The sequence below is a fragment of the Patella vulgata genome, chromosome 7 (assembly GCF_932274485.2).
Source record: "Patella vulgata chromosome 7, xgPatVulg1.2, whole genome shotgun sequence".
Classification (NCBI taxonomy): Eukaryota; Metazoa; Mollusca; class Gastropoda; family Patellidae; genus Patella; species Patella vulgata.
In genome coordinates, this window is record NC_065885.2 from 29,670,780 (window position 1) to 29,742,868 (window position 72,089).

Genomic DNA, 72,089 nt, shown 5'->3' on the forward strand with positions numbered 1-72,089 from the left:
GGGTAGTTTTCTTCAGACTGAAATGTTTTGAAAGGGATATAAGGTAAATTTTTGATAGATCAATTAGTTTGAATGTGTTGTTAGTCCAAATATATCATTAAATCACACAGTTCCTGTGCAGGAAGGCATATTTAAAATCTATTCAATCGAAATAAAGATTTTAAAGAGTTGGCATGATCCAATAGAATTGCCCACTCCCCTACTTCCTGCAAGTGTTTTAACAACAACAAATGTAAATGATGAGTTAACAGTTTACTTATGATGAAAACAATGTACAGGTAATGAACTCTTAATGTTGACTTACAAACAGAATCAAATTCTTTTCTCCTTACAATTTTATCTGTCCATGCTTCTAATTGTCGATAATTTGTGTTCTCTAATGTCAAAAACAAGATAATGATATCGTCACCAACAATTAAATTTACATCATTTAAATTTCTGTATAAATATTATAATGAAAATATTTTAATTGTAGGTCATGTATCGAGGTGTAGAACTAAATTTGGCATAGGCTTTAATAACTTTGTTAACAGCTTCCAGGAAATCTTTTTCAGTGGCCATTTTTCGTCTGGCTCTAATAGCAAACATACCAGCTTCTGTACAAACACTTCTGATCTCGGCTCCTGAAAAAAAAAATAAATCAAGCAATTAATAAATCAACAAACTATGTACATCGTATTGATAAAACCATGGACCGTGTATATACACTTTTATTTTTCTAATTCAAACTGGCATGAGTTTTTTTTAATGAACACCGGACATGTTTTTGGTACTATCTGAACTATCTGTCCTGCATCACTGACGAGATAGATTTTCTATTAAACTGAAATGGATAATCGAGACTATGTTTTTTTATTGTACGGAATGATGATCAAGGCCAGGTCGAAAACTCAATCACTAAAATTTCTGTTCAGAGTGGATCAATTTGGCTGAAATTTTCAGCAAATTCCCTTTACATTATCTAGTTTTTATTAAAATGTTTGACTATTATAGTGAGAAGTGTCAGCTCTTTAACTAATCTCCCATAATGTATCTTTAATAATCATAAAAGAGAATCATAGATCTGTGGCTATCTAATAATAGTCTATATTATAATTATATGTATTAAAATTCCTAGCAATTAAAATATTTACATTAAGGGTGGGATTGTATTTATTGATATCAAGGTCAAGTATATTAATGTTATATACGTTGAATTATACAAAGAGCAACTATTGAAAGGTTTATAAAATTCTAAATAGAACTAGAACTGCGAGGTAGTAATGACGGGTTTCACCGGTGCCCCCTTACCCTTGAACATATTTCACTTCCGGTACTGATGAAACCATTAAACAGGTTTCCATATAAGCATTGCACACATCAAATAAGATGTACACAGAATCAACCAAATCCAGCAATATCAATTCATTGTATACATTTGTTACATGTAAGTGATACTGACAAAATTACATTACTTCCGTTGATAAAGAAAATGTTAAATTAGTTTACTGAAATCAGAAATGGCATAAGGCATCGCATGGAGAAAATTTTATGTAAATCGAACAATAATTGCCACTTTTATAGACCAACAACCTTGAAAAGGGACTTGTAGAAAATCGTCTATTTCTCTGCAACCGTACAAGTTAGAAACCATTTTTTGGTATCTGTATGATCGTATGGGTTCAATCTATTTGTTGATTGGAATCAAATATCATAATTTTAAAAACATTACAAATTAGACTCATTTGAATAAAATATCTGTTTTGAAGGCTAAAATACAGTTTTTGCCACAATGACGTTATTTCCGGTAACAGTAAAAGTGTTAAATTACTTGTATGAAATCGTAAAAGGCATTAGGTATCACACGGTGAAAATTTTATGAAAATCGAATAATAATTGACACTTTTATGGACCAAAAACCTTGAAAAGTTACCTGTTGAAAATCGTCTATTTCTCCGCAACTGAACGAGTTAGAAACCATTTGGTGATACCTATATGATCGTTCTATTGGTTGATTGGGACCAAATATCAAAATTTTAAACAAATAACAAATACGACTCATTTGAATAAAATACTGGTTTTGAAGGCTATAAATAAAATTTTTGCCCAAATTACGTCATTTCCGGTGACATTGGAAATGTTAAATTGGTTTGACCTTGTTAAAATTGACATTACGCATCAAATGGTGTCACTTTTATGAAAATCGAATAATAATTGACTCTTTTACAGGCAAACTAGCGTAAAGGGTGACTCATGCAAAATTGCCCATTTCTCGGCAACTGCTCATATTACAAACTAATTTTCACATACATTCTCTTCGTATGGATTATTGCTACTAGTTTATGAAAGTTTCGAAAAAATATATTAAAATATGAAAAGCCTGAATGGGTTTTCAATAGCTCATTTTTTCACCTTTTTTCACCTTTAAATCGAAATGATCTGAAAACGAAATAAAAATTAAAAAAACTGAGCGCGATGATTTTTGCGCCTTAACAGGGCACACCCTTTCAGTCATACCAGATTTGAAAAAAATAATATTTGCTTTCAAAAAGTGGTACAGAACTGTCAAATTTGCAGTTTTTGCTAAATTTACGTCACTTCTGTTATTGAAAGGAAAATGTACTGGTACCAAAAAAAATGACATTTTGGACCACGGAGCATATGAACTTTGTTTTATTCAAATCGAACAATAAATAATTAATCCAGGACTGAAAAACTGAATTAGCCAATGGGGGCCAAGGAAAAATACGGTGGCAAAAAATGATGCCATTTTTGGTCAAATCAGATGACTCTTTAACCCTAAGTAAAATACCACATAAAAATATTCATTAATAAAAAAGTTTTTTGTAAAAATTTAAATTTTCAAAATTTGGCGCCTATAATCTCCTAAGATTCGTCGAAAATAAAAAATCCAAAGAACCTTAGCTATGTGCCTTGTCTCTGGCTATGTCAAAATGTATCAAATATTACAATCCGACAATTATTGATAACATTACGGCAAAATATCGAAAAACGACAACTTCGGTGATTTCGGACATTTCGCATTGTCGCAGAACGTTGGAAATAGCTTTAAAATTTAAGTCAAACCCACTTTCCCAGTAAAACCGAAGACATCAAATAATAATCCGAACAAAAACAATAGTGTGAAACCCTAATTAGGGATGTCTATTAAATGACAAGGTTACTTCCTTGTATGGCTATTCTATATATGTATATAATTTCTTATTGTACATGAATATTAAATGTAAGTGGTTTCCTGACAAACAGTCTTATTACATATTATGTATACTACTAGTGTAATAATATCATAGACTGTAGATCCTGTTTGCTTATTACAAGGGCAAATAGAGAAAAATTAAACTGAATGTGTTAAATTGGTTTCTTCTTTGATTGGCATTTAGTAATTGAACATATTAACACAAGGTACAATTTTATGGATACACAGTTACTGAGTTTAATACTAAGCAAAGTTTCGAGAAGGATACTCTCGTCTTTATCAAGCAAATGGTTCAAATATGTGAACAGTAGAGGGGGGAAATCCTATTATTTACGAAGATCAATGTATTAACACTATTAATAGGAAACCAATTAAACCTCAGCCTTAGACAAACAATATATTTACGTTATCCCTTGCATCAGCGATCACTCTTTATTATTATTACAACATATTTATAGTGCGCCCTTTCATATAACATGTTCAGGGGCACTTTACGAAGTCAGTTAAAAGCCTGATTAAATAAATGTGTTTTAAGTTGTTTTTTAAAAGAATATAGAGATGTACAACATCTTAAACTAAATGGTACATTATTCCATAAAACAGGTGCTTGATAACTAAAAGAGCGCTGATCATAAGAGACTAGTTGAACAGTTTTGGGCTTTAAACGTAGTTTATCTGATGTATGTAATGTTCGGCTAGGTGTATAAAGTTCTAAAAGATCTGAGAGGAGAGAGAGAGAAATAGGGTTTAATGTCCACTCGACACAAACTAGGTCATTTCGGGACTAACATATGGTTTAATTTTATTTCAATAATTCGCTTTAGCAGTGGGAGGAAACTGGAGGACCCGGAGAAAACCCACGAGGTTGGACAGGCGACCCTAATCCTTGTCACATACAACCAGGAATTCGAAACCACGCCAGTCGACTCAATGACAGATTTTATGAAACAGCGCGCGCACGCTAACCATTCAGCCATCCAACCCCCCAGATCTGAGAGGTAAACAGGAGCTAAATTATTTAAACATTTAAAAGTAAGTAATAACATCTTAAAATCAAATCGATATTTAACAGGTAACCAGTGTAAATTATATAAAACAGGAATTAAGTGGTCACATTTCTTCGTTAAAGTAACAAGTCAAGCTGCAGTATTATGTACTTTTTGTAATTTATCTATAAGCTTTAAAGGTTAACCAACTAAAAGTGAATTAATTTAGATTTAGAAGTGACCAGAGAATTAACAAGTGACTCACTCATATCCCTGCCCCCACACAGTGGCGGATTAAGCTCCACCAAGGCCTGAGGCGGCAGTTGCTGGAGGGCCTATTTAGTTTTTAAATAGGGCCTATTTAAAATGGCGTGGGCCTGATTAATTTCGGGTCAGGGCCTATGTTGATTTCCGTTGGGCCTAAACCCCACCCCCTAACATTCATTGTCTATGCGTTTTTAATCGTATCAGACAAGTCTAAAAAAATTTTTTTTACAAAATCTTTGGGCCTGAGGCTGCAGCCTCACTGATAATCCGCTACTGCCCTCACCCACCACATTCTCTTGACATTATTGTTTATCTATATAGCTGAGGTTTAATTGGTTTCCTATTAATAGTATTAATACATTGGTCTTCATAAATAATAGGATTTCCCCCCTTTTATTGCCTGTAAGAGTTTCTGCTGTGTTGGTTTAGTTGTGGTTAAGTTTTAATTGTATTTGATTCTTATTTAAGTTGCATATTCTGTGTATATTTGTCTAAATTCTGTATCATTTGCTTGATAAAGACGAGAGTATCCTCGTCAAAATGTCGCTTAGTATTAAACACAGTAATTGTGTATCCATAAAATTGTACCGTGTGTTAATTTGGTTTGTTAGATACAAATCTTTCTACAAGTAAAATTCTACATCTGTAATCAAAATTGCGAGGCACATTCACTTTAGTAATCCTCACTGATCAGTAAAACCATAAATTTGACAGACAAACATACGGCCAACAGCAGCTTTATGAATTAGATCAGGAAAGTGTACAATGACTTGGGGAAAGCTCAATTGTCAGCCTGGAACATCCTGAATGGACAGAATTGCAATCGAGTAACGTGGAATTCAGTGATGTCACTCTTGAGGTGGTGTGAATAGAATCGTGACATAATTAAAAACAAAGAATATATTTCAGCAGTCATGGTTAACTGTGAATTTTTTATGTAGCCGACACTTGCGCTGTAGCCTGAAATCCGAGTTTTCACTTGATTGTCACTATTTTTGGAATTGAGAGAATTCAATCCTGGAGTATCCCCTAGATGACACGGTCAATAAATTTGCCTAATAATAGTGCACTACTCTTTTGTGTAGAGCTTTCATAAGGTTTTGGCGACAGTGGCAATAATATATGGTAAAATCGATGCATAACTGTGAATTTTGATAGGGTTCCTCCTTATGACTAAAAGAACAAGCACAACAAATTCTGGAAGTCAACATTGATGTTGTGATCTTACCGGAAAAAGATGGGCTTTTGATATCCAATATTTAAGACAAAATAAACATTTTACCATTGGTACACGAATCGTGTACCATAATGTGCTTCAGCCCCAGTTGTATCAAGAGACTCAAGGGACGAGGCTAGACACATTGCACCAAATCAAACAGCGTATGTAGACTGGAATAACCAGATGCTAGAAATTTGAACTCGCTTGAGACTGCTGGCTTATTTCGCCGAACATAACTGATTTGAAATTGGAGTAAAAACGGAAACCATTGAATGTAAATCAGTTTATATTCATTCATATTACAGTATTATATGCGTTGCGACCCACTTTTGTAAATTTCTAGGTCCCAAATGTTAGCGATTTAGCTCCTTTAATGTTATTAAGTATTGGAAAAGTGGTTAACCCAGATGTTGAAAAAGCTTTAAAAAAAAGGGCTTCTGCAATATCAATTGTCATATGTATATTGTATGTACCGGTACTTATGTAAAAAAAATACTGAAAAAATCTAATAGATATTTGTTCTTTATTTTGGAAGAGAAAATATATGGCTAATAATTTAAATTAAAAAATTGGCGAAAAAAAATGAAACCCAGAGTGAGCACTGGTTCAGACGGTGGGGATAAATTACATCTACATTAAGTGGGCATATAAAAAATCCAAAATTATTTTCGAGGAGTCTGCTTGTATTGTACTTTGAATATGTGCTATGTGAAAATAATTAAATATAGGCATGTAAAAAAAATATGAAGATCATCAATTATCAATATATTATTATCCAAGATGAATTGGAGAAAAATATCTCAAATTTATCAACCATATGACTGGGACTAAACTACATTTTATTTTTCCTCATATTAAAGCGACATTAGGTAAGATAAGAGCTGTTAGTTCTCACTATAATAGTTACAAAAATAGATAATGAAAAGAGAATATACTGAAAATTTCAGCCAAATTACTTCACTCTGAGCCTAGATATTAGCGATAAAATTATTATAGGCTAGCCTTGATCACCATTACTACCATTGTTACGCTAATAAACATAGTCTTGATTATCCACTTTTATGGTAAATGCATCTACCAGAAAATGTATTTGAATCCACTAAATATTGCAGGCATCGATGGCATCCAGAGTAGATTATGGTCTTGGTAAGTTAACTAATGTCTAACTAATCATTTAGATAATATTTAAGTTGAGGCCTTAAGTTGAAAGACGTACAATCGGCAGATTTAACTCTAGGATAATGCCTGTTTAACTTTAATTTTGATCTATAAATTAAAACAGTGAATTACCTGTACTATTAGGACATAATCTGGCCATCAGTTCATAACGAATATCTTTTTCTACACTCATAGATCGAGCATGGATCTTGAAGATGTGAGATCTTCCCTGAAGACAAAGACCATATTCATATAATCACTAAAGAAAAATAATAAATGATTTCAACAACATGTTATCTTTATTTTAAAGTAGCTAAGTCTCTAACTCAATATCATCCAAAATCTTCAACATTGAAAACACGATTTATTTCTCAAATTAAATCAACATTCATGTTGTGATCTTAACGGAAAAAGATGGGCTTTTGATATCCAATATTTAAGACAAAATAAATATTTTACCATAGGTACACGAATCGTGTACCCTAATGCGCTTCAGCCCCAGTTGTATCGAGAGACTCGAGGGACGAGGCTAGACACATTGCACCAAATCAAACGGCGTATGTAGACAGGAATAACCAGACGCTAGAAATTTGCACTCGCTTGAGACTGCTGGCTTATTTAACTGATTTGAAATTGGAGTAAAAACGGAAACCATTGAATGTAAATCAGTTTATATACATTCATACTACAGTATAATATGCGTTGCAATCCACTTTTGTCAAGTTCTAGGTCCCAAATGTTAGCGATTTAGCTCCTTTAAATATCAAATTTTATATTAATTAATAATTTTTGTTGTAATAATAATCATCTCAAAACCTTTATCACAGTAAATAGACACACATATTTTAAAACAAATTGGACTTATCTCCCTTTGAGCACATTTTGATAAGCTAGAAAGAGAAATGGGGTTTAACGTCCACTCGACACAAAATAGGTCTCTTCGGGAATAACACATGGTTCAATTTTATTTTAATCATTCGCTTGCCCGTAGGGGTCTTTAGCAGTGGGAGGAAACCGGTGGACCTGGAGAAAACCCAAGTGGTTGGACAGGCGACCCTACTCCTTGTCACGTACAACCAGGAAATCGAAACCCCGCCAATTGACTCAATGACAGACCGTATGATACAGCATGTGCGTGTTAACCATTTGGCCAACCTACCCCGCCATTTTGATAGGCACAAATTTTGAATTATGAAACATTATGGTTAAAACACTCAGTAAATGAATAATACCTCTTTATGATTATGGCTACATCTATGACAAATGGGAGAGAATTGTTTGTAGGACCTAAAATGCACTGATAATTTGTACATTTGTATACATCTACAACTCATTCAGTACGACATTCAGATATTTTGAACATATTACTAACCTCTAAATCTGGTAAACCAAATTCTATTTTTCTATCGAGACGACCAGGTCTCATAAGTGCTGGATCTAGAGTATCTGGTCTGTTTGTTGCCATGAGTACCTTGATATTACCACGGGGATCAAAACCATCTAATTGATTAATAAGTTCTAACATGGTTCTCTGTACCTCATTGTCACCACCGGCTCCATCATCAAACCTCGCACCTACAATAACACATTAGAGAACAGGATGAAGAATTTGTTATAGAAGTAACAACCAGCGGCTGCCAGGCAGGATACGCCCACATTTTCGAGAGATGGATAGAAAACAAGCTAAAACGAAAGTGATTTTTCCTACAATCAAGGGCCATAATTCAGGAAATTACAATTCGATATGCGCAAATATCAAAAGGAACCAAGATCTTTCAGTTATAAACTTACATTTCAAGTTTCAACAAAATCGGATAAAAATTGTGACCTCTATAGGGTCCAAAACCTTGATATACCATATTTTTACGCAATTTGAGAACGAACGGCGGCCATTTTGTCTGTCAGTTTTGGGCCGATTTTCACGAAATTCGAACTCAACCGTCCTTAGGGTTTAACGGTGATATAATAATACGTTTTTTTAAATCGGATAAAAATTATGACCTCTATGGGGTCCACAAGCCAAAAAACGCGTTTTTACGTACAATCAGGGGCCATAATTCAGGAAGTTACGGTCCGATATGCGCAAATATCGAAAGGAACCAAGATCTTTGGGTTATAAACTTACATTTCAAGTTTCAACAAAATCGGATAAAAATTGTGACCTCTACAGTGTTCACAAGCCAAAAACGTGCTTTTTCGTACAATCAGGGGCCATAATCCATGAAGTTACACTCCGATAGATGCCAATATCGAAAGGAACCAAGATCTTAGGGTGATAAACCTATATTTCAAGTTTCATTGAAATCGGATAAAAATTGTGACCTGTAGACTGTTCACAAACAATTGTGGACGGACGGACGGACAGGGGCGACGACAATATACGTCCACATGAAAATGTGGGCGTATAAAAATGATTGCTATTTGGTCCAGATAAAAAGGGACCTAACTGCAATAAACATTTCTAGTTGAAATTTGAACAATTGTCATGTACGCAACCATAATAAATGTTACTGATAAATGGCACTGGACAATTGGAAACTATTATTAATAAATGCCAGTGGACAAACGGAAACTAACTATCCGGAAATTTTAAAAAGCTTCCGTGGATGCGAACTAGTAATCGGAAAGAAATAAATAAAATTATATACGATGGGGATGGGAGATAGAAGCAGTAGTATTCACATTAGAACTAAAAAACCTATGTTCCTGGTTGTAGCCCATTTACAGGGTCAAGAATTCTTTCCTACTTGTAACTGAACTTTAGCTTATTTAGCTTATTATAGTAACAGAGGCAATCTTTTGTCACGGTAAAATAGAATTAATAAATATGTCAACTAATTCAAAACAGATTCCTGTCAACAGATTATGAAATAAATTTAGAACCTTAAATTGTGATGTTTGTAAAAAGTCATAAACAAAATTATTTCCATCTCTACCATTGCTACTTTTGGTAAATTTAAGTTTGCAAGAGTTAAGTTCGTACTTACCGCCAATAGCATCAATTTCATCAAAAAATATGATACAGGCTTTCTTGGCTCTTGCCATTTCAAACAATTCTCTGACCATTCTAGCACCCTGTAACACACCAAGTATAAACGAGTGTTGAATTATATTTGAATCAATAAAGTTCTTGCCTGGTATAGTGTTTCCTCTTTATACACTTGTTTTATTCATTATTATTGTCATGTCTAAAACATGGATTCTACTTATTGCTTAATCCAAAGGGTGCCATGAGAATAGCGTTAGTTCATGAAACAGGAGGGCCCTGATTACAATTCCTGTGTTAGTCCCAAGTTTTGCAGATTTCCTGGCCTGGTTTCAACTTTTTAGTGGATAGAGGGCCTGGCAATGAAAAATCATCTTGTTATTTGAATGGAATGTTAACCAGCCTAACACACTGCTTCAATAGCCTGGCTGGTGCAGAAAAGTAAATATTAAACCCAATTCATTTCAGATTAATTTAATTTGTTTACCTGCTACTGAATAAATTGAATTGTGGATAATTCATATTGTGATCACTTAATAATAAAGCATAGAAATAACCAATAGATACAAATTAACGGATCCAGTAAGATTCCTGGAGATCTAAAAGATTTCTTTAACTAGATTACTATGAGATTACTAGATTGTATTTTTAGCAGTGGGGGTCAAACTGGGTCATATATATATTTACCTCTCCCACATATTTCTGTACTAATTCTGATCCTATAACACGAATAAAACAGGCATCTGTTCTATTAGCTACAGCTCTAGCACATAATGTCTTTCCTGTACCAGGGGGTCCAAATAATAAAACACCTTTAGGTGGTTCAATACCTAAATTCACAAACTTCTCCGGCTGAAATACATACATAAAATCATTAACGGGATATATTACTGAGGAAATTTATTTATTATGGGTTTATTTATTATAATGTTTTCTTCTTAATCTGTTTACAACTATAAATTACTGTGCAAAGAGTTTAATTAAAAATAAAAATCGTGCATCAAAATAAATAAGTATGATAATCTAAACAGGCACTGTAGATAATAATCTTACATGTAATAAAGGTACTTCTACAACTTCTCGTAATTTATCTATCTGTTCTTTACAACCACCAACATCACTGTATGTTACATCCGGTTTTTCTTCTACCTTTATACAATAAAATACATATTTAACTGTTAGAAGGATTAATCAAACTAAAACCCTGATATTCATAAGTGTTACAGGGGAGCCAAGGTGGCTCAGAGAGAGAGAGAGAGAAATGGGGTTTAACGTCCACTCAACACAAACTAGGTCATTTCTGGACTAACATATGGTTTAATTTTATTTACATAATTCGCTTGCGTGAGGGGTCTTTAGCAGTGGGAGGAAACCGGAGGACCCGGAGAAAACCCACGAGGTTGGACAGGCGATCCTACTCCTTGCCACGTACAACCGGGGATTCGAAACCACGCCAGTCGACTCAATGACAGACTTTATGATACAGCGCGCGCACGCTAACCATCCAACCCCCCAAGATGGCTCAGTGAGTAAGATGCTGGATTGTTGACCTGGAGGTCGCGGGTTTCCCGTTGTCAGTGGTGCAGGACGGAGGGCTTGTCAAGGATAGCCGTTTATTTGATTGGATGGGGAGGTGGGGGGGGGGGAAACTTGAGGGAAAATCAGGCTGTAAAAGTCCTGTGGAACTATCTTGGCCAACAAACCCAAGATCTCTTGATTAGTGAGGCAGCCAGTTGATCCAAACTACTGTAGATAATTTAAAGGAGCAGTTCCAGATTTCACAAATTATCCTTGATAAATGTCTGTTTACGTATTCAAAGCAAACACCAAAATGTGAAGAAATATCCAATTTACCTTGTAGGCCTATGAGGTATAATTACAACAATCACATAGGACTATAACTATGGTCATCCAGAGACTTATTTATACTGATTAAAATTCCTTCAACCTCACATGGCTATATAAAGTTAGTATATCTTTGAAAAATTATCACAATATTCCACAAAATATCTTTCTATTTCACAAAGAATCAACCAGTTTTATTGACTAAAATATATGTTAAATTATTTGATTACCTGCATCATAGTAACAGATGGATCTATTTTAGGTGGTAATGGTATATGAATCTGGTATTTATTTCTATCAACTCTATTAAAATAAAATAAATATCTTAATATATATACATTTCTACCAGTTTTATAGACTGGTATTTCTGAAATCCTAACTAACCAGGTTATTCTTAATATGAAATAACAAAATATATATATTTAATTAAAGGGGAAACAGGCCAAAATAAATGGAGAACAGAGTTTAAAAACATGCACCTTCTACACAGTGAAAATATCTTGAACCCACCAAAATATCGTAATGTAAATTTTACAATAGTTTCTACTAATTCCACACTACCATCTGACCTTGAGAATTTCAAATATATTTGATTTATAACCACATCAACATATTATCTAACCTACATTTCTGCTTTTTTCATTTAATTCTACAATTAAACGTTTTATTGTCATATTGTAGCTTATATATGGCCTACATATATTTTCTTGGAACAAAATGGTAATGCCTTTTCTTAATGATTACAGGGAACTTAGCAGATAGAGCCACAACTGTATCCTAGATATCCTACTTACCCAACTCTCATGCCTTCTTCTATATCAGTAGGAGCTACCTGATCACCCAAATCTACCACAAACTTAGCAAACTGTTTTACATTTATAATATATTTAGGATCATCTGTATCAGCATTGATTATCTTTGTACATCTTGCTACTTGTAATGGCTGTTCATCTAAAATATAAATACATGAATAAAGCAAGTGTTAACAATCATTAAATAAAATGTATGTACAACTATTACGTAATATCAATTGATTTAAAAAAAAATAATTCCAACAAGACTCAGTCAATTGTGATGCCATGGATGGAAAAACAAAAATGATTTAATCTGAGAAATTTATAATTAACAAACAGATTGATGTGTGCACAGAGTTCAATAAATATATTAGAAGTGATCCGGGAAAAAAAACACTGAAGGGCAGATAGAGATCATTTCAATACCCCTCCCTTAATTTCATTTGGGGTAGTGTGATTAAAAAGAAGATTCTTAATCTTAGCAGAACTATACTAAAAACTGAAACTTCAGTTTTATGGAATAACAACTGACAAAAAGTGTAAACTTATCAATCAGTATATAACTTATATGAGTTTGTTAAGTCTCAGGTGTAGCTTTCTAACCAGAATACAATATTCTCCATTACAACTAGTCAAATAATATTTATAAAATACATTGTATGCTATCTTGTCACCATTTGGCTACAATTTAAATGTTCAATCACTTTCCACTATAAAATATTCTGAAGGCTTGCTCTTGAACTTACTTTGTAAAGTTTGTTTATCAGCAGCTAAATCCCATAATGCTGGTGGTGCTAATCCTGTATCCGATTCTTTAATACCTGTTATATATAAATACTAACATTTTTAGTCCAATATATCTATTAAATTACCTTCCCTCTTTTACTCCAAGAAACAGGACCTAACTTCAAATAAAATGTATTTTATTTACTTTTAGTTTTGATTTTAATTTCTGACCAAACTGAAACTCAAAATGTAGAAGTTGTACCACTAGAGAACCACACTCTATTAAAAATTTAACTTACTACAGCAAATGTTCACGCTCAAATAAAGAAGAGTTCCCAAGTGATAAAATGGCAGGCACACAGCACATGCATACATGTATGTAAGTCAGAGTAGTTTCTTTTAACCTATACATAGCCTTGATATAGCCAGGATCTAGTCGTTCAGATGGGATGAAAAACTGATATCCTGTGTAAGCATACAGACTGGTTGGTATGCACTTAAAAGAACCCTTGACAGTTGGAATTCGAAATAAGATTAAGAGTAGGTCCTAGCTGTACAGGAAAAAATCTACCTCATTATATACACTAACTAGGAGATTTCATTTCAGATGTACTACTAGGTAATCTAATCTATGAAATGAATTCTAATTTCAGGTTTTTGCTTCATCAAATATGAAATCCTACCATACCTGATAATTCATTAACCCTTTTAAGAATGCTCTGTATATCTTCTTCACATGATTTGATAGATTTTGTGTACTGTCCCAAACCCTGCAATATAAGATACCGATACATGACATAATAATACTTTAAAAATTATACATAAAATTGAGAGTGTGATTTTTCGACACCGTATTCTGTTGTACAGTAAGCACTTCATGCTGTATTGATAGAATACTGTGGCATGGAAAATGTACATATATCCAAATCAATCAACATATTCATTTTGTCGTAACTTCAGGTTCACGTTCTCTACATTGTATAGGATCTAAATGTATGTATTCAGAGCACCTGCTGACATCAGATATATTATATATGTCACTTCAGTCGGTTTGAATGCGTGAAAGAGAGAGAAATGGGGTTTAACGTCCCCTCGACACAAACTAGGTCATTTCGGGACTAACATATAGTTTAATTTTATTTCAATAATTCGCTTGCGCGCAGGGGTCTTTAGCAGTGGGAGGAAACCGGAGGACCCAGAGAAAACGCACAAGGTTGGACATGCGAACCTACTCCTTGTCACGTACAACCGGGGATTCGAAACCACGCCAGTTGACTCAATGACAGGCCTTATGATACAGCACGCACGTGCTAACCATGCGACCATCCAAGCCCCTGGTTTAAATGCGAAGATCATATATTGATATGATTGGAACAGTAGCATTTTATTCTGTTTGCAGCACACAACACAATCATAAAACTTGTCAGATGTCAAATGTTAAGAAAATTGAGTTCTGTTCAATTAGCCTATAAAATATGGAGTATAAAGAACAGCCTTTGTACACAAAGTAAATTCAGAACAGCCTTTTTTACACACGCTCAAAGACCTTTGCAGGAACATAAATGCTAGATTGCCACCTTAAAACTCTGGTAACCTACCTTCAGTAAAATTGTTAAGCATACATGTAGTGGCTACTGTACACAAACTGTCATGCATGAACAATTGCTATTTTATTTAGGCCAGTTCAAGCTCAAAATAGACCAATTGATTACAAAACTACTATAATTCCAATCCAACTTACATAAGTTTTTAACAGTGCTATATCTCCTTCATCAAGAGCTGAAAATATAATTTAACAATAATCAAGGGTACTTATTGTACAATATTGATATTGTAGTTTTACAAATTTATTTTTATTGATTTATTTTTATATTTAGTTTTTCGGCCTATTCAAACTGATATTTTGTAAGCTTATTCAATGCGGAGATAATTAAAACTGACATATTAATTATAAATTAAATATCAGTTTTATCGATTTCATAAATAAATACAGTAACTAATATTAATAGTAGTAGCGATACATATACTGTTATTCATCTGGTAGATTGTCTAAGGTAAGTCATACTACCAATAATTGTACACGTATCTTATACCCTGGTGTTGAGTACTTTGCGTCTTCGGCGCCCCCAACGCTCGACTTTGCCTCCCGTTCCCCCTACCCACCCCGGCCACCACATCCAAAATCTCTGTATACAATCTTGCATTAATTATAGAGTCAATGTGGGGCTAATTAGACTATCTGCCCTGGTGTGGCGTGGTCACGTCGTTCACGGTGGCACGCTTTTTGAGACGAGTAGTAGTAATAGTGGCTTTCAAGTAAATTCTGGTGAATAATGATAACCAGACCTTATTGTGTGTGGCCATGTATTTCATGTAATCTGTGGAAAGATCTAAATACTTATTCATTAGACAATGTAACATACGTTATCATATATTTGAAATGAATTCCGGTAGTCTTTCAAATAAATACACCTGTGACCTCCTACGACATCTTCATGCCAATCATGGTCTGTGCAGAAATCGAAATAGTTCTTCATTATATTAATATGTATCATTTATTCGTTGGGATATTTAGTTGTGCAATGGATTTTATTGAACGGGAGTTGATTTCAAACACACAGGTAAGTTTATAATAACCAAAGTTAAGTGGCTTGTTCATAATCGAAGAAATCCGTTTAAAATTTACGATATGGTAGGCCTAATGGTTCAGACACTAGACAGTTGTCTACTGTCACTCAAGATTTCCTAAATTCTAAAATACCTTGTATTGGTTTATCTTCTGTCTTCTCATCTTTGACCTTTCTTTGGTCTGCTCCTAAATGGTCAGGCATCTTAAATAAATACTTCGCTAATCCTCACTAAACTTAGTAAGAGAAAATCATAAAGTACCAAATTTCTATTTGCAAGTCATCTACCGGAAGTGTCTTGTTTTGCATAGGAAGTAGACTTTATCAAATTTATAACCATAAATACAATGGGCAGCAGAATGACCGTTAAATCAAGACTATATATTTACAAAATGGAGGCATTTCCTTGACTTTTATGTCAACAGTTTTATTTTTTGGCGAAAATGTTGCTGTATGTCCAAAATAAATCATTTCCAGTATGTTGTTTGCTGACAATTTACATCTTATATTATTTTAGTGATTTATTTTCGAGTGATAATGCTTTCAGTGAGATAAATATAAGTTAGATTAGCACGATTTTCAGTGTTTTAAAGTAATTTATTAGGCAGTGGATATTTAACCGTATACGGCATTTTACAATTACTTTGTATACGGCACTTTACTTTATTTACTATTTTGCCGTACACTTCCACACTTCCGTTTAACATGCGCAGTTCTCTGATACCTGGACTTAGCAGTGTTTGCTTTGGCAATGCCGTCTGACATTAACCCTAACCACAACACAACACAACACAACAGTTCTATTTGTTTTTTGTTTACCATTGCTTCTTTTTCCATTTCTTATAAAGGAACGAAATAGCCATACTTGAATTTCTATGGTAGAAACTGGAGAATTATTTTTAAAAGAAAATAAGATAATAAATGTAAATTGTAGAAAAGCATTTAAATAGCATATTATTCTATTTTGGTCGAGGGCGCATTTCTGCGGATTTTGGTTTTTAATTAAGTACTAAGACTGTCAGTGGTTTATGTTTTTCCCGTAAAATCGTGCTTCTGCGCCGAACTTGAAAGACGAGTTACCAAAATGGCGGAATATATCTGTAGTTTCCGCCATTTTGAATCAGAAACGATGTACGGTAAAATAGCGGAAGTAGATACTTTGCCGTGACGGTTAAATATCCACTTTGAATTTATTATGATTATGAATGCAAACTCTTATAATATCAAATAGGAAAATCTTAAGTGCGAATTCCGATATTTTGAAACTGAATTCCAGTGTTTATGTTTTCAGTGTCAATTCCTGTGATTTTCAGTGTTTAAGGGGTGTCACGGTGGCTAAGTGGGTAAGACGTACGCTCTCTTAATTGCTAGCCTGGAGGTCGGGTGTTCGATCCCTGCATTGGCCGAGCAAGGTCATCCAGATTTTCCTGCGTGGTTCCCCCCTTGTCAGTGAAACAGGACGGAAGGCCTGACAAGGACAGCTGTCTAGTTGTGCGGATGGTACGAAAAAACAAGGTCCCGTGTACACATTGGCGTGCACGTAAAAGATCTCCCTTAACAGTTAGAATTCGATATAAGAGTAGGCCGTAGTGCCGCTGTCCGGGCAAAATTTCCCTCATAGCACAGCGTATGCCCGTTTCCAGTAGCCCAGTTCGGAGCAGAACAGTATGACGTTAAACCCCATTTCATTTCAGTGTTTGAAAGTAATTTATTATAAATGCAAACTATTATTAAATAGGAAGGTCTTAAGTGCGAATTCCGACATTTTGAAAGTGAATTCTGGTGTTTATTTTATGTTGCCAGTGTGAATTCCGGTGATATTCTGTGTTTTAAAGTAATTTATCATCAATTAATGTGAAATATTAGTAAATAGGAAGGTCCTAAATTTAATGCGAATTCCGATATTTTGAAAGTGAATTCCAGTGGTTATATGTTTTTAATGTGAATTCCGGTGATTTTTAGGTGTTTTAAAGTAATTTATTATCAATGCAAAATATTAGTGAATATAGCGATCTTGAGCAACTCTTTTGTTGGATATTCAGCGGTCCATAAATAGATTATTATTATTATTAAGGTCTTAAGTGTGAATTCCGATAGTTTAAGTGTGAATTCCAGTGTTTATTATATGTTTTTAAAGTGAATTTCGGGGATTTTTGGTGTTTTTAAGTAATTCAGTATTATATTAATGCAAAATATAAGTAAATAGGACGATCTTGTGGGCGAATTCTGATATCTTTAAAGTGAATTCCGGTGAATTCCGGTGTTTGTAAGTGAATTCCGGTGTTTATAAGTGAATTCTGGTGAATTCCAGTGAATACTGGTGATTAGTCTACCCCTCTATTCTATGCCTATGGGGATACTAGACTGAACGTTCAAGAATTGATTTCTCTAAATCCCCAAAATAGTGACAATCGAATGAAAAGGGGGATTTTGGACAACAATGCATGCGCTGGACGCATAAGAAAATATCCCTACTAACCATGATGGCTGAAACCTATTATATTGCGGTTGTGCTTAATAGCATCATGATTTTACTCACACCACCTCCGTTGTCGGGACTAACAGAACTGTGAGTGTGACAGGACTGAATTCCACTTCACTCGGCTGCAATTCTGTCAATTTGAGACATTCCCAATCCGATTAAAATACAGATCTACATTTTGTTTTTTTTATACTTTCGCTGGCCTGCACCACATGATGATCTGACAAGTTCTACTCGAAGCTTGCGTCAGACGTCATATGGACGACTTTTGACCCTATGACGTCAGATATTGATTAATCAATCAGTGTTGACGTTTTTAGTGGTTTACCCACAGTTCCGTGCATGGCATGCCAAGAACTCGCCGTAACAGACGGTTTCATTGGCTAATCCCTCACTTCAACCAAAACGCTGGTAATATAACAACTCTTCCAGATCCTAGTGTTGTAAAGACAAGTAAAACGAAATTTTGAACTATGAAAAACAAAATGAAATAGGATCTGTGTTTTAATCAGATTGTGATGTTCTGTACTGACAATCGAGCATCCCCTGTATGATCTAGGCTACTAGGCCTAGACTACAGCATGTAAACGACCGATAAGACAGACAAACCTATGGACAAGACAAACTACAACAAACATCTCAAGAAATAAACAAAACATTTCAAATCAAGTGAATAGTCTAGCTATTTAGTAACTGTATCTGATCGGACTATATCCCGTCACTGTTACTGTCCATCCCTAATTAACAGGTAATGTAAAAATAACACTTTACACCAGCTTGGTTCTAAGTGCAGGTTTCATAATGTTTGACCATTTCAAACAAATTTTGTTTGTGTTTTTGAATCGTAAAATTCTTTTTGAAAATAGTCTTGAATTATCTTAAATTTGTGTCAGATCTGTCCGGAAATGAATCCTTTTGGTGAACAAAGAAGAATCACGTTAAAAAATAGATGATAAGGATTCCAAAACAACCTTAGAACCGAGGTGGTGTAAAGCGTTATTTTCATATTACATGTTAATAGGGACGGACACAATAGCTGAGAGGACATGGTCTGATCAGACACCGTTACTAAAGTAACTAGTGAATAGCCTACCTTGTTTGTGTATGGTGGTCCTATATTCCCCATGTTCGTTTCTTTTGCCTCCAACAATTGTCCTTTTATTTTAACACTATGATAAAATTCAGCTCTGTAGTAGGTCAATAAGATTCCAAATTTGTCTCAAATATATTGGCTGTTAAACCAAGTCACCTTGCAATGATTACCAAAATAAGAGAGGGTGCCCTTTTCAAAATAACCTGTACAACAACTGTATTCAGACTTCTGACTGTCAGTACCATTAACATACTGATGCACAACAGAACATGTAATTGTTTCAGTGACATTTAGTAAATTGTATAACAACACATAAGCTTATGGTTAATATGGTCATCTGCATGCTGAAACCTCCCTGTTTTCACAAATAAGCAAAATAATGATGTTTACAGTGAGTGATGCTTACAATCAACATTATTTCAGAATATTGCAAGTACCAGAACATAACTATCAAATTTTCTAAATTATTTATTTTCAACACGTTACCAGAAAATTACTTAGTGTTATGTGTTCCTTGCATATAAAATACTCTTATAACTGTTTCAACAATGTTATTAATAAAATGATTGTAAAACATGACCACCTTTTTATTTTCTATAGTTGAGAACATTTGTTCTGTCTGTGAAGAATGAAGATAAAGTAGCTCGTGTTCGAGCTCAACTACTTCATATCTTGTATGAACTGGGCAAGGATCATCATCAGTTTAGATTAAGATATAGAGGAGAGATTCTTCGGGATGCAGATTATTTGGGAGATTATCAAATTGGCGATAATTGTGTAATTACTATGGTTCCAATGGTGAAAAAATTGGAGGTGAGTAATATATGGCTAAAACTACTACAAACTTTCACTGATCAAATTTAAAAATCTGCATATTATTTCCGTTTATTTGGTTAGTCATGCCATAACATCTAAAGAAATATTTGATAAAAGTGTTTTCCCGCTCTGTGTTTTTATTTGAAGAGTTTAAAAATAATATTCTTAATTTTCAGAGATTTTTTCAAAATGTATTATAAAGGCTACATGTACATGTATATAGAGGGTTGCTCAAAGTTTGTTTCAAAGCTTAATAAATAAGAAATAATATTCTATTTTTCTAAGATTTTCTCAAAATTTGTTATAAAAGGCTGTATGCTTTTTTTTATTTTTTTATCTTTTTTTGAAAATATAGTTTGATGGTGTTTCCGTATCCAGCAGTCAGACAAATTATGATTCAAGCTCTGGTCAACCACCTGATATAAAAGATGCTCTCAATCGGGAAGTCAAGCATTTTGATCAACGGGAAAAATTTCTCAATGATTTCAAGGTATTTTATCATAATTTTTTTCAGTTTGATCTTAAAGTGAGAAAATTGTAAATAGAATAAACACAGATGTGTATATACAGACAGTGGTAAATGATGGTTAATTTAAAGATTGAACCAGAAAATGAAATGATTATGTTACACTTCTAAAAGTAATCATTTTATCTTCCTTGCTTCCGGCTTTGAATTTACATATTTTATCCATAACTTTGGTTTAAATCACACAATATTTTACAGATATACTATTCAAAAAAAGTAGGGGATATTTGATTTTGGGGGCATAATACTAAAATATGCAAATGACTACGAAAAAAGTCACTATAGAACCTAACAGAAGAAACATTTCCAGTTACATGTGACGCCCAAACGCACCAATAGCTACCGCATGGAATGCAGGTGATGCTTGGGATCATCATGGAGGTCCAACCCAAGATTTGCACGACTCTGACTTTGAATGTTACAGTCATTGTGGCATTGAATTCCAGGGTGGAAACATCAGTTTAATTGTTTTAGTGACCAGAAAACAAATTTTGATATGCGTCGGCTTACCCAAAATGAAAGGTTACGTGCCCTTGGCATGCTACAGATCGGCACAACACAGGCGGTTGTGGCGCGGACGATGAATGTTTCTCAGTCTGTCATAAGCAGGCTATGGTCCAGATACCGTGATACACAATCTGTACAGGACAGACCACGCTCAGGTCGACCAAGGGCGACAACTCAAGCCCAGGATCGATTTATCCGTGCCTTGGCCTTGAGAAATCGTGTCATCACAGCAAATCAGATCAGCGCTCGTCTTCAAACAGACACTGGTGTGAGAGTGAGTGGCCAGACGATTCGGAATCGACTGCATAGTGGTCACCTTCGCGTCCGACGTCCTCGCGTGATCCCTTGTTTGAGAGATCATCACATTCAGGCAAGACGTCGTTGGTGTAGGGATCGTCAACACTGGGATAATCGACGCTGGAGCAATGTGATGTTTTCAGATGAGTCAAGGTTCACTGTTGACTTTTTGGACAGACGTAGGAGGGTGTGGCGTCGTCGAAACGAGCGCTTCCAAGACGTTAACGTCATCAGACATGATCGATTTGGGGGTGGTTCTGTTATGGTGTGGGGAGGCATCACTGTTGCTGGAAGAACGGCTTTACATGTTGTTGCAGGGCGTGTTACAGGCCAGTACTACCGGGACAACATCTTGGCAGTCCATGTTGTGCCGTTCGCAAGACGTCATGGCCGCCGTTTCATCTTCCAGGATGACAACGCAAGATGTCACAGGGCCAGGATCGTTACAGGTTACCTCCAACAACAGAACATCACCACATTACCTTGGCCAGCACTGAGTCCCGACCTCTCCCCCATCGGGCATGTCTGGGACATGCTTGGACAGAGGTTACGTCAACGTCAACAACGTCCTGCCAATGTCCAAGAACTTGCTGCTGCGTTGCAACAGGAATGGGACAATCTGGACCAAAATGACCTTAGACGTCTCATTAGGAGTATGCCACGTCGGATCAATGGTTGTTTGGCAAACAGAGGAGGATTTACCCGTTACTGACTTGGTTGTGATGATGTGGTAACTTTGCTGTTTGACCCCGGGTATCATTTTACCCTTATAATGGTCAGTCTGTGCCTTACTTAGTCTAACGATCATTTGGAATAAATCGATGAATGTGAACTTCATTTCATTTTGTCATTTGTTTCTTCGTCAGTTTCATTAGGTGACTTTAATAACACTTAAAAATCAAATATCCCCTACTTTTTTTGAATAGTATATATATCTTTTTAGGTCGTCATATATGTAATGATCATAATTATGGAAACAGTTTTATATAAGTACTTTTGCTGCTTACTGCATCCTATTCACTTACATTTTTCAAAATGATCAATTATTCAGTAAATACTAATCTTCGCTTGAATAAAACACTATTTAAACCAGATGTGTACATATACAGATCTACACTTTCCAATTTAAATTTAAATGGACTTGACATTTTTATGAAACACTGAATCAAAAAATATTTAAACCCAGATTGCCAAAATAGATCTCTAAAATACTGTCACATGAATGAATTATATTTTGTCTCAGATATTGTAATTTTATATTTCAAAAGAATGCATAAGGACAACCATGCTACTTGAATAAAACTCTGAATCCTGTCATACTTTTGATTTTTTTCTTCATCTAATTTTATTTGCACATAGATTAGAAATCTGAAAAGCTGAGACATCTATCAGAATATAGACTTTCCATAATTTCAGGCTCTTCTTTACATTCACTCATTGTTGGTGTTTTTGGCTTTAATGTCTGTTTATTGGTATTCAGCTGCTTGGACAGGTTGTCTGTTTGTCGTAGCTATAATCTTTGTACCAAGTTATTCCAGATTAGGTGGATTCGTTGGTAATAACACACATCTGTAAGTGATAATTATTCAATTTTCTTAGATTTCTGTTTTGAAATACTATAACTAATGAACAACTGAATCTTCCATGTTATTACGTTTCAGAATGAAGTATTTTTACTGAAATTTCAATATATTCTTTTTTCATTATCTATTTTTAAACTGTTAGTGTTAGTGTGAGAAATGTCAGCGCTTTATCTAAATCATACATAATGCATTTTTAATATTTGTGAAAATTCAGTCTATTCACCAATTAATAGGCTGGTAAAATAATGATGAGAATTTCTCATAAGACAGTGCTGCTTTAAAAGATGATTTGGGGGGTTGGATGGCCGAATGGTTAGCACGCGCGTGCTGTATCATACGGCCTGTCATTGAGCCAACTGGCGGGGTATCGATTCCCCAGTTGTACATGACAAGGAGTAGGGTCGCCTGTCCAACCTCGTGGGTTTTCTCCGGGTCCTCCGGTTTCCTCCCACTGCTAAAGACACCTACGCGCAAGCGAATAATTGAAATAAAATTGAACCATGTGTTAGTCCCAAAATGACCTAGTTTGTGTCAAGTGGACGTTAAACCCCATTTCTCTCTCTCTTTTTAAAAGATGATTTAGCATTTTGGAGGTCATGGCCAGTTGGTACAAAAATAATTTGCAGGCAGTGACTTGTCTTTCAGTATTTTAAAAATGATGATTATTCAAATTTAAGTACATTAATTATTTTCTCTTTAAAGGTCTACATAGAAATAAGGGTTAAGATTACAAATAACTGCAGGTTTAAACTTGGTATAACCCAGCACTATAAATATGTCACTCTCAGCCAGGTTAGGGACTTACTATAGTGTTTAAAATTATTAGTATTTGTTTGTGTTTTCTATTTAACTTTTCATATTAGGAGAAAGTATTATTGTGTTGGATTTGGTATTGGAGGATTGATATGCCTGGGTGTAGCCATTTGTTTCTCGGTTATTACTTGGACCAGAATTGTGGTAGGTATCATTGTATATAAATGTAATTTGTATACGTTTACTTTATTTTTTTACCAGTGGCATAGCGACTGGTGGTATGTGTGTGTGTGTGTGGGGGGGGGGGGGGGGGCGGGGGCAGCAAGAGAGAAACCCCTTTAATTTTAAGTTTGTATTTCAAGATCAGAAATTTGCCCGTCAACATTCATATTGTCGGCAATTAACTAAGATACCCTACATATAAATACTCTGACAATCTGTTAGTCTGATAGACTTATGCCCAATTACAACATTTTGCTTTATGCTGCCTTCTGTAATTTCTTTGTCCATCACAGCATACACTATCACAATTCATTCATATATCTGTGAATCTGTTGGTTTTTAGGCTAGACCTATTGACTGTCTTAGTGTGGATTAATCAACTGTTGTGTTAAAACTGGACACGTAGGGGATTCAGAATCCAACAAGCATTTGTGGATTCTTGTTTTGAGGAGACAATTTCGTTTTCGTTTTTAGGCTAGACCTATTGACTGTCTTAGTGTGGATTAATCAACTGTTGTGTTAAAACTGGACACGTAGGGGATTCAGAATCCAACAAGCATTTGTGGATTCTTGTTTTGAGGAGACAATTTCGTTTTTTGTTTTTTACATTTAGTATACCGGTATATACATGTATGTAACAAAGCCTTTAAGAAATAAAAGGACGACATAACATTTATTCATTTATTTTATATATGGAGTGGACTAGGTTCTGCTACATCTTTTGAGATGTAATTAAAAATTAAAACACGAAATATGTGGACAATAAAGTCATTTGTGCCTCTTCCTCAAAAAATTTAGACTCTTCACTTTCTTGGTCCAAAATCCTAGCTTCTCCACTGGTTGTGTAAATGTGGTATAAATGTGTACAGATATTGAAGTCTCTGATTATCATTTGAAGGATTTCCAATCAATATCATGAAAATTGAATCTATAAAAGGTATATCAGTTCCCTTCAATACCTACTTAGACATGATGAATTGAAAATTTGTCAACATTGGTCACCATTGACCATTAGCGGATTTCAATACTCCAACAAATCACTAAATTCAGGTTTTCGGGAAAAGAATAGCCTTTTGGAAGGATTATTCTAATGAAAATATACTTTCAGAATCATGGTTGCAAAGACTGGATGTTTGTAGATGATTGTTCACATCAACAAGTCTTTTCTGCCCTTCTGTACACAGTACATTCCCTGTTGTTTATTGTATCAGTGGTGGTAATATGGATCCTTTTGATAAATTTTCGTGTAGAGGTATGCAGTTTTCTTTTTTTAAATATTTTTTACAGTCCATCACTAGAGATCTAATTACAGGTCTTACTTAGAACTAGATTACTAAATGCTTGTTTCCAGAATGTACCAGTTAATATCTTCAAAATGTGATATTCAAAATGATCTATGGTGTTCTAAATAGGCAGGAGGATTGCTTTGTCATACTGAATTGTCAAACCCACTGTAGTTGGATTTTTTTTATCATGTTCCTAATAATTTTAGTAAAGTTTACAATGATTCGTGAGATTTATTTTAAAATTTTGTTTTGTTCAATTATGTATTCTAGGTTGGTGACTTTATAGAGAAATATCTGGTACAGGAAAGAGACATTGAAAAGGTTGTTTCAGCAGCCAAAAATGGAAGGTTGATATATTTTATATAAAGAGCAGTAATGTTTTACTAATATCTTGTCTGTGATATTATCCTCTTTGGAAACAGACATTAAGTCCCATGAACAAACTTTGTCAATGAAATTATATTTCAGTCATCTTGTGTTAGGCTATGCTTGTTGCAACCTTGCAAGTGAATCAGAATCCTCTATTTATGTTATTATTGTTCAAATTTCAAGACAAGTCCCCAGTGCTGCACACTACAAATATCATATTCATGACCTTGAACACAAAGATGGAAATATACCAACACCCTAACACAAACAAAAGTTTATTTAAATTGCACTCTATGTATTTTGAGAAGGAAAAATGACTATTTTTCTCAGACACCCGTGATCAGAAATTGATATATCTTTGTGGTGCTCGGTAATTAAGATATCTAAATATGAGTAAAGCATAATCCTGTATTAAAGTAGTTAGAAATGTGTTAATTATTGGAGGATTATAAATATGTTTACAGTACAAAAGTAAAAAGACAAGCAGCTTATGAACTAGCTACAATGGCTGCTTCAAGTGATGATAATAAGTTAATGATAGCAGCTGAAGGAGGGTGAGTAGGAGTATATATCTGCTAGAGCACTCTGAATAATGCCTTGAAATTAACTTGTCTCAAATATCATGTATATTCTTTCTTATTTTATAAATATTATTACCTTTTCATCAAATATTATGCAATTCAATTAATATTTTCTCAGATGTGTATAAAGAATACCAAACATTGATATTGATTACTAAAATTGGGTGTTACATATTAAGTATGGTTAATAAGTATTGAAATCTTGTATGTTTTAGACTACTGGTTTTAGAATCGTTAGCCTTATGTCGTGATTCAGCTACACAAGAACATGCTATAGAAGCTCTAGCAGAACTCCTCATTATACCCTCTATGCAGGTATTTTTTATTACTCTTTGATTATTTTTTTATACAGCTATACACAGTCACTTACTGATGATAATAATTCATTATCTCTTTAATTCACATTTTCCGGCAGATCTCAATCTTGGACAAGGAAATCAATCTTATTTTACTTCCTTTGATTTAGATATATTAATAAATTTGTTTGACAAATTTAATATCTTGATTACCATTATGTTGACTGTTTTTGTTGCAGGATACATTTGTTAAAATGGGTGGTTGTCGTAGCTTGTCAGCAGCACTACATTCATCTCATTCAAGAGCTGTCCAGGAAGCAGCAAATGCCATCTATATCATCGTGTCAGAATCAGAAGAAAATAAAAATAATGTTATAGCTGATCGTGGGTTGGTCTATTTTTGTTATTCTCCTTAGCAATAGAAAACTAAACTTGCAAGATAAGGGTCACAAAATGCTTGCAAATTCTATCGATGTACTGTGGGGTGAACTTTCTGGGGAAACATTATATAACAGAGAATTTGCTATATAATAGGAAACAGCAAGTTCAGAATATAAGTACAGTTTTAAATAAATAAAGATTCTTTTTTAAGTTGTCTTACTAAATTTAAAACCTGCAAGCCGAAACAACTGGTAGATTATTGTTGTTGCTGTAATGAATTAATGGATATTAATTGGTTCTGGATTGTTAAAAACTTCAAATTTTCTACGCAGTCATGTATAGTGTGTTGATTGGGGATTATTTTATTAAATTGGTATAATATTTTCTTCAGATTTTTACCGGACTATTTTCAGCATTGTTAGGGTAGACTCATTGCACGTATTTACTCTATAATTAAGATTTAGTTATGATCTTTATTTCATTGTAAAGAAATTAATGTAGAGAATACATCTTTAAAATGTTAATTAAATGTATATTGTTATAATGAATTATTATTATTATTACAGAATAGAAGATTTAGCACATGTAGCTTATGAAGGTAATACGGTCAGTCAGAGAACCATAGCTAGCATATTTCTGGAACTAGCGTTTAATAATGAGATCAGATCCCAATTAACATCTTCTAACATTCCAGGTATCTTTATTTGTTTTATTTTTATGAATTAAAAGGAGCCGTGGTGACTCAGTGAGTAGGATTTGCAGGCTCCCTAAGCAGGAGGTCTTAGGTTTGCTCCCGCTGTTGACTGAGGAAGTTCTTCGGGATTTTCTGGTGTGGTTTCCCATTGTTAGTGGTGCAGAACAAACTGTCTAACAAGGAACATCATCTAGTCGGTTGGATGAGATGAAAAACCAAGGTCCTTTGTACTCATTGGCATGCACATAAAAGAACCCTTGACAGTTGGAATTCCAAATAAGAGTAGTCCTAAGTGGCACTATCTGGACAAAATTTCCCTAATAACCCATTCAGTTTCCTTAATAGCCTACTCTAATATGTATGCCCGTCTACTTTAGCCCAGTCAATGCCAAAAAGTAGGATGTTAAACCACATTCCATTTCATTTATGAAATGAAAAACAATGGAATTTCTACTTACTTCAATGAAAAAAGCAAACCAGCTGTTCTTTAAGAAGTAAATTATTTTCTTGGGTTATTTGAGAAAACCTCTTTTTGGTTATAAACTAAACATTGCTGTATATAAGGATTGTTATATTTATTAATAATTGGATGTTATTTTCAGCCCAGGCTCTGACTAGTTTATGTGAGAATAAAGATATGGAGACTAAACGTTATTCCCTCCAGGCTCTAGAATTAATGGCAATAGAAAGTTCGGATATGATTTGTGCTCAGGTAAATAAATTCATATATTATCTCATCAAAGTCGAACCGCGTGGGTTTTCTCCGGGTCCTCCGGTTTCCTCCCACTGCTACCCCTACGGGCAAGCGAATTATTGAAATAAAATTAGACCATATGTTAGTCCTGAAATGACCTAGTTTGTGTTGAGTGGACGTTAAACCCCATTTCTCTCTCTCTCTCATCTCATCAAAGACAAAGTCAGGTTTCTGAAAGCAAGACAATTATTGTCTCCCCAGGGAATCTTTGTGATTTTCAATTATAGAGTACAATTGCCTCCTTCTATACCATATTATTTTGTTGTAAATCTGTTGTGTGGAAAATGTATGGCATGCAGAGTAGCAAACAGATTAAATTAATTTCAGTACAAATTATTTAGTTTACATAAGATGAGAAATGGCAACACCCCCTTAAAAGAGTAGCAGTTCACATAAGAGTTAGTAATTTCTTGTTTTACAGTACATTAAGTTATTTTAAGACAGAACAAATTCATTGTTATGCACTTAGTAATGTTAATTTTTTATTTTCAGGAAAATCTTTTGAATATATTATTGGAAGTACCATTCAAGACAATGGATGAAAAACTATATTTACTTGCTGGTAAAATACTCATGTATTATGCTGAGAATCCTGAGGTAAGTAATTCACTTTCTCAATGTTGCATTTGTTATATATGGTAGTATGGTACTAATAAAGTATAGCAGTGTCCATTCCAATCCTAAGCAAGGGTGAAATAGTTCAATGGAATGTTGTTTTTTGTCCTTATTTGATGTGCTTGAAATATATTAGCTATAGACTTACTATTGAAGTGGGGGGGTTGGATGGCCGAATGGTTAGCACTTGCGCATTGTATCTTAAGGTCTGTCATTGAGTCAACTGGTGTGGTTTCGATTCCCTGGCTGTACGTGACAAGAAATATGGTCGTCTGTCCAACCTCGTGGGTTTTTTCCTGGTCCTCCAGTTTCCTCCCACTATTAAAGAAATGAAATGAAATGAAATGAGGTTTAACATCCTACTGTTCTTCTCCGAACTAGGCTAATGAAGACGGGCATACGTCATACAATCTGCTATGCAGGAAATTTTGCCTGGACAGCGGCACTACGCCCTACTCTTATATCGAATTCCAACTGTCAAGGGATCATTTACGTGCATGCCATCACTGACAAGGGGGAACCACGCCGGAAAATCATAATAAACTTTCTCGGCCAATGCAGGGATCAAACACCAGACCTCCAGGCTAGCGAGCCAGCGTCTTACCCACTTAGCCACCGTGCCACCCACCCCTACTACTAAAGATACATATGCGCAAGTGAATTATATGTTAGTCCTGAAATGACCTAGGTTGCGTCGAGTGGACGTTAAACTCGATTTCTCTCTCTCTCTACTATTGAAGCAAAAAAAATACTATTTGCAATTAATGGTCACAGATTTATCTATACAATAATTCCTATAATTCATATCAAGATGAGCTTTGTAATAGTATTAAGGCGTATATTTTATAGAGTTCCTTGGTATGCAAAAATAATATCCTATTAGTCTGAAATAGATATTACATGTTTGTTATTATTTATATCCATCCGTAGATTAAAGATCAATGATTTTGACTCAAATTTTTAAATGCACATTTACCATTTGTAGAATAATTAAAGATCATTTTTACTTTAGACTTGTGAACAACTACTTGACAACAGTAATGTAAAAGAGAGTTTAGGATTGTTTGCCAGAACAGATGATCCTGTCTTACAGAAAGTAGTTTCTAAGATCATCTTCTGTACACTTGAAACTAAAGAGCTTAAGTAAGTAACTATGTAAAGAAGATTATTTGAAAGTTAAAATTTGACCCTATTCAATCAAAAGCAATTTACTGTTTTACAAAAAATGTTAGTCATCCATGTCAGTGGGAAACTGGTTTCTTACCTATTATTAAAACCCCAATACTGCCAGTAGCTATTGAAATACATATGATCATGTTTATCTAAGCATTAGATATGGCAATTAGTATATTGCTACTTTGACTGTATTAACCAAACTCGAATCATAGTGCTAAGAGATCACCAAAATTAAGGAATTGGATAATTATAAATTAAACTTTTTTGTATTTGTTAATTCAAGATGTTGATATTGCCATTTCTAATTTATCAAGGATGAGAGCCCTGCATTTGAAACTTGATCGAGTTTTAGATTATATTAAAGAGCATGCTGCTGACAGAGAAACCTGGGATATGGCCGACCAAGGTAAGCATCTGTAATGCAATTTTAATAAATTTTTAAAATAGATCTATTGCTATAATAGAAATTAGACAACTATCGACATTTCTAATATTAAATTTTGTTGTGAAAAGATGTTTATATGCTAGAATCAATAAAGGGGAAATAACTCTGTTTTTTGTACTTGAAGCAATATTATCCCCCCTTAGACCACAAATGTTAATCAGTGAGGTTCGATTTGTTTAATTTTTATGGGGGCATGAATCATATGAATGTATTTTAATTTTACTACCCAAATGAGGCTAATTTAAAACAAATTGTTTTAAAAATTTGTCTTTACTCAAACTTATATAATATTTGACTATTTTTGTAGCGCTTAATGATATGAACTCATCAGATGATTTAAACAACCTACCAACATTGTCCACATTAGAAAAACTCAAGAAAATGGAATCAAAAGATAAATTTGGGTCAAGTTCATCTGTTGGATCAGAGGTTAAAGGTCAAGACAGTTTCACCAGTTCTAACTCTGATTTGAAGAAATAAAACAGAGATATAAAAAACAAATATTATTATCATTGAAAGATGCGTTATGTAAGAGCTAAATATAACAACTCTGTAGAGTATCGGATTACACCTGTGAGATTTAGAAGTTTAACGATAAAATGGATAAGCGAGACTTAGTATTGTTGCTACTATAATAAACAATCTATGCTACATCTTCAAACACTCATAACTTCAATATTTTTGAACTATTATAGCAAGAACTGCCAGCTCTTTATTTAAATCTTACATAATGCATCTTTAAAAAGAACTTCACTTTGATCTGGTTAGACTTTAGACACAATCATTATCCACCAGAAATAAGAAAATAATTTATCTGTCACAATATTTTAAAATGTATTTACCTATATATTTATACTTTGCTTTATTACAATAATATATATAATTCATTTTTTTGATGAGAATTTGATTGAACAGGTGAATCAAAATTATTTTTTTTACAAATGAACATTATATTATAATCTTATACTGTGATATTTTATATGTATACACTTTATTGGATATATTTTTCTGTATTTATATGTGATGTTTGCTGTTGATAATATCAAACTTTTATCATTTCATTGCAAATTTTTTTTATAAATAATATATATATGTGCTATTTACTACAGTTTATTAGATCCATTCAATTATTTGCTTTTACTGTGAAAAGCTAATTAACACTCTTTATTTGACTGCAGGAATTTTTACAACCCCCAAGTGGGAATATCAGCTACCGATTTTTTTATGCTGATCACAATGCTAAGAAACTATTTAGACGAAAGTTGGCAAAAGCAATCTGATTTCAGTACACAAACTGAAATATATAACCAAAATTGCCCTGTACACTGTAGATATATCTATTGTAAGTTAACCTTATAAATACATAAAGTTGCAATATAAAAATAAATAATTAATATAATGATAATCAAAATTGATTAGTAGCCTGTATTAATATGTTATGTTTTACTGTGTCTCTGATCATGTGATACTCCGCCCTTCTACACTTTATTTATTTTTATACTCTGTATTTTCATTGAAACCAATAAAAATGCATTTGAATTATACCTGATATTATACTTGTCCATCCATATAAAACATAAATTATTATCCAGATATATACTGGTTTTATAAACCTCTTTAATTTAGACCAACAAGTAAGATTTTATGACTGTACATCAAGGTTGATAATAATTGCTTGTCTCAATAACACATCAGATCAACCCCAGTTGACTATAACTTATAATTCTAAAAGTTAGAATTTCAAGCTGGGTCAGACTTATGAACATTGAAATCCCCATCGGTCTGGCGTCCATAATTGCTTGTGGACGCTCTAGAGGCCAAAGTTAATATCCGATTGACTTTAAATTTATTCACAGTGTTTAAGGTCATGAGACAAAGAAGCCTATTGATTTTCAGCAATTTCCAATAATTACTGCCCGAGTTATGGCGCTCGATCACTTCAAAATATCTTGTGGACACTCTAGAGGCTAAAGTTAACATCTTTAAATTTATACACAGTGTTTAAGGTCATGAGACAAAGAAGATTATTGATTTTCAGCAATTTCCAATAATTACTGCCAGAATTATGGCCCTTGATCACTTCAAAATATCTTCTGGATGCTCTAAAGATAATATCCGATTGACTTTAATTTATACACAGTGTTTAAGGTCATGAGACGAAGAATCTTATTGATTTTCAGCGATTTCGGGTAATTACTGCCAGAGTTATGGCCCTTGATCACTTCAAAAAATCTCGTGGACGCTCTAGAGGCTAAAGTTAATATCTGATTTTCTTTAAATTTATACTCAGTGTTTGAGGTCATGAGACGAAATATCCTATTGATTTTCAACGATTTCCGATAATTTAAATTATCATCCAATTGATTTCTGATTGATAAGGTCTTGAGACGAACAAGTAGATTGATTTTCAATGAATTTTTATAATTTGGAACAGCTAAATCCATGATATTAAATGTTTCGTATACTAAACATTCGCATGGGGCAGAACTTTATAAAAACCAAACAAATTCTAATGATTTTCTGATAATTACTTAATGAGTTGTTACTCTTAATCAGATTTTAGTGTATTATAAATGTTTCATTACCGAATAAAGTAAAAATATGCGACAACTCTTGTTGACTGTCTGGACAATTTAGCTGCTGTGGGCGTATGTTTCGTTGCCTGGCAACCTATCTTTCATATTTGACCGGAAAGAGGCTATAGACCTTTTTTTTTCAATAATATGAGGAGAGACTTATTCATGGGATACAACCTGTTTTCAGATGCCTAAAGAAGAGTGTTCAAATCGTTACGGGCAATACATCTTCGTCTCATCAACATATCAAGAATATCCAAAGGCAGCAACTCGAACAGTTTGTTAATTTGATGGGTTTCTTCCTTTTGACCCCAAAACAACTTCGCCAAGTATTCACATGATTTCATAAATGGAGAGTAACACTGTGATTTGCAATCAGAAAATTCTGAATTTGGGCAGGTTTCATTCTTATGTCCCAAGAAATAATCACTGCATGTGAATATGATAAAATATGTCAAGTACTCTGGCCAACAAACTCCAGGAGGTGGCGACAATATACATCCACAGGATCAGTATAAGTTATTGTATAACTATTAACAATGATCAACAAAAAGAATATAGCAAATTAAGATTTTGCATGGTTTTATTTCTTGTTATACATTAATATTTTATGATACAAAAAACAAACAATTTGAAAATAGTCCATTAACAAAACAATGACAATTAAATACCTTATTAATATTCCCACATTCATAAGAAAATATATATAATCATTATGGACTATAATAAACATCGAAAACTATAACTAATAATTATCTTTTTCAAATAATTATACAAAAAAATTTGGGGGTTTAAAATGAAGTACAAATCCTTATTAAAAGCTTATAAAGATAGGTTGCCTGGCAACAATTAATACATATGCTCACAGTCATCCAACCAATCCATGAAGGATCTCAGATTGTTATTCTTTTGTAGGTAATGGGGAGCATTTACAAGACATAAAACACTGAAGTAAATATTTTATTGTTTTGTGTTCAATTAACAAATTATGACCCTGGCTTTAATGTTATGAAAGTAACTGTATAAACAAAACCATGTGTTATAATAGCCACTCTACGTACTCTGTAAACATTTTGAATACGCTATGAAAGTTGTTAGAGAAAAGAGTTTAACGTCCACTCAAGACGGACTAGGTTATTTGAACTAATGAATGGTACTTCTTTATTTCTATAATTGATTACACGCAGGGATCATTAGCAGTTACTCAGTTAGAGGAAACAGAAGAAAACCATTAAGGTTAGGCAAGCGACTGTACAAGCCTCGGTTAGAACTCTGACCGGCAAACTGGTCACAAGAAACAGTAACCAAACTCCAGACTTATGGACACGGGATAAAATACATCCATATTGGATGGCAGTGTATAAAAACAACACATTGCAATGTCAACGTATAAATATAACACATTACTATGTCAGCATGTAAAAATAACACATTGAAATGAATTTGAAAAACTTAATTTGTCAACTGTTATGTCAAACTTAGTGTGAATTTTCCACTATAAAAATAAAAACTGTTTAAATTTTAAAAGCAGTAAGAAATATCCACTGCAAAAGTAAAACAATAATATGTGAATTTCTCAAATAAACAGTAAAATATGAAAAAGAATAAGCACACATACTAACAGTGGAATTTATTAGAGTTTATACTATACATCATTCTCGATATCCCCAGTGGTATCGTTCTATTCTACTCCACTAACCCCTGGCTCCATTCATGGGGTATTGACAACTTCAAATTTTCGGCCCTTGAGGATTTCATTGGCCAAAGTTTACAATGACGATTCAGTGATCTTAGTTGCAACAAAATGCAAGTTACTTCCCTTCGCTTTCTATGTGCGGAAATTTTAGATTTGTTGATAAATATAGCACAATTATCAAGGGCGACTAATTTGACATTTGACAATGTGCCTTCTCCATGAATGAACCCAGGGTTTGGTGGAGTAGAATTGAATGACACTACTGGGAATACGAGGATGACTATACATCCAAACATGATATAAAATATAAAATTAAATTGAGTGAACATTACAGAATAACACAGCTAGATTCTTCTATCTTTGTCAGTGACTTTAATTTTTTAACCGCTGGGGGTACTGCCTTGTGACAATATATAGAGGGACATTCCAGTAATTTAATCAAACAATCCACAGAATTGACAAGATCTGTATTTGTGATTTTCATTTTGCCCTTTCTTTTAAAACTGTTTCTCAACACCCAGGCCTTTTGAATAATTTCCTTATCTACATCAAAGGCTAAACTATTTTCAATATAACTTAAAGTAAATCTGATATCTTCATGAAATTCATTAGATTTATAATAAAATGAATGAGCTTTAGGAATCAGTACTCTTGCAACTTCGTAAGGATTGGACATCCATTTGCTAGAATGATATTTAGACCAATCTATTTTTTCCACGTATCCCTTTTCACAAAATTCAACAATTTCACGGCGCCATTCTTTACATGCAACACACCACTGTTGAGTTTGTTGAAATTTCTTACTGCAATTCTGGTTGGGACAAGGGGGTAGTTGCCCTATAAATCTTTTTGCATGTTTATGAAATGCTGCAATTCGATGGTGAGTACATATAGCCAAAGCCTTTGTTGCTTCACGTAGAGCTACATTTAAACATAACCAGTCCTGAGTTTGTGGATCAGTCATTTCTTGTGTTAGTATATCTTCTTTAGTGTGTGACGATCCCATACTGAATAACCTGTAGTATACAATGATATTTAAATTATAATTTAGCATTAACAAAGAGAGAGAAAGAGAGGGAAATGCATGGGGTTTAAAAAGTCCACTTGACACAAAGTACAGGGACTAACATATAGTTCAATTTTCTTTACATATGCAAGGAAACCTGAAAGACCAAGAGAAAACCCACAAGGTTGAATAGGCAACCTTAACAAGCAGGTAATCAAAACCACACCATTTGACTCAATGGTCGACAGACCTTGTAATGATGTACAGCTTACCCCAGCCAGTGCATGTGTTAAACCAGTCACCCTGCCCCCCCCCCCCCAACATTAAAAGAATAATAGCATCTAATTTAACTTAGAGACTAACAGAAGCTGAAGATTTCATGGCATACATTTGGAGAAAAAAAACTGCACAGCCCAACCGCCAGAAATCGCAGTCATCGCTAATTTTGGTACCGCCATTTAGTTTTTCAAACCATTGAGAAGCGTTCCCAAGACCCATAGCCTACTTCTCTCAGTAGTATTATTACTGACCCCTTCAGTCAAGGTAATCTGTGTAGACTAGCTATATAGTCTCACACTAGTGACTTACGCGTTTTTACGAGAAACCTATTATGGCTAATCAATTTGCAATTCCTTTTCAAACACATTTACAGCAAAAATTAGCCTAATCAGTTTCAACTGTCGTATTTACCACAACGATTTGCCAAATTGATTATGCAAATCTTTCAACTTGCTCGACTGCGGGATTGACGATTCGGTTTCCAAGTTGGCATCCTCAACAAGGGACACGACGTGCCCGACATTATTAGTTCATTTTCTTTTGAATTTCACGTTAAAATATGAATATCATGGATACAACTTCTCGTTTTTATGTGCGGTGTCTTCAAGAACAGAATAAAGAAAAATGAATTTTTTAACATTTTTCCTCAATTTTTCTGTCTTCAGATCTTGCGAGGCAACTCGCCGCGTTTACGAGAACCGATTGGAATACCAACTCTGAGACACTGATTTGTTTTCTCGTAAAAACGCCTTAAGTTTAGGAAGGGTTTAGACTGTTATTGTTGTTAAGGCTTCCTTGGTCCTTTTTACCTGATCCCACAACCTTTCTTGAAAGAAATGGAGACTTGCTTGATTCGTGTTCTGTTCTTTCTGGTCACTCACATTCTGCGTAAAATAAAGAGAAAATAGATTTAGAAATTCCTGTCAAAAGAAAAACTGAAAGCGAAACGTAAACAAAGACGTGACATGCGCAAATGGTTATTTCCTTCCGCTCTTTACCGGATATAAATGTCAGTATTGATAAAAATGAAAGTAGACTGATTGTTTGCAATTTTAATCAAGATGACCTCGCCCTCGAAAAGCACAGTTTTGATTGATTTAAGTGGCACTATTCATGTTGAGGACAAGGAGATTAATGGGTCGATTTCAGCTCTAGAAAAATTACGAAAATCTAAGATCAATATCAAATTCGTTACAAACACGACGAAAGAATCGAAGCGAATACTACTGCAAAGATTGACAGGTATTGGATTTTCTATCAGTGAAGACGAGATTTTTACTTCTTTGACAGCGGCGCACGACACATTGAAAGCTCGAGAACTGAGGCCATTTCTACTCATTGACAACAAAGCATTAGAGGACTTTATGGATTTGCATGAAGAGAATCCGAATTGTGTTGTCGTTGGTCTTGCACCAGACAAGTTTAGTTATAAATTTATGAATGAAGCATTTAAATTATTGCTCACAGGTGCCCCGCTAATCGCTGTGCATAAATCAAGATATTTTAAAACTAAAACCGGATTGGCCTTGGGACCGGGCCCGTTTATATCCGGATTAGAATACTCTTCTGGAATCAAGGCGGAAATCATAGGAAAACCATCTGCGGAGTTTTTCAAATCGGCTGTCAAAGAATTCAAAAGTGAACCCAAAGATTGTTACATGGTAGGTGATGATGTCAGAGATGACATTGGTGGTTCTCAAGCCATTGGAATGAAAGGATTACTTGTCCGCTCGGGCAAGTACAGGCCAGGCGATGAAAACAAAATTGAGCCCCCTCCTTACAATGTTGTAAATAATTTTTCTGAGGCTGTAGAAATCATTTTGGCAGAATTGAAAGAAGCCTCGTTATAGCTCCTCTTTTTGTAAGGAACGTATCTAAAGAGGTAAAGAATAGAGACTATAGATTTATTGTGGGGGACATGAAAACAAGATGTAACGATCATTAATGGCGCAGGTATAGTTTATAATAGAATACATATTTTTGTTTCCAACAAACTTACTGCTACTTGCCACTAGTATTATTTTTAGACGAAGTTGTTGGCAGAAAAATATATGTTGGAGCCGCAAAAAAATCACCAAAACTTAAATCTGGAAGTTCCCATTATTAGTATAGACGCGACAGTCTTAATATTTAGAATGCAGGGTCTTATTTATCCCTTTTTATACGTCCACATTCATAATGTGAACGTATTATGCCGTCGCCCCTGTCTGTGTGTGTGTGTGTGTGTATGTATGTGTGTGTGTGTGTGTGTGTGTGTGTGTGTGTCTGTGGTTCGCCTACAGGGCGCAATTCTTCATGGATTTTCTTCAAACTTGGTATACGTATTCCTTATACCCCAAGGAAGATCCCTATTGTTTTTGGTGCATGCCCGACCCCCCGGGGCAGAGCCACGCCCATTTCTAGTATTTGTTTGTTTGTCGTCTACAGGCCACATTTCTTAACTAATAATCTTGAAACTTTGCATACACATTCTTTGTACCCTAAGGAACATCCCTATCGTTTGGGGTGCATGCCCAACCCCCAGGGGCAGAGCCACGCCCATTTTCTTTTCGTGTGTCTTTGTGTCGCCTACAGGGCGCAATTCTTACTGGATTTTCTTCAAACTTGGTATACTTATTCCTTATACCCCAAGGAAGATCCCTATTGTTTTTGGTGCATGCCCGACCCCCAGGGGCAGAGCCACGCCCATTTCTAGTATTTGTTTGTTTGTCGTCTACAGGCCACATTTCTTAACTTATAATCTTGCATACACATTCTTTGTACCCTAAGGAACATCCCTATCGTTTGGGGTGCATGCCCAACCCCCAGGGGCAGAGCCACGCCCATTTTCTTTTTGTGTGTCTGTGTGTCGCCTTCAGGCCACAATTCTTAAGTTATCATCTTGAATCTTTACATACTTATTCCTTATACCCTAAGGATGATCCCTATTGTTTTTAGTGCATGCCCGATCCCCAGGGGCAGAGCCACGCCCATGCCTTGTATTTGTTTGTTTGTCGTCTATAGGCCGCATTTCTTAATGCATCATCTCGAAACTTTGCATACTTATTCTCTGTACCCTTAAGTTATCATCTTGAATCTTTACATACTTATTCCTTATACCCTAAGGATGATCCCTATTGTTTTTAGTGCATGCCCGATCCCCAGGGGCAGAGCCACGTCCATTCCTTGTATTTGTTTGTTTGTCGTCTATAGGCCGCATTTCTTAACGCATCATCTCGAAACTTTGCATACTTATTCTCTGTACCCTAAGGAACATCCCTATATCGTTTGGGGTGCATGCCCAACCCCCAGAGGCCAGGCCACGCCCATTTTCTTTATGTGTGTCTGTGTGTCGCCTACAGGCCACAATTTTTAATCGACCGTCTTGAAAAAATTTCATATGAATTCCTTATACCCTAATTAAAGATGATCCCTATTGTGTTTGGTGCATGCCCGACCCCCAGTGGCAGAGCCACGCCCATTTCTTATATTCATTGTTTGTCATCTACAGACCGCATTTCTTAATGTATCACCTTGAAACTTTGCATACTTGCTCCTTCTATCCTAAGGAACATCCCTATTGTTTGTGGTGAATGCTCAGCCCCCAAGGACAGAGCCACACCCATTTTCTTTTTGTGTGTCTGTATGTCACTTACAGCCTGCTATGCTTAATCGATCATCTTGAAAACTTGTTTATACTTATACGTTATACCCTAAGGATGACCGCTATTTTTTGGGTGATTGCCCAACCCCCAGGGGCAGAGCCACACCCATTTTTTCTTTGTGTCTCTGTGAGTTGCCTACAGGCCACGATTCTTAATGGATTGTCTTTGAACTTGGGATATGTTTTCCTTATAGCCTAAGGACGACAACTGCATGTCACGACACCCAGGGGTAGAGCCACGCCCAATTTTTATGTTAATCGTTTACAAGCCGGAATTCTGAATGGATCAACTTGGTATTTGGCATATGTATTCCTTAGAGCCTAAGGGCATCAACTATTGATTTTGGTGAATGCCCCGACGCCCAGGGGCAGAGCAACGCCCTATTTTTGCCTTTAACGTACAAAGGCCACAATTCTGAATGGATTATCTTGGAACTTGGTGTATTTATTCCTTAGACCCTTAGGAAGGCAACTATTGATGTTGCCATTTCAATAACAGGATGGTTTCTATTTATATTGTTTCCATATCCAACCCCCATGGGCAGAGCCACGCCCAGTTTTTGTATTTATCGTCTACAGGCTGCAATTCTGAATGGATCATCTTGAAATGTGCATATTTATTCCTTATACCATAAAGACAGCAACTATTTATTTTGACACTTGCCCCGACCTCCTGGGGCAGTGTCACACCCACTTTATTGTTAGTATTTTGTCTGTAAATTTGGCAAAACAAACCCGACGCCTAGCCTTCTTTGCCTCTGATCATATTACAGCCATTTCATATTTCATTCTCTTCATTTTAAAAAGTACCATATCAATCAAAGCTGGAATGTGGACGTATATTGCAGCGTTAGTGATGCTCTTGTCGTTTATCCCATGGTGATTCTTACTACATTATATTATTTTAAAAATAAATGTTATTTGTATTAGCGTGTAGTTACATTCCTTAAAAATAAATACATACACTTTATTTATTGGATTGCAGATTTAACATTATCAATAATCTGTTCTGTATGATATTTGGCATTAAATTCTTCAAATTTGGTCATAGGATTTATTCGCTTAGCCCATCCGGATACACACACACACACACACCCTGTTCATGCAGAGCCTATACAGGAGAGACCCAGGAGAGAGCCTATATACATTTAAAAGAGTAAATTTCCTTCAGAAACGGCCTCAGATGCAAGCAAATCGACTTCAACTTTAAAAATGTCCCCATGGGTGGGGTTAACCCCAATTTCCTCTCGAGGCCCCCGCTGTTTGTCACGCCGGAACAGCCCCCCACCCATCACTTTTCTGCAAAAGCCCCGGAAATTCGTGTGTGAACAGATAGGTCCATGGTATGTCGAAGGTTGGTCACAGCTGTATTGAAGACCTTGTTGAAAATCGTTGGACTTCCAGTTTAAAGCAACAACACGATTCAAAATCCCGATTTAATAAATTTAACCCAAGTTCATGTGCTCTAAGTTAGTTAAAGCATCCGAATGATTTCTTGACACCTCTTCACGCTCCAGACTAGTGCCTTCTAGGCCCATTGATCTACTGTAGGTAATAAATTGCGCTGGTTTGACGTCGCAATACCATTTGTTACACCAGCTTGCCTCCCCGTGGACTATTCTCGGTAAAGATTCTACTTCCTTGAAACCAGGAGATATTCACCCCGGGAAATAATCCAGCAAGAGACAGGTGTTTCAGAATTAATAAGTAAATTCTCGAATGAAGTCCATGATCTAGATGAACATTTATTTGTTGCCTCATTACTTTTACACAGGGCCCGTGAGAGGGGGAGGATGGCAGCTGGGACACTTGTCCAGGGGCCCAAAGCCTAGTCCCGGAGGTATGCCGAGTAATATTTTAAAAACAATTGCTGGTATAAATTAAAATTAACAAAAATACACTGTTACTTGATCATAAAGTAGAAGAAAACCTGTGAGCACCTAGTGGCGTGGGTAGGATTAGAATCGGATTCTGTTAGTCCCATTTTTTTGGAAAAATTGGTGAAGAAAAAACTATAAGACAACTGTCCGAGAAAAACAAAAGAAAGCGGAAATGGATGATAACGCTCGAACCCGACGAGGTTTCCTACCAGGTATAGGTGTGGCTATGTGCCTTCCTTCCGAAAAAGTGCCTTTAACTTCAAATACTGGCGGAAATGCTCGCACTATACTGTCTTCATATTCGCATTGCCCTATTTACGTGTAGTACATTGTGTCCTCTTTTCCTGCTACCCTTCTTGTGTCTTGTTCCAAACAGATCCAGCTATACTAAAAACAAATCGGGCTCAGTGTATGTACATGCATCATCGATGAATCTTCCTTGCCTTTAGGCTCTCAGCCTCAGGAAACTAGATAACCCTACCCTTGGACCAACTAGTTTCGCTGGGCCCCCATCGCGGTGACAAAATACGTGACATGACGAGAAAATGAAACTAGCACGTCACTCATAGTTCATTTTTCTCCTCGTATTGAATCCATATTATATTGCAGTGGATACGAAGATGAATTTTAGTTATTTAAAAAAATATGTCAAATGATGTTAAAGGGACCCCAAATTAGTAGTAAGCAAGCAAACAGTGAGGCTGATGTCCCCCGCCGAAATCCCAAAATAAATAGATGACATATTAATTAATCGCACATTTATTCTTTTCAAATGTATCAATCAATCAAACTGATTATCAACAATACATTAAAGGACAATATTGGTGCCAGTCATTATCACATATGTGATAGAACTAAATAAACACGTTCCAAATATAATTTTAACACAGAGATCATTGCTACGATAGCTGAGTAATACAGGTTTCCTGAATCGGAAGTGACGAACGCCAAATCAGATTACTTATCCCTGCTTACAGTAAGCAGATAATGTTTATCACCGAACTCCAATCAAGGCATTTACCTAATGAACGCCTACACCAAGGTTGAACATTCTACCTCAATTAGAAGGAGAGTTATTGTGTTCCAAAGTCTCGATCAATTAAATTGCTTATGCTTATCGCTCTGCTTAACCAGAGCAGAAAATGCTCATTATCGAACTTGGTCAAGATTGATGTGATAAAATCTAATTGCTTATCTCTGCTTACCCTAAGCAGACAATTCTCATCTTTAAAACTATACACCAAATTTCACCACACTTACTTAATTAGAACCAAAGTCATCATGTCCCAAAGCATCAACCAATCAAATTGCTTATCTCTGCTTACCCTAAGCATGCTCATCTTCGAACTCCATCAAGCAAGGCATTGACCTAATAAACATCTACACAAGTTTCAACATTCTAGCTCAATTAGAAGGGGAGTTATTGTGTCACAAAAAGTGTGACGGACAAATAGACAAACAGACCCATATTTATAGTCCCTTGCTTTCTTCGAAAGGCGGGGGACAAAAGTTATTTATTATTTGATTTTTTTATGTTGTTCTAAATAAATCGATCTGTCAACTACACTGACACTCGAATTGCATTTGAGTGTTTGACGGACAATGAACCCAATATGGCCGTTGATATTTTAAGCTTAATCCGGCCCTGATTTCCACGGATTTCTTCCAGATTACATTTTACAACCGGATTAATATTTCCATAATATTCAAAATACATTAATCTGTTTTTCTTTGCTTTATTTCTCTATAAATGAATTAGGAAAATGAAAAACATAAAAAATCGGAAATTGCAACACGGGCGACGGGAATGTTTATAGCTGTTAGCATACTAAATCATTACCACGAACCCTATTAAGATTATTCTGTCACCAGTAACGTCTTTGGTCAGGTTAAAAGTAAACTTTTTAGAGAGGTGCTACGGCCGGTGTCTACAACTTGATATCTATTCGTCCTTGGGGTTGTGTCAGTTTACTCTAAATGCTACTGCTCCCACAATAGCGAACAGATTCGAATAAATCGTGGAAGGTACCGGTCGGTTAGTTTTTGATTGTCGAAAACTATGGTTATGTTCAGATCCTCCGGATTTAATCCTAAACAGATTTCCCGGCGCTGTTTCCCCCACCCCACCCTCCTAGAGTGCCAGAAGTATAGTCTGCATAATCTCTCTCCGTGGGGGTGGGTCGAGGGTAGCAGAAGAGTCTGGACAAAGTTGCAGTAGATCAGCTCGAAAACGAACCTTTTGTAACAGAGTACTATCCTAATAGCAGATATATCAAGCCCATCGCCATCTGTATGATGTTTTGTTTGTGTTTGTTGACTAACTGCTATTTGTCAGGCAGTAACTGATATGCTGTCGATAATGGACGGTAACGCCACGGTTGAATTGCCCGAAAGGAACCCCCGAATTTTATCTCTTTTCTGTTCCCGTATTCCGAAAAACTTCAATAAAGTTATGACTAAATGAAATGAAATGGTGTTTTATGGAAGGGTATCGCTGCCAATATTAAATACTCCGCTAAAATGTGTTTTCCTATGATTATATGTAAAAAGTACAATATACAAAGTCCTAATACTGGTAATGATAAAGGGCAAAGTTAAATGTAAAACGTCAAATGTAATGTCTCAAATGACAAATGTTTTATTGGAAAAGGCTGTTTTTTGACGTGTCTGCATTTTACATTTCTCAAAATACATTTTACATTTGCGCTCTGTCGTATCTCATTGTCCTTCACGCCTTATACATAGCATCTTACGCAGAGCACTAACTTTTATCATATGCAAATGCAGATATCACGTGACTTATTAAAATATACGGAAACTGGTACACTGTAAGCCAGCACACGATAAGAGGAAATCAACCTGGCACACTATAAGAAATTTACTTACCTTGAAAAATGATCAAATTTGGATGGTACTCAATGTCAAAATACGGGTCATAATACGAAATTCCAGATATCATGGTACATATCAGTGACAAGCACGTTCATGTATATTCACTATTTGTTGAGCACAATGATTATACTCTTTTTAAATGGATTAAAGTTAATTAGCCTGTACGAAAATTTAGAGAGAGGGGGCGGTGACGAGGGTTTAAAATGTCGAAATACATGTACAGGTCTTAATACGAAATTCCGGTTATTGTCTTATATACATCACTGGAAAGTATGTTTCTATGGCTCTTTGAATCTACCAGTTATTTCCTAGCACATTCATAATTACGTACTATAGAGAAAGAAAAATCCTCATTGTTTTGTCGAATGAAATGTGTCGCTGTCCGACAGTGACCTAATTACTAAATTACAGGCCCGTAGCTAGCGGGGTGGGGTGGGGATTTGTGCGGCAAGAGAGGCGCGTTGGTCGTTGGCTTCGTATTGCAAACGCACCATTGAGTGCGCCGATTAATTCCAGGGGAGGGGGGCAGCTGTTCCCCTTGCCCCCCCCCCTCCCGCTAGCTACGGGCCTGAAATATAGACTATACTTTCAATTTATGTTATTTGTCGGAGGCCCGGATTAGCCATACCAGTCACATGATTTTATTGCAGGCACGGTCGTCCAGCGAATTTCTTATAGTTTACCATGTTGATTGCCCCAATATCGCGTCGTTAATATCTTATAGTGTGCTGGCTTATAGTGTGCCAGATTGATCTCGGACATATCCTACATTTGCATAACAAAAATAAAAAACAGATGGGACAGATCGCAAATGTAAAATGTAATGAGGGAAATGTAATATGTAGACACGTTAAAAACAACATTTTCCAATAAAACATTTGACATTTGCATTTGACGGTTTACATTAAAGTGAGAGAGAGAGAGAGAGAGAGAGAGAGAGAGAGAGAGAGAGTTAGAGAAATGGGGTTTAACGTCCACTCGACACAAACTAGGTCATTTCGGGACTAACATATGGTTTAATTTTATTTCAATAATTCGCTTGCGCGTAGGGGTCTTTAGCAGTGGGAGGAAACCGGAGGACTTACATTAAAGTAGCTAAGTCTCTAACTCAATATCATCTAACGTTTTCGACATTGAAAACACGAATTATTTGTCAATTTAAACCAACATTGATATTGTGATCTTACCGGGAAAAGATGGGTCTTCTGATGTCCAATATTTAAAACAAAATAAACAATTTACCATTGGTACACGACTCGCGTACCATAATGTGTTTCATCGCCATTGGTATCAAGGGACCCGAAGATCGAGGCTAGACATATTCCACAAGTCATGGCAAACGGTGATGGCATATTCTTAGCTGTTAGTTCGTTCCTAAAGTTTTACGTCCACTTCCACCTAAGGTGATATCGTAGCTAGAGTGCACGCGCAACAAATACTATCAGTGTAGACTGGAATACCCAGACACTAGAGATTGCCATTCGACTGAGACTTCTGGCGTATTTCGCCAAACATAACTGATTAGAAATTACAGTAAAAACAGACACGATTGAATGTAAATCAGTTTATATACATTCATTTGTGTCAATTTCTAGGTCTCAAATATTAGCGATTTAGCTCCTTTAACTTTGCCCTTCGAGGTATTTTGACTTTATCATTACCGGTATTAAGACTTTGTACATTGTACTTTTTACACATAATCAATAAAAAAGACATTTTAGTAGAGTATTTAATATTGGCAGCGATACCTTTCCATAGGGGTTTAACGTTCTACTTTTCTGCACCGAAAGATATGACGACGACCATAAACGTTATTTCGCAAAATGTTTTCTGCATCTCACCGTTGTGACTAGGTTGACAAATTAGGATTTGGATAATTTACCAAAGCAATCCACTCTTTCCGTAATATTTCATAATTCGGAAATTTATATAAAAAAAAAAAAAATACGTGCATTATGTCCTTTTATGCGACTTTCACAGCTGTCACCTCAACAAGAACTGAACATTATCCACATCTGTAGTATCTTACGCTGTGGGCGGATAAAGTGAATTATTTAAAATCATTTTAAAAGCTTGTACAAAACGATTTTTAGATTATTGGAATGACAGTGTAATTGTAATCCTACAATACGGTAACCAATTACAGTGAAAATCTTATTTCATTTGGCCATGCGGTAAAATACTGAAAATTATTATAAGCTCATATTTTTTCCTCTCTTCGGGAAATATTGATTAACTTACCGTTGTGCTATACTATTTATCAGCTACATGTACTATTTATCAGCTACATGTATGTGAGTATGTCTCCTTTGGTACTGATTCTTCGTTATCTTTTCACCCATTGCTCAAAGACCATAAGTAAAATTTGTATTTAATATAAAAAGGCAGATAAATATTATAAACTCAAATTCGGATGTTATACCAATACAATGTTATAATTCAAAACATACTCGATGAACTTATTGTAAGTTCACAAACTAGTTTAATTGACAATCTGCAAACTATTAGTGCTGATTCTTCTTCAAATAAAGACACGTTAAATCTTCACTTTTGCATTGAAAAAAAATCAGCCCGCTTCGTTTGCTGATGTTGATCATGCGCTTTAATGGCTTTCAGTTTTCAGTCACATTTTTGCACTAAATAGTTTTGTACCAATATTCGTTACCATGTTTATATGCTGGTACCGAACACACACCAGAAGGCACAACCTATGTTTAATTCATAAGGAAGGTCCCCCAAGGGGTATACCTGTATTAGAGGAGTTATTCATAACTTTAGATTATGGAGAGGTCTCTCACTCTGAAAAACGTGTATCTGATTTATCTGGTTTACTTGATCATGTCTGTAAAATTAAAAAGTCATGAACATAAAGCTTCTTCGTGGTTCATTTTTTTTTTATTCTCGCGCAATCATTGAATAGGCTTTATTATGTCAGAGAGGAACCATTTCGTCATATAAGCACAGATTGATAAGCACCACGCCACTAAGGCTTCTATTTTTTTGTCCCGACTTTCGAAGAAAGCATGGGTCTATTAAAATGGGTTCGTCTGTCTGTTTGTCCGTCACACTTTTGGGACACAATAACTCTCCTTCTAATTGAGCTAGAATGTTCAAACTTGGTGTAGGCGTTTATTAGGCCAATGCCTTGATAGAGTTTGAAGAGATAAGCAATTTGATTGGTTGGTGCATTTGGACACGATAACTTTAGTTCTAATTAATTGAGAGTGATGAAACTTGGTGTATAGTTTCATTACATCAATACCTTGACTAAGTTCGATATTGATTGGTCGAGACTTTGGAACACAATAACTCTCCTTCTAATTTAGGTAGAATGTTCAAGATCGGTGTAGGCGTTCATTAGGCGAATGCCTTATATAGTTCGATGATAAACACTGTCTGCCTACGGTAAGCAGAGATAAGCAATCTGATTGATTGGTGCTTTGGGGCACGATAACTTTGGCTATAATTAAGTGAGAGTGATGAAACTCCGAGTATAGATTCATTATATTATTACCATGATTAAGTTCGCTTTTAATTGTTCATGTCTTGACTGAGTTCAATGATTAACATTTCGAGCTAAAGCTAAGCAGAGCTAAGCAATTTCATTGGTCGATGCTTTAAGGCAAGATAACTTTGATTCTATCTAATAGAGAGTGATGAAACTTAGTGTATAGTTGATAATCAGTTTGAGTTCTAACATAAATACCATCTGCATTACATCTTCTGGGAGTCATTGAAAATATCTTCTTATTGGTAACGGCCACATTCCAAATATTTTATCTTCTTACAACTAGTGAAATCATATTTCTTCTCTGGAACTCCATACCTGACCAATAGCTTCCAGGACAAACATTACTCCAGGACAGAAGTGAGATCAAGTTTTTTGGCATGAGACCATCATGTTTATTGTTCGCGGGGTTTTGGGATTCTGTCGTTCATCATGGGCACCATTATCTATTCATACAAAAAGCGGTAATCTTCTTTTATGGATAGCATCACGGAGATTACAACGCTTGGCTTGTGTTGAGGTCCGATTTCTCTCACACCACTTAATATAAGGGAAGATCTCTGTCAACTAATGAGTCTCTATATACGGGATTGGAACTGAATGCCAGTTGCCTCACTACGATTACGTAAAGTGGTTAATGGCCAACAACTTAAGCAATTCTAATTATTATATTGTTTAGTTAATTATCACGAGAACAGTAGTTCTAATACTTAAATATGCAAATTTCAATAAAGCCTTTTCGGGTGAAAATGTACAAATACCAAGGCATTACAGAGTAGGGGCGTGGCGAGGACGTAAATAGCTTGAGTAGTATCCCGACCTAGTAGTACAGGTATTAGGTACTGGTGAGAGTGGAGAAAAATGTTATAATCGAAGGTCAATTACCTAGTAGGTAATATCGGATAGTTCTGAAGGATATTGCTATGCTTTGCATCTCCGAACAAACTCACCCAATACAGAAAGGTCAAAGTTAGTAATTGGAAATTATTTTAGATTTATGATCCTTGTCGTGCAGCCAACTGTAATGGAAGTATGTTATTAAAGAACAATTAGACCTATATCTGCTAAATATCTTTCGGTATTCATATGCAACCCCCTATGTCCGCGGTTGGTACCATAGAGCCATGGCAGTATTGCGAATACCCCTTTCTGTAGGACACCGTCGTTGCCCATATCTCCTCCGAAGATCGATTTCGATCTAACAAAAGACAAAAAGAAAGATACTAGCACCACGGTGTTTCAGTCTCTGCTAAATATCTTTCAGTATTCACATATAACTCCTTTTGTCCGCGGTTGGTACCATAGAGCCATGACAGTATTGCGAATACCCATTTCTGTAGGACACCGTCGTTGGCCATATCTCCTCCGAAGATCGATTTCGACCTAACACAATACAAAGAGAAAGATACTAGCTCCACGGTGTTTCAGTCTCTACTTTCGAATATGCTCGAGCTCGAAAGATGGTAGCCTCGACTGCTGCCACTGCACCTGAGACTATTTCTGTTTGGTTTCCACCAGCTGCGTCCATCTTTACTGATCAGCCCCAGGCCATCCTTCATACCCCATTTACAGCACGTCATCTTTAAACAGCTTGATCACCCACTTGTAGCAGACACATCTTACCAGTTTGTCGGTCATGCTGATATGAAGGGCAATGATAAAGCAGATTTAGATGCTAAAGCTACTTCAGATTTTCCCGTCCCAATCATATTAAAATTTTAAGTGTTGCATTATTCATTTCATTTATGTCCGCTGGCAATGGTCTCGGGATCTTGCAGAAACAAACAAACTTAGGGGAGATGAAGTTGTGTTGTATTGATCTGGCATTGGTTATACAATGTTAACCCAATGTTTTTCATTTTGAAGTGAGAACCTCCACAAGAATGTAAACACTGTCAAGTTCCTTTGACAATAAAACACATTTTTGATAAAGTGCAAGTATCTCACAAAGAGGCAATTTTTACTTAAGTTTTAATGATATGCTTTGAATTTTATTATTACATTTTGAAATCATTTTATTGATTAACATACATAAAAGTTTGTGATACGTGTTTTTTTTTTAATTTACTAGTTTGTAATATTTGTGTTTTTTAAGGTACAGATAATATATTTTGGAACATTTAGTTTACTAGTCTGTAATATTTGTGATTTTTTAGGTAGAGATAATACATTTTGTAATATTTGTATAGTTTGTCTCATATTTCGCCACATGAATAGCCCGATTAGTGCCGACGTGCCAGCAAACATCAATTCATTTCATTTCTGTCTGTGGCATTAAGTGGCAACGCAGTTTCGTTTTGAAACAAATGTAAACACAAAATGTAACTGGTCTTGGTCCGAGTTGTCATGAATGTGAAACGTTAGATGATATTACCTACTTATTTTGGACACTGCTGATCTTCACTCCGGCAAGGGGAGGGAGCACCGAAAAAATAATTTGTATACCCCACCCCCGACAGCAGTCAGGAATCATCATGTGAAGTATTGATTTGGGGACGTGGCACCTTTTTTTGACCTTTTTTGGTGGACAGCACACCCGGTTAAGCCTATGTGAACTACAATGTATATGGTGACACTGTTTGAGTTATATATAACTTTGTAGGGGCGTTGTGAAAGTTGCTTTTTTATATATATAAAAAAAATACAATAAAGATGATGTATATATTACATGTTATTGGTTATGTTCTGATATCTATCTGCCCTATATTTTGTACTGACTTGCCCAATGGTCCATTGTCGGGGCCCCTGTTTTGTCACTATGTTTATTGTTCAGAGTTCGCTAGAGAACGATATTCTGGGCTTGGAAACACGTTCGTGACCGTCCAATTTTCAAAATTTTCGGGCGGAGGACCTCCGGACCCCCTCTGTCTTGGGGGAGCCACATCCTAAACAGCTCACTGCCCCTTAGCAGCCAGCAAGCTGGCAACGGGCCATCTGATCATTGTGGCATACGCAAGAATTTATTTTGGGGGAATTACCTTCAGGATTTACGTTTCACTTGATTTGACAGTACATTACCTGTTTCAAACTTGCCTCTTTGCCTCATGTCAATAAACTCAATAGTTCTAAACCGTTTTCTAACATTTTTTTAAATAGCATTCTGTTATCTTAAGACACTTGATTCTTTTTATGGATAGTTCGTTTCGAACATATTTCCTCTCACGGTCTCATATAACAAATTTTTCGACTTAACGGAATTACCAGCGAGCTACATATGACTATGTGTATCTTTCATCGCTCTATACTTCAACTTGTGTTTTCCTTTTTTTGTCACCAATTCCTGATACCTCGAATCTTTATTATGGATCAACCGTAGAGAGAAGATCTCTGTGTTAAAATTATATTTGGAATTTGTTTAACCCGGTCTATCACATAGAAAATATTGGCTGACACACACATTGTCCTTTAAAGTTGACAAAGGCGTGGGATAAAGTGACCTTATGTAGCCTTAGGGGTTTCCATTTTGACTTACCCTACGGGAAACTTACTTCGGTTATACAATAAACACAATAGCATCCGTTGTCCACGTGACCTTAGACCCGTATTAAATTGTCAAATTAACTTCGCAATTGAATTATGATAAATATATTTATATACATTCGTAGTATATAAACTTTACATAATCAGCTAGAAGTTTATCAACTATAGTCCAGATATAATGTGAAGACACCAACATGCCGTCATATCAATTTTATACTAAACATAATAGAAACTCGTAATTTGGTTACAAATGACTGGGTTTACTTCGTATCAAACGACCTATGGCCATTTGGGAGAACGGAAGAGCCACGCCGAGTTAAAGTATCTCCCGATTTTTATGAAGAGTATACGTTGTTATACATGAGACGATTTGATCGACAAATATTGCCAGCAGCCTTAACCTTTTCCTCTACGAATTAAATATATATCCCGAACGTCAACAAATATGTTTCCTTTAAGATGGTAATAAGCACATGTCAGTCGGAATAATTAACTACTAATAATCAACTTTTAATCATACTAATTTAAATAGTATTGTAGCACCATGGGTCTTTCTGTCAGACGTGGAAAACGGGCCATTCTAAAACCGGTCGCCACATCCCACGTTTGACACTTGCATCCTTTCTTACTACATATCTTAGTAGCCTTGTGATCGTCTAGTATTTTCACCTGTCGTCTTTGCTTCCCCTTCACGTTGTGTATTTACTTCTTCTTGTCTATCTCAGGTAATTAAGACGTTTGTCTTTCCAGGAATAACAATGCAACAGTTCGTTTTTACATTTTATATATCATAGCCGGATACATAGATACAAGCATAGTATACAATACTAAAGTCATTCTCAAACCCTAACCAGCCAGACTCGATAGGCGAGTCTGCTGATAGAAATTGTTACGTCTTTTCCCTTCCAGAATTTGTCTGCTGTCTGACGAATTCTCACAAGTATGACAGTTTTGTAGCTTTGGGTTTTGGACCTTCAATTATCTAATTGGTCAAATATGATGTAAATAATTAGATAGATTGGTTAATTAAACCAAATGACGTTGAAACCCACCCTTATATAGTTAGTGGAAGTTTACTGAAGAAATTTCGCACAAGATATCTGTTATCAACCAAGAATTGAATGCTTACCACATTATCACCCTTTTATGTAACAATATGCCACTCATTCGCTAACTTGATTTAAGGACATATATGCGAATCTAATAACTTGCCAAAGATATTAATTAATACAATATAATGCCATCATTAATTTCAACAGAAAAAATTCTAACAATATTGCTACAGTATATGCTCAACACATCAACAAGATCCATAAGACAAACCCGTGGGCAAGAAACACACAATATACACGAAATTTGTAAGCAACAAACAACAAACGTATATATCAAATCAAGTGAATGGAACCTGGCCGTACGTTGGGGTCCAATGCCATAACCTTAAACCATTCGGGATATCTTGCCGTCATTAATCAGCTGTTAATCATGCTAATTGATAAATATACATGTTAATTAATACCCGCATAAAAAAAGGCAAGATAACCCGGACCACCCTGGACACCCGCCTGACAATTGTGGGCTCTTGAGGGTCCACGGACTTCGCACATGATTCACATTTTTCATAAAAGGCAAGGGCCATAACCCAATAAGTTGCGGTCTGATGCAGACCAAAATCGAAGTCTTCCAAGATTTTTGGACCGTTAACATATATCGTAAGTTTTTTGATTGTTCAGTTTAGATGCCCCGAGCAGATATACTTTTACCAGTGTCAACAATTACCGTCAGTTTGGTTTAAAGGAGCTAAATCGGTAATATTTGGGAAAGTAGAAATTGACACAAATGGGTCGCAACGCATATAATAATGTTATATGAATATATATAAACTGATTTACATTCAGTTTTTTTTGTTTTTACTGTAATTTCTAATCAGTTATTTTCGGCGAAATACACCAGAAGTCTCAATCGAATGGCAATCTCTAGCGTCTGGTTATTCCAGTCTACACCGAAAGTATTTAATGCGCATGCTCTGCAGATAAGAATATAGTGGGGTTGGGGTGGTCTAGAGTGTCACGCTTCGACCTCTAGTTGACCGGTCACCTCAACCTCGTGGGTTTACTCCGGTTTCCTCCCACAACAATGAGCCCTGCGCGTGCGCTAAGGTCATTAAAATGAAAATAAAGACAACTTGTCTGCAATATCACCTTCGGTGGAAGCGGACGTTAAACACTAAGACAACAACAACAAGAAATTAATTGTAAACCATTGGTGGCACGCATCGATCAGCAGTCATCATCATATATTTGTAAATTTATACAAACGAAGACAAGAACATGTAGCAATCAAAACTACAATGGAATGTAATCGTCATCGCAATATGAAATTTACAAATAAATTTAACGCATCAAACTTTATTATTTGACAGTCGTGGGAAACAGGATTGATTAAAGTAGCTAAGTCTCTAACTCAATATCATCAAAAATCTTCGACATTGAAAACACGAATTATTTGCCAATTCAAATCAACATTGGTCTTGTGATCTTACAGGGAAAAGATGAGCTTCTGATATCCAATATTTAAGACAAAATAAACATTTTACCATTGGTACACGAATCGTGTACCATGATGCGTTTCAGCGCCATTTGAAACAATGGACTCAAAGAACAGGGCTAGACATATTCCACAAGTCATGTCAAATGGTGACGCTATATTCTTATACGGAGAGCATGCGCAATAAATACCATCGGTGTAGACTGGAAAAACCAGACGCTAAAGATTGCCACTCACATGAGACTTCTGGCGTATTTCACCGAACATAACTGATCTGAAATTAGAGTAAAAACAGAAATGATTGAATGTAAATCAGTTTATATACATCCATACATCGTTATTATATGCGTTGCGACCATTTTTGTCAATTTCTATGTCCCAGATATTAGCGACTTAGCTCCTTTTTAAGCAATACGAACATGATAGATGATCGGGGGAAAAAACCCTTGACCATTTCGGTGGTAGTAACCTTATACACAATTATGGCTCTACAAAATCAAAGCTGATGATGAAAAAAAAAAACGTTTGATGGCAGCTACGCTCAGCGCCATTGTCTTTGTTTCAATCTCAATTTCATAACTTTCATACGGGCCTGCTAATACATTGTGTAAAAGAAGTCATTATAATCTCACTTATTTTAAGGTACATCCCATAGGTAACTTAAAGTTAAGTGGATTTTTAACGCACCTAAGCTGGCCTTTGAATACCACTAAAAGACTAAACACTTATATGTTAAGGCCGCTTAACTTTAAGGGAAAATTCGATACTTAACACTGCCTTTGAATACCACTTACCCTTAACTTACAGGAAGTTATGTATATTTAAGTAGATAGAGAGAGAGAGAGAGAGAAAGAGAGAGAGAGAGAGATGGGTTTTAACGTCCGCTCGACACAAACTAGGTCATTTCGGGACTAACATATGGTTTAATTTTATTTACATAATTCGCTTGCGCGTAGGGGTCTTTAGCAGTGGGAGGAAACCGGAGGCCCCGGAGGTTGGACAGGCGACCCTACTCCTTGCCACGTACAACCTGGGATTCGAAACTTTAAGTAGATAAGTGACTATCTTAGACTTAAAATATCCTTTGAATACGGACCCTGGTATCTTGTTGTGTGATCTGACACGACCAGCTACTATTTTTTGAATTAATTTTAAGACAAAAGACACATTTGATACTGGTCAAAGAATTTTGGGTCTAAAATTGCTTTTTTCCCCCCAGAAATGTCAGAGTGGTTTTCGTATTTTATTTTTCGAGACTTTACCATGGAAAATATCTTCCAGCCTGACATTTACTGCCAATGTCAAATGAATGTATCTTTTGGGTATCACGGATAAATATGTAGATTTGCATTGGATCGTCTTTATTCACTAGAATATGGGGGTTGGATGGCTGAATGGTTGAATGGTTAGCGTGCGCGCGCTGTATCATAAAGTCTGTCATTGAGTCGACTGGCGTGGTTTCGAATCCCCGGTTGTACGTGACAAGGAGTAGGATCGCCTGTCCAACCTCGTGGGTTTTCTCCGGGTCCTCCGGTTTCCTCCCACTGCTAAAGACCCCTACGCGCAAGCGAATTATTGAAATAAAATTTAAAAAAAACATATGTTAGTTCCGAAATGACCTAGTTTGTGTCGAGTGGACGTTAAACCCCATTTCTCTCTCTCTCTCACTAGAATATGTTTACTCTTAGTTTTACTGATTTGATATCATTCAATCTTCAATTTATTTATTTATTTTTTTTTTGTGTGCAATCTGATAAGCAATCTGACTGATGGTGCAAAATATCCATCAGTAAATTCAGTAAGAATATCATTTATGTGGATTTATTAAGTTTGATGTTGACACTCTCAAGTAACTTTTTGATTTCTTAGAGATATTAGGTTAATTATTCGTAAAACTATCAGGACATATAGTGTCTATAGCTTCTAACCAACTTTCAGTTATTACAAACATATCAATGACATATGCATTAAGTTCACTAGCCGGAATTAAAGAGGCACAGATTAAAAGATGATCTTAGTTTTACATTTATTTTAGCAGTTTAATCTTCATAAACACATTAAACATACTGAGTTTCAGTTCACTAAATAATATATATATATATGTAAAGTATTTAGGTCAGAAGAACATAGGCGTACGAGGCAGGGGGGGGGGGCAGCTGCCCCCCTAACTTTCGGGCAAGCTGACTTTTCGGGCAGACGGGTAAAGTGAAAAAAAAAAATTATTTCATCTACTTGGCCAAATAAAGTGCCCGAAATCTAATAAAACACTAATTTTACGGTCTGGAGTAGCAGTAAAACGCTTTTGCGGCCGTCAAATCTTCCAAAATTTTCTTGGGGGGTGGGGGGTGGGGTCCATACAAGGTCAGCTCCGCTTCTTCGCCTCTCGAAGAATACCGGCGCCGCTGTCTGTAAACCTTAAATTTTTTGGGGCATTTCTAGTTTTGCTTCCCTAACTGTCATCGAACCCTAATAAAACACTTATTTTACTTTTATTTTAATAGAATACTACGAATTTGTACTGAGTTGACTATGGATTAAAACATTTTGTCTGGAGCCACTCTACTTTGTGCGACATTTTTCAGGCATCGATTATTATTGTGAATGCAGCTGCAACAGTCTGATTGGATGGTTGGAATTCAGAATGGGATTTCGGTTCAAAACCATTAGATACTTTTTGAGTTGCTTACACGGGCTAAAATAGCAGAAAACGCATTTGCGGTGGTTAAATTTTCAAAATTTTCTCCCAACGGTCCCGTCTCCGTGGACTGTAAATGATTGATCTTTTGATTATAATTCGAGCCAGTTGCTTTGTTCACGGGCTGAAATAGCAGGAAAACGTGTTTGCAGCCGTCAGATATTCCAAAATTTTCTTGGGGGAGGGGGGTGGGGGGAATCCACACAAGGTAAGCTCCGATTCTTCGCCTCTCGAGGAAGACCGCTCCGCTGTCTGTAAACCCGAAATTTTTTCGGGCAATTCGGGTTCCTGCCCCCCTAACTGTCATCGAGCCCGTACGCCTATGCAGAAGAAGATACGAGATGCTGCTGCTGCTGCTTTTAATAAATAAATGCAAAGACATATTACAATTGTATTGAATAGACTATAACATAAAATAATATTCTTTACTTGTAAATGTTTAAAAACATTTAGAGCACAATATACCTATCAGTTACGCTCCAGTTTATCAGATATTTTATTCATTGACACCAATGCCATTCATAGTTGAAAGGACTTTTTCTGTGAGAATAAATTCCCTTATAAGATAAGCAATTGCACGCAAATAGAAAACTGGTCTATTTAAACAAGCTTTTTATCAAGGTGCAATCTATATAATCCTTACTTTTAGTTGGTCATCTTGGCTTGATTTAGGGTTTGACTAATAGCGTTTTGTAGGGTTTGACTAATAGCGTTTTGTAGGGTTTGACTAATAGCGTTTTGTCTCTTTGTCAATATCGCCCAAAATATTGTAAACAGTGACTGACAAGGCTCCCGTGATCTGGAAAAACCTAATAAGTCGAACATGAATTTGAGAAAACGAAGGAAAACTGTTTTGGTTCGGGATAAAGCTGCTGTAAAGCAGATAAATTTGAGTTTGGCTTTTCATATGTACATGATATGAAGTAATTCTAGTGCATTAGTTTTTATCAAATTTACTTGCGTTATCTGGTTACATAACGACTTACTAGGTTTTACCAGAGTTAACCTGATGTACAATCAAGAATTTTCATCAACAACAACCTACAACCTATAGTTTGATATTCACTAAGTGTTTATTGCTAAAATCAAGAATAGAATTCAACAGAATCAGACAGTATTAATGAGCGAATCTGATTGGTTCATACCTAGCAGAAGCCTAGTAAAGCCTAGCAAGTTGACTTGCTAGGTTTTTTTGGATAAATTTGCATGATTTGCTTGAAACTTGCTGACTTACTAGGTTCTGCCAGATGCGAAACTGACAATATTGAAGAGTTTCACACACTTTAACTTAATAAAAAGTTGGGATAAAGCCTAGTAAGTCCAAATTTGTGACTAACTTAATTTTTACCAAATATCGACTTACTAGGTTTTTCAAGATCACGGGAGAAGGAGAGACATGTTATAGATAAGCATTTTCTACGCATCATATCGAAAATTAAAATAATTTTATAAAAATGACAAAATTGTAGATAAGTGAAATTGAAAAAAAAAACAAACAACCCAACACTCTCTTGTAGGTGATAAGTGGGACCGTTTGATTTATGTTGATAATGTATGCATGTTTGTAACTTGTGACATGCTATTTTTGATAGTATTATCCTTCTGTAATGAGCATCTAGGAAATGTATAAGGTAAAGGTTGCACTTTATAAATACACCATAATAATGTGTTTCTACCCATACACGCGAACTCATCATATTTGTAATTGTAGTTAAAGGCTATGTAGGTGGACTTCTTAGAGAGAGAGAGAGAAATGGGGTTTAATGTCCACTCGACACAAACTAGGTCATTTCGGGACTAACATATGGTTTAATTTTATTTCAATAATTCGCTTGCGCGTAGGGGTCTTTAGCAGTGGGAGGAAACCGGAGGACCCGGAGAAAACCCACGAGGTTGGACAGGCGACCCTACTCCTTGGCACGTACAACCGGGGATTCGAAACCACGCCAGTCGACTCAATGACATACTTTATGATACAGCGCGCGCACGCTAACCATTCAGCCATCCAACCCCCCGGACTTCTTAGAAAACACTGAACTGTAATTAGATAGGTTAATTGAGGCAGATACGACCGAAGCTTAAATAATTGCGTCAATACGTACTTGTTTTCATGACAGCCCAGAAAGAAACTACTAGAATTAACACCCGCTTAAAACCATTGTTATACGATTAAATGATATACTCGTATATATAACATATACAAAAAAAAAAATAAGTCCTGTATATTTTACACTGACTAGTTATGCGAGCGTTGGTATTGATAACATAACAACGCGAAAACATGTGACAGACCAGAAACAGCTGATCCTTTTTTGAGATCTTAATCGAGATTTTGACACACACCCCCCCCCCCCCCGCCCCCTAGAAAAAAAATATAAATAAACAATGAGAAATTGTTTGGTGCAAAAACATTAGCCACAATAAGTATTGGGAAGCAGGTGCAAAGTTAGGCACACAATCTCAGATAATGATTGATGATGACAGAGATGACATTCCTGGTACAATTCATCAATAGCATGTTTTTATCTTGTTTGTGTATACATGTATATGGATCCTAAACAATTCTTAACTACTGGCATTAATGAGTAACCTGCCAGAAGATAGGTTTTAATATCACTGAGATATGCCGTTAAATACAATACTACAAAAAAGTTAAAAGATTAAAAGAATATGCCTGCCCGAAGATGATCAGCTCTTCAACAAACGATCGATCATAACACCGGGTCCTAATATTATCTGTTCTATTTTATGCCGAATGGTTGTCACAGGAAAGAAACTTATACACGCAAGCGATGGGATAGAAAAATATCTTGGGTTCTAAATAACAAACCACTGAAACTTTTACGTGCACGGAAGCGATAGGATAAAAAAAATATCTTAGGCTGTAAATAACAAACCACCGAAAGACACGATAGCCATTCTATAACCCCATACAACCATTTCTTCTCTTTCTGAAGGAATACCATTTGCCTAAGTGTATCTTTTCACGAAGTAATATCGGTTGATGATTGTTTTTTATTATTATTATCTTAAATACAAGTGACCAAAGAAAAAAAACCCTATTGCACTGGTTGATGGTGTGCCGACTAATGATTATTCCTGCAGAAAACGGGGCAGAATAAATAGATGATTTAGTTAAATGGCTGTCTGAGAGTGTAACATATGGTGCTAAACATTCTACCAATGTCATTAACTCTCTATTCTAGAAAAGTATTATAACCCAACACGTTATCTGCCAAAGTAAATAATCCCCATTTAAAGCTCTCCTACTGATTCTGGCTATTAATAAAGATATGTGGCCACTGTAATCATTTAGGTTCGATCTCTCTGGATGTTTACTAACAAATAACACTGGTAAACGCTATTATCTCCTCGATCATTCATCTTACTCATTTTGAACACATATCATTAGCTATCTCTTTGCCATTTTTTCTTTCGACACACGTAATGTGAGAGGTAGGCGTTGAGCTCGTTAATCGCAGATTTATACAACACCGAGTTTTTTTTTATAATGTTCATATATACTAACTGCACTAACTGCGGGCAAAACACACAAACTACACAAGCATCGCAATTATAAAAAACATATATATATCAAATCAAGGGAATATAATATTGTCTTGTTTAGTAATTTTTGTGGCATTATTTGGATTCAAAATTGTAAGTTGTCGACATTCTTCTCTCTGGCGCATTTACAAAATTTGGGTGTCATGTGCAGGCCCGTAGCCAGTCTGCTGGCTGCGGAGGGCATGGAAATTTTTAGGGGTGGGGGCGGGGGGTTCTCTCCCCCCAGAGGAAGGTGGGTACCGGTGTTCTCCCCCAGAAAATTGGACGACCGCAAACGTGTTTTCCAGCCCAGAAAATCGTGGGCCACTGGGCAAGTCAGCACAAAATATATAGCAGATATGTCAGAGCATAATCAATAATATGTAATGTATAATAACTCCCAAAATCAATACTCCACATGATGATCCCTGAGGCAGTTAGAACCATCCACTGACTGCTGTGGCTGGAGGAAAAACGGAAGACATCAGTAGTGTAACCAATTCTAGCTTCTAGCTATCGCAGCACTAACCTATTTCCGTAACATGGATAGTGTTTTTGGTAATTCCATTAAAAATGATGATGTAATTAAATGATGCAAATTTCGTAAAGAATAAATCATAAATATTTTACAAATACCCAGTTAATCGCACTGTCCACCTATGGCGTTACTGACCGGTTTATATCGATATAGTTCTTCAATAACATTGGAAGATCGGATGTTGTAATCGGGTATTTATAAAATCGCACATAATATGCTGTAATCTAATAACACAGTGTACATTACATGTATATCGTAATTTATATAACCCTTTATATAATACAGTTTCCCTTGGTAAACGATAAATTTCAATGTGTTTTTGCTTTAATGGAAGCCTTAAATATTTTATCATCATTTAGAAAAAAAACCCGTACAAAACATAAGTAAAATTGTAATCTACTTTAATTGTCAATATTGTCCCGGGAATAGTATTGTTAACGTCTAAAAGATCAGTAACGAAAGAAAGGTTTTGTAATATATTTTTTATATCCAGAAAGACAATTCTTCACGTCTTGATAGCTAGTATAGGGAATAAAACAAAGGAATCAATATTCATAAAAGGTGTGATTCCAAAAACTAGTTTTCAGAGAGAGAGAGGAAGGGGGGGGGGGGGCACCATCCACTCGACACAGATTAGGTCATTTCGGGACTAATAATTGTATATAAAAGTAAGGGTTGAAAATTTTTCATTTCATAGAAAATTAGATTATAAAAACAGCTAACCTAGATATTATCGATGATGTATCCGTTAGTAACGTCTTCGGCTGCAAATATGCCTGAAATCAATTGACAGTATTGTTGACTTACCTTAAAATTGATCGATTTTAATAATATGTTTTTGGCACGACTCATTTTTATTGTTTACAGAAGGGAAGTCTGTATTTGCCTTTTTATCTGGAATACCGCTGCTCTAAAGGATGTGGAAGTTAATTTCTTACTAAACTAACTGCCTCTCAGCAAAACAGCTTCCAAGTATAATTACTGTATTAAAAGCTAAAGAAAGTCATATTGTTTAACAGAATCGGAAGTTATACAAGTCGAAAGAGTCCGAATGATAACCTATATTTAATAGGCCGAGCTTGTTAACACGTTTCAGCATACAGTCGAAAATGTCGCATATACAAAACGAAAGCGTTAACCAAGGCCGGCAACAGGGGCATCCGGGCCTTTGGACCAACTCGGCGATGGAGGCCCCACCCCCACCCCCCGGGGTAGAAGTTTTTTAAAGATACATAGTTTCTAGCGTCATTTTGGCGTATATCTGGGGACAACTGGAGGTCACTTTACTAACACACATTGGTCGAAAAAGCGTCCGCAATTGGCAAATATACCGAAAAACATACAGATTTGTAGCGCCTAACGAAACGAAGACGAAAGTAAAAGTTTCGCTTTCATTTTCGCTTTCGTTTTAGAGCGACATCAAGGCGTGCATGTTCAGTGGCCGCGATACTGGTGCGCTCACCTTCATTGTAGCGTTAAATACTGCAGAAAAGGTTAAAAGAACATGGCTGCCCAGAAGCTGTGCGCAACACAGATCGTCTCTTCTATTTATGCTTAGCTTTATTAGGAACAGAAGCATATAAACGCAAATAGGTCATATCCGTTCTCTTCACTCATTAAACTTTTGTCCAGACCATTGCCAGGAACGAGGTTAAGTGAAGTGAGGTTGAGGTGAAGTGCGCAATTTGTTCTTTACTTTGAGCGAATCTTTAATAATACTTTTTTATGTGGGCAATGACAGACCGTATGATCTATAGCGCATGTGTTAGAATTCCCGACCACCCAACCTTCCTTTGAGGAAACAGCAGATAAGTTAGTGAGTTAGGTATCTGGCCAAACGGTTGAAATTTCGATGTTCTCATTTTAGCCGGTGTCTAACCATTCGCTTTCACCTAGGTGTCTTTAGCTATAGGGGTGATTCTACTCCTTGTCACGTACAAGTAGGGCCTGAAACCACGTCACTTAACTCAGGTCTAGACTAGGCACAGATTATCCGCCTGATGGAATGAGGTTGGGCCGGAGTCCCACGCCTCTAAGGCCCGGGCAGGTGGCTTATAGTTTTTAATTCACCAATTTTTCCAAAAACAGTTAACTGTCAGAATCCGATTTTTATTCTACCACGCCACTAGGTACCATCATTCAGAAAAGAAAGTAACCGGGTTTCTTCTACTTTACGATCATGTAACATTGTATTTTTTAAATTAATTTTTTAAAAAATATCATTACTCGACATACATGCGGCTCTCTAGGATACCGTTCCCAAGACAAATGTCCCAGCTTCGCCACCCCCTCTAACGGGCACTGGCGTTGGCACACCGGTGTTGGTCCAAAAAAGTTGGTACTGAAAGGTATAGCCAATATTTCTCACTACACCCGAGTGTTAAAGGAGCTAAATCGCTATTCTTTGGCACCTAGAAATAGACACAAATGGGTCGCAAAACATATAATGATGTAATATGAATGTATATAAACTGATTTACATTCAATCGTTTCTATATTTACTGTAATTTCTAATTTTGGCACGCTGGGGCATTAACCAATGGGATTTATTATTCATCGCCAAAATAAATGAATCGCGGGCGTAAAGGCGTATCTAGGAATGAAGGAGATATTGGCCCGATATCAGTACTATCTCTGTTTAGGCCAGAAGATATTTTATTGGCACTGCCTATGGGGACGATTTACCATTTTGTACCGCCTAGAGGTTAACGTCCAATTCCACCTAGAGTAGTATCGCAGAATGTTGTGTAGATAGTATGTCAAATCGTCTCGACATCCAGTCTCAAATTAAGATTAAGCAGTTTCTGTTTATTTATTAAGCACGAGTAGTTCTTATCACGCCAGGATGTATTTCACTATTATCTTGTAAGAATAACAACGAACAAGGGAGAGATCAATGTCACCAACCTTCCCGTACATTTAATCTAGGATTTAAAATCGAACAAGAGAGATGTTTTTAGCATCACAGTTTTAATATGACACGTGGAGTTGACAAAATAATCTGAAACATGATTAGTATGGTCCAAATTTTAACATCGAATCAAAATATTTTTGGTTTATGTAATATTTGTTTCTACTTGAAACAACGAATGACAGGTTGAATCTGTACGAACATAGAGAGATGGGAGTGGAGTTTAACGTCCACTCGACACCCACTAGGTCATTTCAGGTCGAACATATGGTTTAATTTTATTTCAATGATTCGCTTGCACCTAGGTGTCTTTAGCTATGGGGGTGACCCTACTCCTTGTCACGTACAAGTGGGACCTGGAACCACGCCACTTAACTCAGTGACAGACCATATGATCTATAGCGCATGTGTTAGAATTCCCGACCACCCAACCCTCCTTTGAGGAAACAGCAGATAAGTTAGTGAGTTAGGTATCTGGCCAAACGGTTGAAATTACGATGTTCTCATTCTAGCCGGTGTCTAATCGTACTCTTAGGATGAAAGGTTTATATACTTGACCCTAAAACAGTTTTTTAATTGTTGGCATTAATGAATAACCCGGGGGTTTAATATCACTAGGATAGTTATACCGTGCCGTTAAATACTGCAGAAAAGGTTAAAAGAACATGGCTGCCCGGAAGCTGCGCGCAACACAGACCGTCTCTTCTATTCATGCTTAGCTTTATTAGGAACAGAAGCATATAAACGCAAATAGGTCATATCTGTTCTCTTCACTCATCAAACTTTTGTCCAGACCATTGCCAGGAGCGACGCAAATAGGGCATATCCGTTCTCTTCACTCATCAAACTTTTGTCCAGATCATTGCCAGGAGCGGTCGGTTAAGGTTGAGGTGAAGTGCGCAATTTGTTCTTTACTTTGAGCGAATCGTTAATAATATTTTTTTATATGGGCATTTCGTATCCCCCCCCCCCCTTTTAGCACACTTTATGACGTATGTCCGTCTTCACTTTCCCGGTTGATGCAGAAAAGAAAGGTCACTAAACCCCATTTCATACATTCATGCAATCATTACGTGACATCGAAAATACTTTGGGGTGACTGATAAAAAAAGCTGATGTTTTGGAAGGCTTTCTTAGAATGTTAGGAATATAATACATTCATAATCACACAGAACTAAGCTTATTGTAAGATTTGCCATTTCTATCACATTTATATTTTTACAACTTTGAAATTTTGTCAAATCCAAAAATGCCCTATCTTCTAATAGTCAGTTTCCTATTTATGGCAGCAATCGAAATCCGATTATAGGCATAGCAGATAGTTACGAGATCATGTTCTAACGGTCCATACTTATTATATTGTTCGTGTCATGGACTACAAATTGTAATTTGACTGGTTACTCGAAAACATAAATCATATGAGCCACATATAATTATTAGTGGATGTATTTATACTTACTCGAGTAAATAACCCCGTAAATCCAGTCGGAAATAGACACACGATTTGCAAGAAATTGGTGGAAACTGAATATAAATGAAACGTTTGCAAGTACAAAGGTAATTGCTATTTTCAGATTGTAAACCATGACGTGACAAGGAGAATGGTGGCCAAATGGTCTATAACGCACGTGCTTTAGATCATTAGGTATGTCATTGATCCATCTGGCGTGGTTTCAGCCCCGCACGTGTACGTGACATGCTAAATCTCGTAAGTTTCACCCAGGTTCCGAGGTTTCCCTCCACTGCTAGAGAAGTTAACCCAAATTGATTGACATTCTCTTTACGAAGTTTAGCTTAATACCGATTTCAATGTTGTACCTTGCTGTGCTATGTCGTGTTCTTGTATTGTTGTCAATGCGTTTAGTTGAGTAGTTCTCTCGATTTGTCTATTATTTAAAATAAAAATATTGATATTATGATTCGCCTCTGTGAAGTTACAAATATTGCCTGTAGTCTTTATCAAGAGATCTTTTTTTTTCAATCTTTGATTACTAGATATCGTGAACATATTTTTAGATGACGCCATTTTGAAATGCTGAATACATTGTTAAGGACACTGTTTGACACTCCAGTTTGTTATTTATTCCAATTAAATTGAAATATAATATCGCAGAGATTGTTACTCTAGAAATATATGATTTCCTTCGGCGATTCTTTACATAGTTTTTCTTGGCATCACTCGCGATTTCATTAGATTAGATAGCGAAGTAAAAGACTCTTGTACGACATATTAGAATCAAAGTGCATAGCGTGGATCTGACAGATATTTGAGCTTCAGTTCAGATAAAATTGCAAATATGTTTTACTTTAGGGCAAAATGACAAACCTTTGACGAACTTCGATGTTTTATTTTATTTTATTTTAATTCCATCTAACCGAAATGAAATGAAATTGAGTTTAACACCTTACTCTTTTGCCCCGACTGGGATTTAATGAAGACGAGCATACGTCATACAGTGTGCTATGAGGGAAAATCTATCGAATTTCAACTGTAAAGGTATCTTTTACCTGCGAGCCGAAAAATCCCAATGAACTTTCTCGGCCAACGCATGTATCGAATACGGGACGTCCGGGTTAGCGAGCCAGCGTTTTACTCACTGAGCCACCGTGGCTCCCTCCATTTAACAGATACGTGTATAACAAACTGCCTTGGTATAAAAAGCTATACTATAGTAAATTTAATTGATCTTGTAATATATTTATGTCAGAATGACAAGGGTCATTTTGTTTTACTTCAGTATACATGTATAGTACCGGGATTTATAAAGAGGGCTCCAGTTTATAAGGCATTTTTTTCGGGGGAGGGATCACGTGGCTAAGTGGGTAAGACGCGGGCTCGCTAGCCTGGAGGTCGGGTGTTCGATCCCTGCATTGGCCGAGAAAGTTCATCCAGATTTTCCGGCGTGGTTCCCCCTTGTCAGTGATGCAGGACGGAGGGCCTGACAAGAACAGCTGTCTAGTCCTTCGGATGAGACGAAAAACCGAGGTCCCGTGTATACATTGGAATGCACGTAAAAGATCCCTTGACAGTTGGAATTCGATATAAGAGTGGGCGATAGTGCCGTTGCCCGGGCAAAATTTCCCTCATAGCACACTGTATGGCGTATGCCCGTCTTCATTAGCCCAGGTTAGAAGCAGAACAGTAGGACGTTAAACTCCATTTCATTTCATTTATAAGGCGTTTAATGTTATTAGACAGGATTTCGCCGTTTCTGCGCTATCTATATAAACCTAAGTAATTTTTGTTTTATTTCGTTCTGCTAAGAGCTAACTTATATTTATAGCAGCTGCTAATTAGGCGACTGGTGTCCATTATAAAATGAGTTCATAAACAGGTCACTGGATAATTAAATGTAATGGTGTCACTGCATGGAACAGCAACACTAAACTAAGGAAAGAAAACCAAATACAAATTGATAATCGTCTGACTTAATTAGCTTTATGATATATACATTCTTTGTGACTGTTATCTAGTCCGATAAACCTATGGTTTCCTAAAATCTTGTAAGCATCTGTTCATGAGAGATCGAATCCGAGTTTTGCGATAAAAATAAAAGCTATGGTTTTAACGGATTTTTTCTTGGTGTGAAGTTCAAATTTGGCATTAGGTCATGGGAGATCCAATCCAACTGATTGTTAGCGTTCTGACACCTACCGTTCAATAATTACACCCTTTTCCCCCTAAACCTTGTCAACGTGATAGAGGGAGCGTTCTGTGATAAGGTTACAGTTTAAGGCATCGTTTCTTGTTAGTGCAGAGGTCACGAGAGTACGGAGCGGCTTATGAGGACGATAGAGGTCAGAGTTCCTAAAGGCATAAAGTGTCCAAGGGGGCGGGGGTGATGGTGAGTGAAGAATTCCGGGGATGTTCTTCCCCCGGGTTTGATGGGGGACCCGGGGGGCCTCCCCCGAGAGAATTTTTGAAAATCGGGTACAAAAACAATGAAATCAGGCGTCTTCTGGCGGGCTACCAGTTAAAACCTATGAGATTAATTAAAATACAGCTCAGAATCAAAAACCTATATAAAATCTTATCATGACAGTACGGCAACGTGTACTTAACCGAAGTATATTTTGCGCTGCTGCCATCTACTGGCTGTTCCATCTGATACTCCGACTCGAAAATTCTTTGCCATTTTTTCATTTTTTTAATTAAAATGGCTAAAACTTTGTGACTTTCCAGGAATTTTTACCCCTTTGATTTTTTCCCTTAGCCTAAATGACTAGAAATCCGATAAAATACTGTATTCTCTTGTAAATTTCATATACTTCGACATTGTCACTTTCTCAGAACATAAACATTACGACTACGCCTGCGTTAAATGCATAAAGCATTAGGGTAGACAGGTACTTTACAAATTGGGTGCATTCGGTTAGAAATGTCTAGTGAAGGAGAATTCGTCCGTTTGTTTCGCGACAATAATACTTATTAGGGTTTCACACTGTGAAGCTTGTGTGAAACAATATTGTTTTCGTTCGGGTTAATATGTTTTTTTTTCTGTTTCCACCTTGCTTATTTCGCAGAAAAATGCTTATTGCATCGCTTGGAGTGACTAAAAGATTAAAGTATTTTGAAAAGTTGGCACATGTCAGAGCCACGCGAACTCTCCGAAATTTGGTGGAAAAGGTTAGGTCTTATTTAAATTTGAATAAATGTATCGGGTAAAATGATTCTAAATTTTGTTTTTTGAGACTTTATATCTATGTTTAAGAGTAAACTGGGAATATAGCATTTTTATAGAAAATGCTTTAGTTTTCAAAATTTTTGCTTGAAACTTAGTGATAACATACATGAACTGATCAGCTGTCAATACAATCATATCAAACACAAATTTACTTAAATTATCTTCCGTCCTAGATCTAGCTTTAGCATATAAACTGGGTAATAATTATCCGACTAACCCAGAATTACGGTATTATTAGAAAACGTGCATTTTTTTACCTTTTCGGAACACATTTGCGGGTTAAAATTTAGCTGCTCTTGTAAATGAGCAATTTACTACAATTTGGATCATAAGGCTAAAATATAACTATTTTTAAAGGCATATTAATCATATATAAGAGCAAACGAAAATCCATAATTCATTTTAAATTTTTGCCATTTCCGGGAGTGTCAATATATTCCTTTATCATGATCTATTTTTAAACTATTATATTTAAACTGTCATCTTTATCTAAATCTTAATAATGCATTTTAATTTGATAGCAGACACATATGCTGTGTTATTGATTTAATAACTGTCTAATGTCTAAATAATATTTTATAATAGTAGGTTTATTTTTGTTGAGTGTTTCATTAGGAATTACGCTACATAGAAAATTAGATGATCATCATGCCAGTCTTTGCTCAAATCAAAAATTTCCAATAGTTCTCAAGGTAAATTTTAAGCCACTGAATAACTATCCAAACCACCATAACTAGTGGATATTGTGGACCGAGTTATTTTTGAGTATGTCCTGCAGCCTTCCTCCAAATTTCATCACGTGTTTGCACAATAGCAGGTTAAAATTTGTATGTAGCTTATATCGATATCAAAAAGTTCCAACCCTCTGACGGAGGGAAATTAAATATTCAAGTCAGTGGGACAAACAACCATGGTCTGGGATCCAGTAAATAACGTTTTCAAGAAAGGGGGTTGGATGGTCGAATGGTTAGCACGTTCGCGATGTATCATAAGGTCTGTCATTGAGTCAACTGGCGTGGTTTCGATTCCCGGGTTGTACGTGATAAGGAGTAGGGTCACCTGTCCAACCTCGTGGGTTTTCTCCGGTTTCCTCTCACTGCTAAAGACCCCTACCCGCAAGCGATTTGTTGAAATAAAATTGAATCGAAGCCACTCAATAATCGCAGACGAGCACGAGATGGGATCTCCTCCTTACCTAAGCAACCAATGCTCGAACACATATCAATTGTTCAAACCGGTGAAGAGTTGCGAGAAAGATGATCAGACAATCTCATTGCTGGTGTACGATAAACATTTTAAAGGAGAGTCAGCAAAAAAGTAAGGGCAGCGGGACAATTGCCCCGTGCTTTGGGATAGGGGGCATTTGCACCCATGGCCCCACCGTTCCGGCGCCCCTGAAAGTATCCTCGTCATTTTTAGTCAACATTTCAGCTAAGCTGCTGCCTATGGACCCCCTCCCCCGAGACATAACTGCTGTACGGGCGTATTTCCCCGACATGCGTAGCTATCTGTAAATTTGTAAATTCTGATGTTTTTATACCCTATAAACTCCCTCCTGTTCACGGAGGGCACTTTTTGTTGATAAATCCTTACACAATGCATTATTCATCTATTTAGTGAGCATAGATGCGTATGCTAACCAGAGCTTCCAGTTTTGGTAACTGACAGACCAGTTTCATAGTGGGGACGTTTTTTGATTATTATCTGCTATACTGTAGCTAGTTGTGTGTCCTGGTCACATCCCAAGTAGAAGTAAGACTTGGGAAATAGTTCCTATTGTTACATAATGGCAGCTGTTATTGATAGTTATCAATAACAGTTCAAGCTTCTGGCCCCCAATAATGCTGGTCCGCCACTAAGACTTCCTCCTAAATGCGATAGTAATCCTAGAGGACCGCTCCTCAAAATCCCGTATTTCGGCACCACTTAATAATAATAGTTAATAATTTAAAATGTCAAATTAGTTCACTCTGAACGAGTTATGGCCCTTTGAAGAATAATGTAGACTCGATTAACATAGCTGCATTGTTACGATAATAAACAAAGTTTCGGTTAACCATTTTTATTTAAAGTATCAACTGACGATCGGTTTTAAATCTGTTAAAAATCACATCCACTAGACGCTCTAGAGAGTTCATTTCGAGCTTGGCATGTGAATGTCTAACCAATCATTTATATAACATTTGAGTCCAAACGAAAGAGGAACCACGGTAGCGTAGTGGGTAAGACACTGGCTCGTCGCGCGTTCGATCCCTGCATTGATCGAGAAGTTCTTCGGGATTTTTCCGACGTCTTTACACCTATTCAGTAGCGCAGGATGGAGGGCCTGACGAGGACAGATGTTTAGTGGCTCGGATGGGACGAAAAACCGAGGTCCCATGTATACATTGGCGTGCACGTAAAAGATCCCTTGGCAGTTTTAATTCAATATAAGAGTAGGCCATAATGCCGCTGCCTGGGGTTTAACGTCCTACGGTTCTGCTCCGACTAGGATAATGAAGACGGGCATACGTCATACAGTATGCTTAGAGAGAAATGTTTCCCGGACAGCGACCCTACGACCTACTCTTATATATCGAATTCCAACTACCAAGGGATCTTTAACCAGAACACCAATGTATACGCGGGAACTCGGTTTTTTTGTCCCATCCGAACGACTATACGTTGTCCCTTACCAGGCCCTCTGTCCTGCATCACTAACAAGGGGGAACCACGCTTGAAAATCCCGATGAAAGTTCTCGGCCAATGCAGGGATGGAACACGGGACCTCCAGGTTAGCGAGTCAACGTCTTACTCACTTAGCCATCGTGACTCCGACTGTTAATAAAAGACGGGATTAATTATACAAATTAAACTTCAAAAAGGAATATAGAAGCAATCGAATTAGCTTGTCTGAAAGTTTCAGCGCAAAATATTGATCAATGATCACTAGATTTTCTAAACGGGCTAACGTAATTCATTTAACGAATTCTATTATTCGGTTTTACATATATGAGTAACATGGTCGTTGCGCACGCCGATCACTTGCCACTGTTAGTTAGTAGACAGCTACTCAGACACGCTTTAGGAGGACGTACGGGCAATCATGTGAATGTTGGTATTTCTGAAAAAAAAGGGTATCACAGGGATTCTGATAGTTGCATTGCTTCCGGATAAAGTGTTTTATTTTATTTAAATTCTTTTACGCCAAAGAAAAACAATTAGTCGTTCGAATGGGACTTAAAAACCAGGTCCCGTGCATACCATTAACAGCAGGTTAAAGATAACCCGACAGATGGAAATCAAAAAAAAAGTCCCCCTCCCCAAAGAACATTATATGACCTAGCTACGTCTTCATTGTCCCGGCTGTTACAGAAAAGTAAGACTTTAAACACAATTTCATTTACTAAATATCTAGGACGGCTGCTTTAAAAGGTGAGTGACCTGTACAAAAACGTCACTGAAAATTTTAACAAATATCAAAAGCACAAATAACACGCGAGCAAATTACAATCCGCGAAATAGACTGTTGCTTTCAATATTAGATCTTG

The 72,089-nt window shown here is 36.1% G+C and overlaps 3 protein-coding genes across 3 annotated transcripts; 2 read left to right on the top strand and 1 right to left on the bottom strand.

Moving 5' to 3' along the window:
* Nucleotides 1-237: 237 nt before the first annotated feature.
* Nucleotides 238-16,105, bottom strand: LOC126827078 (26S proteasome regulatory subunit 7). Its single transcript, XM_050556267.1, has 12 exons — nucleotides 15,939-16,105; nucleotides 14,919-14,956; nucleotides 13,866-13,947; nucleotides 13,198-13,272; nucleotides 12,452-12,608; nucleotides 11,888-11,960; nucleotides 10,866-10,961; nucleotides 10,500-10,664; nucleotides 9,814-9,901; nucleotides 8,199-8,401; nucleotides 6,959-7,055; nucleotides 238-623 (listed from the first exon to the last, which is right to left on the bottom strand). The coding sequence occupies exons 1-12, from the start codon at nucleotides 16,006-16,008 to the stop codon at nucleotides 466-468; spliced, it is 1,302 nt and encodes a 433-aa protein (XP_050412224.1). The 5' UTR covers nucleotides 16,009-16,105; the 3' UTR covers nucleotides 238-465.
* A 74-nt stretch (nucleotides 16,106-16,179) lies between these two features.
* On the top strand, nucleotides 16,180-33,211 carry LOC126827070 (uncharacterized). Its single transcript, XM_050556248.2, has 16 exons — nucleotides 16,180-16,280; nucleotides 19,980-20,192; nucleotides 20,551-20,685; nucleotides 22,942-23,096; nucleotides 23,972-24,065; nucleotides 25,192-25,335; nucleotides 25,640-25,716; nucleotides 26,203-26,292; nucleotides 26,535-26,634; nucleotides 26,855-27,003; nucleotides 27,563-27,690; nucleotides 28,293-28,402; nucleotides 28,937-29,041; nucleotides 30,072-30,202; nucleotides 30,550-30,641; nucleotides 30,988-33,211. The coding sequence occupies exons 1-16, from the start codon at nucleotides 16,248-16,250 to the stop codon at nucleotides 31,158-31,160; spliced, it is 1,929 nt and encodes a 642-aa protein (XP_050412205.1). The 5' UTR covers nucleotides 16,180-16,247; the 3' UTR covers nucleotides 31,161-33,211.
* Nucleotides 33,212-37,239: 4,028 nt separating this feature from the next.
* Nucleotides 37,240-38,391, top strand: LOC126827085 (haloacid dehalogenase-like hydrolase domain-containing protein 2). Its single transcript, XM_050556283.2, has one exon. The coding sequence runs from the start codon at nucleotides 37,299-37,301 to the stop codon at nucleotides 38,085-38,087; it is 789 nt and encodes a 262-aa protein (XP_050412240.1). The 5' UTR covers nucleotides 37,240-37,298; the 3' UTR covers nucleotides 38,088-38,391.
* Nucleotides 38,392-72,089: the final 33,698 nt, after the last annotated feature.

What these genes read in the sequence shown, in the direction of transcription:
- LOC126827078 (XM_050556267.1), bottom strand. Translation starts at nt 16,008, where the DNA reads ATGCCTGACCATTTAGGAGCAGACCAAAGAAAGGTCAAAGATGAGAAG. An exon ending in TGATAAACAAACTTTACAAA is followed by an intron (nt 12,609 to 13,197) that starts GTAAGTTCAAGA and finishes TTTATATTTTAG; the next exon opens with ATGAACAGCCATTACAAGTA. An exon ending in CATCTGTTACTATGATGCAG is followed by an intron (nt 10,962 to 11,887) that starts GTAATCAAATAA and finishes TATTGTATAAAG; the next exon opens with GTAGAAGAAAAACCGGATGT.
- LOC126827070 (XM_050556248.2), top strand. Translation starts at nt 16,248, where the DNA reads ATGTTGCTGTATGTCCAAAATAAATCATTTCCA. An exon ending in CGGATATGATTTGTGCTCAG is followed by an intron (nt 28,403 to 28,936) that starts GTAAATAAATTC and finishes TTTTATTTTCAG; the next exon opens with GAAAATCTTTTGAATATATT. An exon ending in CTGGGATATGGCCGACCAAG is followed by an intron (nt 30,642 to 30,987) that starts GTAAGCATCTGT and finishes CTATTTTTGTAG; the next exon opens with CGCTTAATGATATGAACTCA.
- LOC126827085 (XM_050556283.2), top strand. Translation starts at nt 37,299, where the DNA reads ATGACCTCGCCCTCGAAAAGCACAGTTTTGATTGATTTAAGTGGCACT.